A 72,089-nucleotide genomic window follows, 5' to 3' on the forward strand; every position below is an offset into this window, starting at 1 on the left:
CCACTGATTGATTTGTTCAAGGAAAAGAAGTTCTTAAGTGCTATTCCTTAAGGACCCAAAGGTACATGCGCATGACTTCGCTCTCCGCAATGATGGTTCCTAATCAGAACTCGGTAGTGTTTTACTCTAAGACTACTATGCGGTCATGCTTGTCTGGGACAACGTGTTCACATGTTGTAGCAGAACCAGCTCATGTTTTGGAGCTTGCTATCGTAGTTCATCCCCTGAGAATCTCGCAACGTCATCTCGTCGATTTGTGTTGCAAACCTTAATTTTCTTCCTAGACTTGACGAGTCTGGAATATTCTGACACCAACCAGATCTGAATCTCAGGCAGATATGATGGTTGGAACATCTCCCAAGAATTATAATATTGCCCTCTCGATAACCGGTAAAGTGGTTGTCGTGGCCAACACATCCAGCCAGAAGGCCTATTATTGTAGTATCTTGATTGAGGAAGTTGGCCACCTCCCCATAAGGATTTCGTAGGATTTACTTCCGTAGCTATTCCTTATGGATTCTTGTGCTCCCGAAGTCCGACCTCTTACTTGATGTTCTAGATACCAAACCTTATCAATAAATGGGTTACGCTAGCACATCAAGGAGAACATTAGAAGCGGAGTGCTAAATGTCTCTCGGTCGATCATCCAGATCTGCTTCTTTGGCATTGCTAAGGAAAAATCTGAGAAAGTGTTGTCCTCCTTTGCACCTGCATCCTCCATCACCATTCATCATGGTAGTATGATGTGTTGCCAGGATCCTCGACACGGATGTTGGTAAAACCTTGATGAATATGGAAATGCTCAAGTTCTTGAGAGCACGCACAAGCGCTAGGTGTTTTCACCGGCACCAACTGGGATTGCCCCAGTTTCCTCGATTATGCTATAACCTTTCAAACAGTGGATTCACCCTCTACTGTTGAGCTTCTCCCCTGTTACTAAAATCATTCCAGCATTTGCATTATGTTCCCAGCTTGCACCGTCATTGTGCCGTCCTACTATGGACTACCCTTCTCAGTAATTACTGATCAAGATCATCTTCAAGTGGTCTTACCATAAGTCCCATTCATTTCCGATGATATATAAAAAAAATCATCCCTTTCGTTGTCTTCAACAAGGTATTCCACATCGTCCATTCTAGCCCGAGTGTGTCGTTCTCCCGAACTCCCTCGAACGATCGTTTGTGATTGCCTTAGGCTGGCATAAAGAGTTTCAATGATATTTATATCAAAAGTAATTCCTTTTGCCACTTAAGGGAATATTTCTACAAGTCACCTTCCCTAAGGTGCCGTTATGGAATCATGGCAATTATCTCCTCGCTACTTTGAAACCATGCACCGTCTTATTCAACGTGGAACTGTGTTTATCAACTTGAATCTTCGTTCTCTGTTTCACTTCATCCCTCTCTCGATGTATGTGTTGAGTCTCAGCTCAAGAGATACTCAACGTCGCATTCCGTGAATTGATCGTGAGTTGCTCGATCCTTAAGGAGATCGATTTCTATAGAGTTTCCCTTGTCGTCCTCGTGTCGGATGAAGATCTCGAAAGCAAAGACGTCAACGTTAATTGAAGCAACGGATCAACATCTTCGCGAAGAGCAATTGGATCATGAAGATCGTGTTAGCTTTGTGTACCCTCTGTCTTCTTACCTCACGTCTTGAATCTCGGGACGAGATTCTTGTTTAGTGGGGGTGAGCTGTCACAGCCCCAGATCAGCCCTTGTTTGACTTTTGCTTGTTCCTCATGTCATCATGTTTAATTTTGAAAGAAACTTGAAATGGGGATTGCCTAAACCCTAGTATTAAAGGAATTCACTAGGTTCAACCAAAATATTTCCAGTAAATCCAAATGGCTTTCAAAAATGTTCATCATTCTTGGAAAATGCTGGAAACAGTAACCAGAGGTGATGCACATCTTTCCATGTCATATTTGGGCTCTGGATTAAATCATACTCTATTTGCATTTGGGCATTTAAATGCTATTAAATATTTTAAATGCTCAAATAATCATAAACTAAAATGTTTACTGTAGGATATATTCCCAACAGTGATCATGAGTAGTTTCATGATTTTTGGAAGTGTCTAAGTATTTTTAATAAAGCCCTAAAGACTACAGAATATTAGAAAAACAAAAACAAATTAGAAAACAGAAGAGGGAGAGAAAGTTACCTGGACCTACCTACTGTGCAGCCCACCTGGCCGGCCCAGCTGGCGGCCCAGCCCACCAGGCGCTCTCCTGTCGCCTTCCTCCTCGCGCCAGTAGGCGAGGGCGCGTGCCCGACGCGCGCAGCTACACGCCGCGGCCACCTCCTCCCTCCCTGCCTGCCTGGCTCCGCCTCGACGCGTCTGGACGATGCCACGCGACCCCCAGAGCCGTCCGGCTCTCTCTCGCTCTCCCCCTCCTCTGTTCTTCCCGCCTGAACGCCTCCGTCGCCGCCGCTCGCCACCACCGCGGACACCGCCATCCCGGCGACGCCCTGAGATGCCCAAGAGCTCCGCCTAGTATCCCTCTTCCTCCTCGTCGAGCTGTGCAACGCCGGACGCCCCGAGTGCCTCCACGTCGTCGTCTCCAACCTCCCAACGCCGGAGATCCCTCTCGCCGCCCCGCTCGCTCCGGTGCTTCCCCGGGCACGCCGAGGCCACCTCTGCACTCGCCGTGAGCTCCTCTACCGATTCCCCCTTCTCCCATGTCCATTAGCTCAGCGTAGCCTTCGTTTCCGTCGAGACCAAGACCTCACCGGCGCCGGACCTGACGCCGTCGTCGTTTTGGTTCGCCTCCGTTTAAACCGAGCACGTAGCCGTGCTCAGTGCACCCCCAGGAGGCCATAGCACCCCTCCGCACCCCCTGTCATGCTCCCTAACGCCGCCCCCGTGCTAACCCGAACTCCGGCGGCCGCAAAAGAGCTCGCCGCCGTTGACTCCGTCCACCCCCACTCGAACCACGGCCACCCACAGATGCGCCTCGCTTCCCTCTTTCAAACGCGCCCTTCCGCGCGTCAAACGGTGGCCTGTAGGCGAAACCCGAGTCACTCCAGTGCGCCTCCGCCGCGTTTTGGTCGCCGCCGGCGTAACCCCGGCGAGGGTGACGTGGCAGATTAGTTAGGGCTAATGACGCACTTAGTCAACACCTAGTGACACTGACAGCAGGGCCCCACTGACTAATTAAACATAGATTAGTTTCTATTTAGTTTTAACTAATCATAGTGGCCCCACGCGTCAGCGTTGACCATGCTGACGTGGCCATTGACTGGGTCCACATGTCAGTGACCCTAACTAGCACCGTGACACTGACCAGTGGGACCCCACTGGTCAGGTTTGACCCTGGCCAGCCCGTTGACTCGCTGACGCAGTGATGACGTCAGGCTGACGCAGTATTACATTTTCTGGATTTATTTTTAATCAGGAAATTCCAGAAAATAGTATAAACTTCTAAACATCATATAAAATCAACCGTAGCTCAGAATGAAATAATTTATATATGACAAATGATTAGAAAAATGCAATCTATCCATCTGTATCATTTCCATGCATGTCAAACTAAGTTATACCTGCTGTATAGGTGAAAACATGATAATGCACTATTTGAATTCATAGTTTGAATTTGAATTTGAACCTTGAGTTCAAATCAACCCAAACCTTTCTGTTGCTAGTTACATTAGGCCAAATCACGTCATATTGCCATGTCATGATCATGCATCATATTGTGCATTGCATTGATTGTGTTCTTCTTTGTTTGCCGGTGATTGTCCCCTCTCGATAGCCGTGATTCCGACGATGAGTTCGATGACACCGATGAAGAACTATAATATCTTCAGAAGTGCCAGGCAAGTAAAACCCCCTTGTTCATTCCGATACAATCCCATTCTCTCGCTCCTGCTCTCTTCTACTGCATTAGGACAATCGATTCAACTGTTACATGCTGCGGTAGTTGAACCCCTTTTCCTCTGCATGACCTGTCATTGCCACAGTAAATAGATGAAACCCACTAGCATGAGTAGGAGTTGTTTGAGCCCTGATGTGCCTACTCATTCATGCTTGTTTGTCATGCCTGCTACTGCTTAGAGTTGAGTCGGGTCTGATTCGTCGGGGATGAATTGGAATGGTGATGAACATGTCCTACTGTGTGTGAGCTAAGTGTGTGAACACGATTTGGTAAAGGTAGCGGTGAGAGGCCATGTAGGAGTACATGGTGGGTTGTCTCATTGAAGCCGTCCTCAGGAACTGAGTTCTGTGTTTGTGATCCATGATACAGTTACTACCACGCATTGGGCCCGAAACCAATGGACCCTCTCGGCTTCTTAATCACCCTTGTCCTCTGTCCAGGAGTTGCAAGTAGTTTCTGGTGTTTGTAGTATGCTGGAGGCCGTGGACAGCGCTGACCGAGGGGTGGGCTGTGATGCGGTAGGCACGTGGCACGGTGTACCGGGCGCCCGTTTGGTGTCTCGGGAACCCTGCACACATCGTTCGGGGCCGTATGTGGAAACCTCGGCCGGACTCCCTGCGGATGGAACCTGAATAGGCGATAAACCTGGACTAGAGACTTGAGTGTTTAGGTAGGCTGTGGCCGACACCCACGTTGGGCTTCCGCTTGAAGGTTGCCGAGTACATGTCGTGTAAACGACGGTAAGTGGTGAGAGCGTGTGTGTCGAAGTACACCCCTGCAGGGTTAATATGATCTATTCGAATAGCCGTGTCTGCGGAAATGGACTTCTGGGTTGCCTATAACAGTTCATAGACAAGTGAAAGTGGATACCCTAAAATGCGCAAGATAAGCGTGAGTGCTATGGATGGCGTTCTCGTAGGGAGACGGGAGCGGGTCCATAGTGGAGTATTGATATGGTGAATATGAGGACTCGTGTGCGCCACCTCAAAAGAGTTCCTTGCAGTCATAGTTAGGATAGCCACCGAGTCAAAGCTGGCTTGCTGCAGTTAAACTCCACCACCCCCTTTGTTGATACCGATGCATATGTAGATAGTTCTGATGTAAGTCTTGCTGGGTACATTTGTACTCACGTTTGCTTATTTTATGTTTTGCAGAGAGACGTCAGTCTCGCTAGTAGTTCCGTGTGGACTTCGACGTTTAGCTTGATACCTCAGCTACGATCTTGTGCCCTCGGCAGGATCTGGTAGATAGTCAGGCTTCTCAGCCTTTTTCATTTGTAGATGTCTGTACTCAGACATGTTAAGCTTCCACATGTGTTTTGACTTGTATGCTCTGAATGTTGGGTCATGAGACCCATGTTTGTAATATCTGGCTCTTCGGAGCCTAATGAATAATACTCTGAGTCGTAGAGTCTTGTTGTGATGCCATGTTGTATCTGCACATATCGAGCATATTGTGTGTATGATTGAAATGCTTGGTATGTGTGGGATCCGACAATCTAGTTGTCTATCCTTAGCAGCCTCTCTTATGGGGAAATGTAGTCTAGTGCCTCCTTGAGCCATAGTAGTCCGCTACAGCCCGGTTCACCGGAGTCCTGCTAGCCCAGCACTACTGCTCTGGACACTTGACTGGCCGGCATGTGTTTCATATCGTTCCTGTGTCTGTCCCTTAGGGGAAATGTCACGCGGTGACATCCGGAGTCCTGCCTAGCCTGCTACAGCCCGGGTTCCCGGAGTCCTGTTAGCCCAGTGCTACAGCCCGAATTCGCACGCTGCTGACCGACACGTTCGATGTTGATTCATGTATGCCTGTCCCCATACGTTAGTGCCGCTTTGGGTTCACGACTAGCCATGTCGGCCCGGGTTCTCTGTCATATGGATGCTAGCGACATTATCATATACGTGAGCCAAAAGGCGCAAACGGTCCCGGGCCATGGTAAGGCGACACCCGTGGGAATACCGTGCGTGAGGCCGCAAAGTGATATGAGGTGTTACAAGCTAGATCGGTGTGACTTGGAATCGGGGTCCCGACAGCGTTGGTATCAGAGCCTGACTGCCTGTAGGTTTACGAAGCCAAACTGGTCGAAGTTGAGTCTAGAAATGCTTTAGTTATATAAGGGAATTGATTGTGGAAGGGAACGTAAGCCTCTTTTTACTCCTTTACCTTATGCCCTTCTGATCTGAGTCACCCTCTTCTCTTCTACGGGGATTAAGAACTAGGCTTCTCATCTTCCTATCAGGATCACGTGTTACTAATCCGTAGAATCTTAGGATTGATGGATTTAAGCCTTAGTTCAGTTCCTACTACTTCCGTATGTTGACCATTGATCCCGGAAGTTTATATTGTGATGTTGAGTGGTTGTGCCACCATTTTGTAGGATGCCTCAAATCCTTTGAGCATTTTCAGTCGTTATGCTATCCGAGTCATCCCAGGCTTCTAAATAATCTGATGCATTTGCAAATCCCTTCTTTCCGTTCTCGATGTTCCTTTGGGCCAGATTAACCACACTAATCGTTGAGTTGAGGTACTCTATTGCCTCGACATATATGTTGGAGTTATTATTATGACCCTAGGTGTCTTAGAGGACCACTTAGTAATCTAGCAATGCTTACATCCCCAATGTGATGATTCTGGCCAATATTCTCGAAAGCATCCCGTGATGCCATTTAGTTAGTAGGCATTCTATTTCTGGGTTTAAACCCGAGATTCACTCCACTCACCTCCTGTTGATAGTATTTGCTAGCTCCCTTAAGATATTAGTAACCTTTGCGATAGTCCTCGAGGTCCGTGGTATTTCCTTCTTCCAAATACCATGAACCATTATGGCAGAAGTTCTTTTAACCAAAAGATCACAACCAGGGCGCTCGTGAGGAGTACTCCATTCATATTGTGACTCTACCAGTCCTTCCTCCTCTGCATGGGTTATCCGGAAGACATATGTTGAATTTGTTCGACATACTAATCCATGCATCCACAACTCAGAAAAACATATGTTCCTTTGGGTTGTCCCTCTCTAGTTATTTTCTGGCCCTCATCTATCAATTGATAGTCGGGAGTAATTGTGCATTTGTGTTATCGATGCCTATTATTCTTGGGGTCTGTCAAGCCATTCTAATCCGGAATGACTAAGAGAAACAAACTCCAGTACCTCGTCCATCTCTGGGATTGGGTCAAAGTAGTTGTATTCCGCAGATCAAATGCCTAACCCGCTTTTGTTCTGTTCTACCTCGGAGTATTACCCCCTTTATGTCAGAATTGTCATGAGAATTGCACCACCTCTTATGAATTCTTGATTAAGTGATACTCCTCGCCATCATCGTTCATTCCTCGGTCCCCGTGTTATTATAACCGGAATACCGACAAGTGAATTGTGATGTGTGGAATCTATACTCCTAGCAACTCCATTGCTTGGTAGTTATGGACAATACTCTCATCCTTAGTATGCCGGTTATTGAATCGTCATCCTAAGATTTATCGTGCGACCTAGTCCATTTTCCCTGGTCCACTCCTCGATTAATGAAATAGGATTGTGTCAATCCATCACTCTCTTGGTCATATCGTCTTGCCCTGAAAAGCAAGATTGTTCTCGAGCTTAGCAACATATCGGTGGTTCGTGATGTTCCGAATATCTTCTCGGATGTATTACCAGGTTGTCACCTGACCGCTATGTTGAGTTCGTGATCATGTTGGTTTTCCTCCAAACCACCCATTCTCCAAGAACCTGTGTTGGATACCCCTGAGCTAGTTGGTCAAGCTAAACAACAACTTGGAGAGTTGGAAGATAAAAACTTGTCTAACTTAGTTCATTTCCAAAGGGATATCTTGTGTTGTCTGTTGCAGAAAGATGATTTCTTCATCGATTGGTCCTCGTGACCAATTAATGGACCTATCAGCTTAACCAAACTTTGATTTGGGTATGGGCTATCATCAAATCAAATCAGAACCAATGATGTTCGTGATGTTGTCTTACTCGTGGTTGATTCCTCGAGCATACACCATTACATCTTTTGGTCTGACCAATGCTATCACCGTGTTCACTTAATTGTGGAATTCCATCTATATGGAAGCCTAGATGGTTTGTTGTTGAGCCCATCGACAACATCCTTATCTCCTCCATGATTTGGTTGAACATCTAAGTTAGCGTTGGAAACTTTTGAAAGCATCTTCCTCGTGTTGGCTCATGAAGTTTATGTTTTGATGGAAGAAGTGACTTCCTCTAGTTCACGTGCATATGATGCAAGTTGCTGCCGTGAACTTGAGAAAGTTTGTTTCGCTTCCTCTGGAATCATCCCAAGTCAGTCATGCATACGTGCGAAGTATTCTTTGGTCTGGAGACTTGCAACCTTCATTCTATATGAATCCCTAGCACACCAAGCCACTGATTGATTTGTTCAAGGAAAAGAAGTTCTTAAGTGCTATTCCTTAAGGACCCAAAGGTACATGCGCATGACTTCGCTCTCCGCAATGATGGTTCCTAATCAGAACTCGGTAGTGTTTTACTCTAAGACTACTATGCGGTCATGCTTGTCTGGGACAACGTGTTCACATGTTGTAGCAGAACCAGCTCATGTTTTGGAGCTTGCTATCGTAGTTCATCCCCTGAGAATCTCGCAACGTCATCTCGTCGATTTGTGTTGCAAACCTTAATTTTCTTCCTAGACTTGACGAGTCTGGAATATTCTGACACCAACCAGATCTGAATCTCAGGCAGATATGATGGTTGGAACATCTCCCAAGAATTATAATATTGCCCTCTCGATAACCGGTAAAGTGGTTGTCGTGGCCAACACATCCAGCCAGAAGGCCTATTATTGTAGTATCTTGATTGAGGAAGTTGGCCACCTCCCCATAAGGATTTCGTAGGATTTACTTCCGTAGCTATTCCTTATGGATTCTTGTGCTCCCGAAGTCCGACCTCTTACTTGATGTTCTAGATACCAAACCTTATCAATAAATGGGTTACGCTAGCACATCAAGGAGAACATTAGAAGCGGAGTGCTAAATGTCTCTCGGTCGATCATCCAGATCTGCTTCTTTGGCATTGCTAAGGAAAAATCTGAGAAAGTGTTGTCCTCCTTTGCACCTGCATCCTCCATCACCATTCATCATGGTAGTATGATGTGTTGCCAGGATCCTCGACACGGATGTTGGTAAAACCTTGATGAATATGGAAATGCTCAAGTTCTTGAGAGCACGCACAAGCGCTAGGTGTTTTCACCGGCACCAACTGGGATTGCCCCAGTTTCCTCGATTATGCTATAACCTTTCAAACAGTGGATTCACCCTCTACTGTTGAGCTTCTCCCCTGTTACTAAAATCATTCCAGCATTTGCATTATGTTCCCAGCTTGCACCGTCATTGTGCCGTCCTACTATGGACTACCCTTCTCAGTAATTACTGATCAAGATCATCTTCAAGTGGTCTTACCATAAGTCCCATTCATTTCCGATGATATATAAAAAAAATCATCCCTTTCGTTGTCTTCAACAAGGTATTCCACATCGTCCATTCTAGCCCGAGTGTGTCGTTCTCCCGAACTCCCTCGAACGATCGTTTGTGATTGCCTTAGGCTGGCATAAAGAGTTTCAATGATATTTATATCAAAAGTAATTCCTTTTGCCACTTAAGGGAATATTTCTACAAGTCACCTTCCCTAAGGTGCCGTTATGGAATCATGGCAATTATCTCCTCGCTACTTTGAAACCATGCACCGTCTTATTCAACGTGGAACTGTGTTTATCAACTTGAATCTTCGTTCTCTGTTTCACTTCATCCCTCTCTCGATGTATGTGTTGAGTCTCAGCTCAAGAGATACTCAACGTCGCATTCCGTGAATTGATCGTGAGTTGCTCGATCCTTAAGGAGATCGATTTCTATAGAGTTTCCCTTGTCGTCCTCGTGTCGGATGAAGATCTCGAAAGCAAAGACGTCAACGTTAATTGAAGCAACGGATCAACATCTTCGCGAAGAGCAATTGGATCATGAAGATCGTGTTAGCTTTGTGTACCCTCTGTCTTCTTACCTCACGTCTTGAATCTCGGGACGAGATTCTTGTTTAGTGGGGGTGAGCTGTCACAGCCCCAGATCAGCCCTTGTTTGACTTTTGCTTGTTCCTCATGTCATCATGTTTAATTTTGAAAGAAACTTGAAATGGGGATTGCCTAAACCCTAGTATTAAAGGAATTCACTAGGTTCAACCAAAATATTTCCAGTAAATCCAAATGGCTTTCAAAAATGTTCATCATTCTTGGAAAATGCTGGAAACAGTAACCAGAGGTGATGCACATCTTTCCATGTCATATTTGGGCTCTGGATTAAATCATACTCTATTTGCATTTGGGCATTTAAATGCTATTAAATATTTTAAATGCTCAAATAATCATAAACTAAAATGTTTACTGTAGGATATATTCCCAACAGTGATCATGAGTAGTTTCATGATTTTTGGAAGTGTCTAAGTATTTTTAATAAAGCCCTAAAGACTACAGAATATTAGAAAAACAAAAACAAATTAGAAAACAGAAGAGGGAGAGAAAGTTACCTGGACCTACCTACTGTGCAGCCCACCTGGCCGGCCCAGCTGGCGGCCCAGCCCACCAGGCGCTCTCCTGTCGCCTTCCTCCTCGCGCCAGTAGGCGAGGGCGCGTGCCCGACGCGCGCAGCTACACGCCGCGGCCACCTCCTCCCTCCCTGCCTGCCTGGCTCCGCCTCGACGCGTCTGGACGATGCCACGCGACCCCCAGAGCCGTCCGGCTCTCTCTCGCTCTCCCCCTCCTCTGTTCTTCCCGCCTGAACGCCTCCGTCGCCGCCGCTCGCCACCACCGCGGACACCGCCATCCCGGCGACGCCCTGAGATGCCCAAGAGCTCCGCCTAGTATCCCTCTTCCTCCTCGTCGAGCTGTGCAACGCCGGACGCCCCGAGTGCCTCCACGTCGTCGTCTCCAACCTCCCAACGCCGGAGATCCCTCTCGCCGCCCCGCTCGCTCCGGTGCTTCCCCGGGCACGCCGAGGCCACCTCTGCACTCGCCGTGAGCTCCTCTACCGATTCCCCCTTCTCCCATGTCCATTAGCTCAGCGTAGCCTTCGTTTCCGTCGAGACCAAGACCTCACCGGCGCCGGACCTGACGCCGTCGTCGTTTTGGTTCGCCTCCGTTTAAACCGAGCACGTAGCCGTGCTCAGTGCACCCCCAGGAGGCCATAGCACCCCTCCGCACCCCCTGTCATGCTCCCTAACGCCGCCCCCGTGCTAACCCGAACTCCGGCGGCCGCAAAAGAGCTCGCCGCCGTTGACTCCGTCCACCCCCACTCGAACCACGGCCACCCACAGATGCGCCTCGCTTCCCTCTTTCAAACGCGCCCTTTCGCGCGTCAAACGGTGGCCTGTAGGCGAAACCCGAGTCACTCCAGTGCGCCTCCGCCACGTTTTGGTCGCCGCCGGCGTAACCCCGGCGAGGGTGACGTGGCAGATTAGTTAGGGCTAATGACACACTTAGTCAACACCTAGTGACACTGACAGCAGGGCCCCACTGACTAATTAAACATAGATTAGTTTCTATTTAGTTTTAACTAATCATAGTGGCCCCACGCGTCAGCGTTGACCATGCTGACGTGGCCATTGACTGGGTCCACATGTCAGTGACCCTAACTAGCACCGTGACACTGACCAGTGGGACCCCACTGGTCAGGTTTGACCCTGGCCAGCCCGTTGACTCGCTGACGCAGTGATGACGTCAGGCTGACGCAGTATTACATTTTCTGGATTTATTTTTAATCAGGAAATTCCAGAAAATAGTATAAACTTCTAAAAATCATATAAAATCAACCGTAGCTCAGAATGAAATAATTTATATATGAAAAATGATCAGAAAAATGCAATCTATCCATCTGTATCATTTCCATGCATGTCAAACTAAGTTATACCTGCTGTATAGGTGAAAACATGATAATGCACTATTTGAATTCATAGTTTGAATTTGAATTTGAACCTTGAGTTCAAATCAGCCCAAACCTTTCTGTTGCTAGTTACATTAGGCCAAATCACGTCATATTGCCATGTCATGATCATGCATCATATTGTGCATTGCATTGATTGTGTTCTTCTTTGTTTGCCGGTGATTGTCCCCTCTCGATAGCCGTGATTCCGACGATGAGTTCGATGACACCGATGAAGAACTATAATATCTTCAGAAGTGCCAGGCAAGCAAAACCCCCTTGTTCATTCCGATACAATCCCATTCTCTCGCTCCTGCTCTCTTCTACTGCATTAGGACAATCGATTCAACTGTTACATGCTGCGGTAGTTGAACCCCTTTTCCTCTGCATGACCTGTCATTGCCACAGTAAATAGATGAAACCCACTAGCATGAGTAGGAGTTGTTTGAGCCCTGATGTGCCTACTCATTCATGCTTGTTTGTCATGCCTGCTACTGCTTAGAGTTGAGTCGGGTCTGATTCGTCGGGGATGAATTGGAATGGTGATGAACATGTCCTACTGTGTGTGAGCTAAGTGTGTGAACACGATTTGGTAAAGGTAGCGGTGAGAGGCCATGTAGGAGTACATGGTGGGTTGTCTCATTGAAGCCGTCCTCAGGAACTGAGTTCTGTGTTTGTGATCCATGATACAGTTACTACCACGCATTGGGCCCGAAACCAATGGACCCTCTCGGCTTCTTAATCACCCTTGTCCTTTGTCCAGGAGTTGCAAGTAGTTTCTGGTGTTTGTAGTATGCTGGAGGCCGTGGACAGCGCTGACCGAGGGGTGGGCTGTGATGCGGTAGGCACGTGGCACGGTGTACCGGGCGCCCGTTTGGTGTCTCGGGAACCCTGCACACATCGTTCGGGGCCGTATGTGGAAACCTCGGCCGGACTCCTTGCGGATGGAACCTGAATAGGCGATAAACCTGGACTAGAGACTTGAGTGTTTAGGTAGGCTGTGGCCGACACCCACGTTGGGCTTCCGCTTGAAGGTTGCCGAGTACATGTCGTGTAAACGACGGTAAGTGGTGAGAGCGTGTGTGTCGAAGTACACCCCTGCAGGGTTAATATGATCTATTCGAATAGCCGTGTCCGCGGAAATGGACTTCTGGGTTGCCTATAACAGTTCATAGACAAGTGAAAGTGGATACCCTAAAATGCGCAAGATAAGCGTGAGTGCTATGGATGGCGTTCTCGTAGGGAGACGGGAGCGGGTCCATAGTGGAGTATTGATATGGTGAATATGAGGACTCGTGTGCGCCACCTCAAAAGAGTTCCTTGCAGTCATAGTTAGGATAGCCACCGAGTCAAAGCTGGCTTGCTGCAGTTAAACTCCACCACCCCCTTTGTTGATACCGATGCATATGTAGATAGTTCTGATGTAAGTCTTGCTGGGTACATTTGTACTCACGTTTGCTTATTTTATGTTTTGCAGAGAGACGTCAGTCTCGCTAGTAGTTCCGTGTGGACTTCGACGTTTAGCTTGATACCTCAGCTACGATCTTGTGCCCTCGGCAGGATCTGGTAGATAGTCAGGCTTCTCAGCCTTTTTCATTTGTAGATGTCTGTACTCAGACATGTTAAGCTTCCACATGTGTTTTGACTTGTATGCTCTGAATGTTGGGTCATGAGACCCATGTTTGTAATATCTGGCTCTTCGGGGCCTAATGAATAATACTCTGAGTCGTAGAGTCTTGTTGTGATGCCATGTTGTATCTGCACATATCGAGCATATTGTGTGTATGATTGAAATGCTTGGTATGTGTGGGATCCGACAATCTAGTTGTCTATCCTTAGCAGCCTCTCTTATGGGGAAATGTAGTCTAGTGCCTCCTTGAGCCATAGTAGTCCGCTACAGCCCGGTTCACCGGAGTCCTGCTAGCCCAGCACTACTGCTCTGGACACTTGACTGGCCGGCATGTGTTTCATATCGTTCCTGTGTCTGTCCCTTAGGGGAAATGTCACGCGGTGACATCCGGAGTCCTGTTAGCCCAGTGCTACAGCCCGGATTCGCACGCTGCTGACCGACACGTTCGATGTTGATTCATGTATGCCTGTCCCCATACGTTAGTGCCGCTTTGGGTTCACGACTAGCCATGTCGGCCCGGGTTCTCTGTCATATGGATGCTAGCGACATTATCATATACGTGAGCCAAAAGGCGCAAACGGTCCCGGGCCATGGTAAGGCGACACCCGTGGGAATACCGTGCGTGAGGCCGCAAAGTGATATGAGGTGTTACAGGCTAGATCGGTGTGACTTGGAATCGGGGTCCCGACATAAATAAGTCAAACGACAAAAGTTTTCAAATATTAAAATAAAAATGTTCGGGCTATGTCAAATATTGCTAAGGTAATTATGGCGTAGAAGACACAATTTTATAAATTCCTTAAATGCCCTAAATTAAATATAACAGAAAAGGAAAGAAATAAAAAAAAAGAAATTACAAAACAAAAAAAGAGAAACCCCCCGGGCCGACTGGCCCAGCTGGCCACCAGGCCGCCCAACCGGCCCACCCCGCGCCCCACTCCCTTATCCCCTCACCCCCACCCACTCACCGACAGCCCCCACTCCCCCCCGAAATATCCCCCCTCCTCCTCTGCCTCCCCCGATCTGGATCGGGAGGAGACCACCGTCGCCGACCGCGCCAGTACGTCGCCGCCGCACGGAGCGCCGCCTCACCCTCGCCGGAGCACTCCCTCGCCGGCCTGCACCTCGCCACCGCGTCGCCGTCGTCCTCGCCCCCTCCCGGCGCCCCGCTGCCTTGACCCTACACCCCCAGTGAGGCCACGACCTCCACGCCCCTCCTCTCTCTCCCTCGCCCCCGCGCTCACCGTGGCCCTCGCGCCCGTGGCCGCGCCCTCTCCCCCGTGAGGCTCCGCCTTCTTCTGCTTCCCCGCTCACCGCTGCTATCGCACCGTCGCGGCCATCGCCCGCGCGCGCCCCGCCCGCGCGCCCGCGTCGGCCACGCCCCGCCTGGCCCCCTCGTCGCGCTAACCCCCGCCGTCGCCTCGGGCCCCTGCTCGCCGTGCCCGCGCCCGCACCACGCCCGTCCACCACCGCCGCGACCAGAGCGTCGGGGCCGTGCCCGAGTGGCTCGGCCACGGCCACTCGCCCCCCCTCTCTCCACGCGCGGCTGTGCTCCGCCTGACGTCGACCGCCTCTCCCCGCGCCCTCCGGCGCCGCCCAAGTGCTCGCCTGGCCTCATCGCGCCGCCCTGCTCCGGCAGCCACCGCGGCCGCGCCTCCTCCCCTGGTCGCCTCGGGCGTGCGGGCACCCTTCGCCCGCACCGGCCACCCGCGCCCCCGCTGTGCCCCCTGGGCCACTGCCAGGTGGGCCTCGCCCCACCTGGGCCACTGCCATGTGGGCCTCGCCCCCCCCCTGAGCCACTGCCCCCCGGGCCCGAACCCCCTGGCCTATGACAAACGGGGCCCAGCCCACAGAACGAAAAGAAAAAAAGGAAAATAAATAAATAATAATTTAAAAAATGATTTAAAAAAATAAATAAAATAATAAAATAATAATAATAAAAATAATAAATTAATTAATAAATATATAAATAAAACAAATAATAAAAATAAATTTAATTAATTAATTAATTAATTAACTAAATTAATTAAGTTAATTAATCATGTTTAAATTAATATAATTAGATAATTAATTTAACTAAACAGTAGTTAATTAGGTAACAGTCCCTGACCGGTGGGACCCACCTGTCAGGTTGACCAGGTCAACGGTCAACGTTGACTGATGACGTCAGCATGACATCATGCTGATGTCATAAATCCATTTTCGAATTAAATTAAATAATTAATTAAATTCCAGAAATTAATAAAATATTTAGAAAATCACCGTAACTCGGATTAAAATATTGTCAACATGAAAGTTGCTCAGAACGACGAGACGAATCCGGATACGCAGTCCGTTCGTCCACCACACCTCCCTAACCTATCGAACTCGCAACTTTTCCCCTCCGGCCCATCTGTCCGAAAACGCAAAACATCGGGAATACTTCCTGGGTGTCCCCCCCCTTCGTCGGTACCACCTACTGTCGCGTTAGGACACACCTAGCACCGCTCATTGTCATGTCACGTATCGTCATGCTTATGTTTGCATTGTATTTACTGTTTCTTCCCCCCTCTTCTCTCCGGTAGACTACGAGACCGACACTGCTGCTGCCCAGTTCGACTACGGAGTTGACGACCCCTCCTACTTGCCAGAGCAACCAGGCAAGCCCCCCCCTTGATCACCAGATATCGCCTATTTTTCTCTATACTGCTTGCATTAGAGTAGTGTAGCATGTTACTGCTTTCCGATATCCTATCCTGATGCATAGCCTATCCTTGCTACTACTGTTGTTACCTTTACCTGCAATCCTACATGCTTAGTTTAGGATGCTAATTTTCCATCAGTGGCCCTACATTCTTGTCCGTCTGCTGTGCTATACTATCGGGCCGTGATCACCTGGGCGGTGATCACGGGTATATACTTATATACTATATACATGACACATGTGATGATTAAAGTCGGCTCGGCTCGTAGGAGTACCCGCAAGTGGATCTTTGTGGCGGAGCGACAGGGCAGGTTGAGACCGCCTAGGTGAGAGGTGGGCCTGGCCCTGGTCGACGTTCGCGGTTACTGAACACGCTTAACGAGATCTTGGTATTTGATCTGAGTCTGGCCATTTGGTCTATACGCACTAGCCATCTACGCGGGAGTAGTTATGGGTATCCCGGCGTCGTGGTATCAGCCGAAGCTCTTTTTGACGTCAGCGACGGAGTGGCGCGCGCCGGATTGGACTGGAACGCCACTAGGCTAGGTCTGCTTCCGGCCACCCTCGCAACGTGCAGGTGTGCATAGGGCGATGGGCCCAGACCCCTGCGCGCATAGGGTTAGACCGGCGTGTTGACCTCTCGGTTGAGCCTAGGTGGGGCTGCGACGCGTTGATCTTACGAGGCCGGGCATGACCCAGAAAAGTGTGTCCGGCCAAATGGGAGCGAGCGTGTTGGGTTATGTGGTGCACCCCTGCAGGGAAGTTTATCTATTCGAATAGCCGTGTCCCTCGGTAAAAGGACGACCCGGAGTTGTACCTTGACCTTATGAAAACTAGAACTGGATACTGAATAAAATACACCCTTCCAAGTGCCAGATACAACCCGGTGATCGCTCTCTAACAGGGCGACGAGGAGGGGATCGCCGGGTAGGATTATGCTATGCGATGTTATTTGGAGGACTTCAATCTACTCTCTTCTACATGCTGCAAGATGGAGATGACCAGAAGCGTAGTCTTCGACAGGACTAGCTATCCCCCTCTTATTCTGGCATTCTGCAGTTCAGTCCACTGATATGCCCCTTTACACATATACCCATGCATATGTAGTGTAGCTCCTTGCTTGCGAGTACTTTGGATGAGTACTCACGGTTGCTTCTCTCCCTCTTTTCCCCCCTTTCCTTTCTATCTGGTTGTCGCAACTAGATGTTGGAGTCCAGGAGCCAGACGCCACCGTCGACGACGACTCCTACGACACTGGAGGTGCCTACTACTACGTGCGGCCCGCTGACGACGACCAGGAGTAGTTAGGAGGATCCCAGGCAGGAGGCCTGTGCCTCGTTCGATCTGTATCCCAGTTTGTGCTAGCCTTCTTAAGGCAAACTTGTTTAACTTATGTCTGTACTCAGATATTATTGCTTCCGCTGACTCGTCTGTGATCGAGCACTTGTATTCGAGCCCTCGAGGCTCCTGGCTTGTATTATGATGCTTGTATGACTTATTTATGTTTTAGAGTTGTGTTGTGATATCTTCTCGTGAGTCCCTGATCTTGGTCGTACACATTTGCGTGCATGATTAGTGTACGGTCAAATCGGGGGCGTCACAAGTTGGTATCAGAGCCGACTGCCTGTAGGAATCCCCCTTTCCACACTCCTTGGCCGAAGTCGAGTCTAGACATTACAAAAGTTTTACTAACATGGCTGTGTGTCTTACGGGCCCACGTCGCCATTGGGTGGTACTAGGATCTTGTACTCCTCGACCTTTACTCTGGGACTCTGAACTCTCTTCTACTCGGGTTAAACGAATTTACTAACTCTAACACTAGGATCCCGTGACCGCATACACCCCAAAGTTGGATAAGCCATAGTTGTTTTTTAGAATAGTATTTGAACAATTCACACACTGTCATTTGACTCCTTTGAAACGTCTTTGCTTTCAGATGGAACCCACGAGGCAGGTCGTGCGCCACACGACGGCCATTGGTGCCTCGGGATCACCTGCTGTGCTAGCTGAGATGATGACCTATCTGGGTTATCGCTGGCACCCTGAGTACACCGTCTACGAGGAGTACCAGGACTTTAACCAGGAGCAGTACCGTGCCATCGTCCACCTCTACTCGCGGGAGTATGACTCCACTACTGTGCTGCACACCGCACATGGTGTTGGTGTGACCATCGATATGGCTGTCCACAATGCTGCCTATGCTGCTCTGACACGTCTTCGTGGAGAGTATCGGGAGTTGGACACCTCCCCTTTCAGGCACATTGCTATCGCATCTGATGTTGGTGCGGAGGGATACTATACTGCTGCCTACTCCACTATCACCCGAGAGCCCTTCTACCATCAGAACCTGGTTCTGCATGCTGATGGGCTGGATCGAGCTAACCGAGCTCTTCGCCACGAGATGTACACCACCCGTCAGCACCTTTACCGTGCTCTGACGCTGCTGCACCCCTTTGTCCGATCTGGACAGCTACCGCGTACTGCGATCTACCCAGCCAGGACCGTGATGCCCCACGGTGTTGGTTGGTCAGAGGTGGGAGGCTACTCTCCCGCACTTGGTCCTCTTCTGCCACCTGAGCGTCGGGCTCTACACCTGAGTATCCGCGGTCCCCAGTCTGCTGACGTGGAGGGCTATCCGTTGCCTCACTACCAGCTGTCGGGCTACGATTACCTCCACAGTACCTCTTGGGACTGATGTAGGCTTGCTTGTAGTGTTAGATGCATTCGCCGCGAGCCTGTGTGCCGCCTATGATGTTTTAGTCTACGTACTGAACTCTGTGTACTGAACTCTATGCATGACCCCTTTTGTAAGTTATGCCGACTACTATGTAGTAGCTATCGTGCTCCTTTCATTATGCATGTTTCATCATGAATGATCCTTGTATTTGCAAATTTCTCAATGCTGAACCCCTGTTATATATTAGCAGGATGGTTAGACCAGGTGGTCGTGGTAGTGGTGGCAATGCCCCACCACCACCTGAGTACATGGCTGGTATGATCCAACAGTTTGAACTGAACCGCCAATTCATGGAAAATATGATGGCTTAGTTTCCTCGCCCCAATATGGACCAGCAACCAACCCCAGTAACTCTGTAGGATTTCATGCGCCTCAATCCAACTGTGTACCGCAGCTCAACTCAGCCTCTGGATGCTGATGACTGGCTCCGTGACATCACCTATGAGATGGAGTCTGCCGATGTAGCCCCTGCCAGCTATGTCAACTTTGCTTCCTTCTTTCTGAAGGGACCCGCAGCTCAATGGTGGGACAGCCACAGGCGTACTCTGCCAGCTGGAACAATCATCACCTGGCCAGACTTCCAAGCTGCTTTCCGTGCCCGCTTCATTCCTCAGGGAGTCATGGACCGGAAGAAGCGTGAGTTCCGCAACCTCACCCAAGGCAACAAGACTGTTGAAGCTTATCAGCGGGAGTTTCTGGACTTGTCTCGCTATGCTGAAGAGGACATTGCAACTGATGCACGCAAACAGGAGAAGTTCCGTGATGGCCTTCAAGCTGACATCAAGCTCGCACTTCTAGTGCATGACTTTGCTGATTTCGCCACCCTGGTGAACAAGGCCATCAATGTCGAAACTGGTCTGCAGGAATACCAGAGCTCTCACAGGCGCAACCGTGACACGGGCTCATCTTCGGGCTCGCCCTCACAGAAGCGTAAGATATGGATCCCGAACAGCATGTACCGTCCTAATGCATCTGCCCCAAGGCAGACCTATGCTGCACCTCGTCTGCCTCCACCACCATCTAGGCAGTCAAGACTTCCAGCTCCACCATCCCAAGCCCCTGTTCCCACTCCCAATAATGGCTTGTGCTTCAGGTGTGGTCAACCAGGACACCGTGCTAGAGAATGCAACCAGAACCAGAATCAACTGGCCCTTCCAGCAACTGGCTGTGGTAACAACCAGCCCCGCAACAACAATGCTAAGTCTTATGGTCGTGCTCATGCCAACCACGTTGATCTCAACGAGACTCAAGACCAGCCTGCTACTGTGATGGGTACACTCCTCGTAAATTCAGTACCAGCATCCGTTTTATTTGATACAGGCGCATCACATTCATTCATGTCAGAAGATTTTGCATTCATGCATGGCATTAGAAGCGAAGACATGAATGCTTCACTATTAGTACACACCCCTGCGGGCCAATGTCGAACCTCCATGATTTGGAACGACGTCCCCGTTGAAATCGAAGGACTGGAATTCCTTGTCTCTCCCATCGTACTGAAGTCTTGTAGCATTGATCTCATTCTGGGAATGAATTGGTTAAAAGCACATACTGCTTCAATCGTTTGCACCACTAAGACCGTCCATCTGCTACACCCTTCAGATGAGATAGTTACTTACCAAGCCCATCTGGTGCAAAATGCCGAGGCAAGGCTCTATGCATTGAATGCATTGAATGGTGCAGCACTCGAGGGCATTGAAAACATTCCCGTCGTGCGTGAATTCCTCGACGTCTTTCCTGAAGAACTTCCAGGGATTCCCCCTGCTAGAGCTGTCGAATTCATCATCGACTTGAAACCAGGCACCACTCCTATAGCCAAGCGACCCTACAAAATGCCGCCGCATGAACTCCTTGAGCTTAAGGAGGAAATCGACAATTCTCTTCGCAAAGGATTCATTCGCCCAAGTTGCTCTCCTTGGGGAGCACCTTCTCTCTTTGTCAAGAAGAAGGATGGGACAAACCGATTAGTTCAAGACTACCGTCCTATAAACCAAGCTACCATTCAGAATAAGTATCCTCTTCCTCGGATCAATGATTTGTATGATCAACTGGCTGGTTCATCAGTGTTCTCTAAGCTCGACTTGAGGCTGGGTTACCACCAGATCCGTGTTCGCGAAGAGGATATCCCAAAGACCGCCTTCGTGACTCGCTATGGTTCATACGAGTACACCGTCATGTCTTTCGGTTTAACCAATGCTCCAGCCACCTTCTCTCGTCTGATGAACTATATATTAATGGATTACCTCGACAAGTTCATCGTGGTTTATCTGGATGATATCCTGGTATTTTCCAAGAACGAAGAAGAACATGCTGAACATCTTCGACTTGTGCTGGAAAAGCTACGGGAGCATCAACTATATGCCAAGTTCTCCAAATGTGAATTCTGGCTACCGGAAGTAACCTATCTTGGGCATGTCATCTCAAAGGATGGTATTGCCGTCAACCCTGAATGAGTCCAGGCTATCCTTGATTGGACTCCTCCCAAGAACGTTAAGCAAGTCAGAAGTTTTCTCGGTCTCGCCAGCTATTGCCGTCAATTCGTCGAGAACTTCTCCAAGATCGCCAGGCCTCTGACTAACCTGTTGCATAAGGGCGTCAAGTTCCAATGGACAGACAAATGGCAGGAGAGTTTCCAGGCACTCAAAGACAAGTTGACTTCTGCCCCAGTTCTAGCTCCACCTGATACTAAGAAGGACTTCGTCATTTACTGCGACGCTTCCCGTCAAGGATTAGGCTGTGTCCTAATGCAAGACCGCAAAGTGATTGCTTATGCCTCTCGGCAATTGCGCCCTCACGAAGAGAACTACCCAGTTGACGACCTCGAACTTGCTGCTGTCATTCATGCGCTGAAGCAGTGGCGACATTACCTTCTCGGTAATCGTTGCGAGATCTTCACTGACCACCAAAGTCTGAAGTATCTGTTTACTCAGCCAGACCTGAACCTCCGTCAGCAGAGATGGATGGAGCTTGTTGCAGACTTTGACTTGGGTATTTCCTATACGCCAGGCAAGGCTAATGTAATGGCTGATGCCTTGAGCCGCAAGTCTTACTGCAACCACCTCCAGGTTCACAAAGTTCAGCCCTCGCTTGTTGAAGAATTCAGGAAGCTGAACCTCCATATTGTTCCTCCGGGTGCACTCGCTCCCCCTCCTAAGGAGTTTGGCAAGGTGAACCTCCACGTTGTTACCCAGGGTTCCCTCAATACCCTAGTCGCTAAACCAGATCTCGTGGATAGCATCAAAAGGCTACAGAAGTATGACTCTGAAGCCCACAAGATTAAGCGCTACCTCGCAGAAGGAAAGCCCTCATTCTTCACTATTGCTGAAGATGGCATTTTATACTTCAAGGGCCGCCTAGTGGTGCCATGTGCAGAGAAAAACCTGGATATGACACAGGAGGTTATGAAAGAAGCTCATGACACGCCTCTATGTATCCACCCTGGTAGTACAAAGATGTACCAAGACATCCGTCAGAGATTCTGGTGGTCTAATATGAAACAAGACGTTGCTCGTTATGTTGCTGAGTGTGACGTTTGCCGTCGTATCAAAGCAGAACATCAAAGGCCTGCTGGAACTCTCCAACCTATCTCTATTCCTGAATGGAAATGGGACCATGTTGAGATGGACTTCGTCACTGGATTTCCCAAATCACAGAAAGGTAATGATGCTATTCTTGTCGTCATTGACCGGCTTTCCAAAGTTGCACATTTTCTGGCGGTCAAAGAAACGATCACTGCTAGCCAGTTGGCAACGCTCTATATGTCCAGGATTGTTTCACTCCACGGTATTCCATTGGTTATCAGCTCAGACCGTGGCAGCTTATTCACTTCAAGATTCTGGGCAAGTTTCCAAAAACTATGGGAACTCATCTGTCATTCAGTACTGCGTTTCATCCTCAATCGCAAGGGCAAGTTGAACGCGTCAACCAAGTTCTCGAAGGCATGCTTCGAGCTTGTGTTATTTCCTTCGGCAAGAAATGGGAGGAATCTCTCCCGTATGCCGAGTTCTCTTATAATAATAGCTATCAAGCTAGTCTGAAGATGGCCCCCTTCGAAGTGTTATATGGACGAAAGTGCCGAACCCCTATGAACTGGTCAGAAACTGGGGAACGTCCACTCTTCGATCCGGATATTATCCAACATGCCGAAGAACAAGTCCGCATTATTCGCGAGAATCTCAAGACTGCTCAGTCACGTCAGAAGAGTCAGTATGACCGTCATCATAAAGACATGGTCTATCAACCTGGCGAAAAGGCTTATCTTCGGGTCACACCAATGAAGGGTGCTCACCGCTTCGGAATCAAGGGCAAACTAGCTCCTCGATATATTGGCCCATTCACTATTCTCGAAAGGCGTGGAAAAGTGGCATACCAACTGGAGCTACCGCCGAACCTTTCTCAGGTTCACGATGTGTTCCATGTGTCACAGCTCCGCCGTTGCTTCAAGGACCCAATCCGAGCTGTGGATCATGAAGTGCTCGAATTGCAGCAGGACCTCTCCTATAAGGAGCATCCGGTCCGCATTCTCGACCAAGCTGAACGCCGCACACGTCAGAAGGCGATCAAGTTTCTCAAGGTCCAGTGGTCGCACCATTCTGAAGATGAGGCCACTTGGGAACGCGAGGATCGCCTGCGTGATGAATACCCCGCATTGTTTCCTTCTACCTCCTAAATCTCGGGACGAGATTTCTTGTAGTGGAGGAGATTTGTAACGCCCCGATAATCATGCTACAGTAATCTCACGTTAATGATGGCACGTCACCTCTGTCACTGTAATTAATCTCGGGTTAAATCAAAACCGTTTCAAATTTAAATCCTAAATAAGTCAAACGACAAAAGTTTTCAAATATTAAAATAAAAATGTTCGGGCTATGTCAAATATTGCTATGGTAATTATGGTGTAGAAGACACAATTTTATAAATTACTTAAATGCCCTAAATTAAATATAACAGAAAAGGAAAGAAATAAAAGAAAAGAAATTACAAAACAAAAAAAGAGAAACCCCCCCCCCCCCCCCGCTGGGCCGACTGGCCCAGCTGGCCACCAGGCCGCCCGACCGGCCAACCCCGCGCCCCACTCCCTTATCCCCTCACCCCACCCACTCACCGACAGCCCCCACCCCCCCGAAATATCCCCCCTCCTCCTCTGCCTCCCCCGATCTGGATCGGGAGGAGACCACCGTCGCCGACCGCGCCAGTACGTCGCCGCCGCACGGAGCGCCGCCTCGCCCTCGCCGGAGCACTCCCTCGCCGGCCTGCACCTCGCCACCGCGTCACCGTCGTCCTCGCCCCCTCCCCGCGCCCCGCTGCCTTGACCCTACACCCCCGGTGAGGCCACGGCCTCCACGCCCCTCCTCTCTCTCCCTCGCCCCCGCGCTCACCGTGGCCCTCGCGCCCGTGGCCGCGCCCTCTCCCCCGTGAGGCTCCGCCTTCCTCTGCTTCCCCGCTCACCGCTGCTATCGCACCGTCGCGGCCATCGCCCGCGCGCGCCCCGACCGCGCGCCCGCGTCGGCCACGCCCCGCCTGGACCCCTCGTCGCGCTAACCCCCGCCGTCGCCTCGGCCCCCTGCTCGCCGTGCCCGCGCCCGCCCCACGCCCGTCCACCACCGCCGCGACCAGAGCGTCGGGGCCATGCCCGAGTGGCTCGGCCACGGCCACTCGCCCCCCTCTCTCCACGCGCGGCTGTGCTCCGCCTGACGTCGACCGCCTCTCCCCGCGCCCTCCGGCGCCGCCCAGTGCTCGCCTGGCCTCGTTGCGCCGCCCTGCTCCGGCAGCCACCGCGGCCGCGCCTCCTCCCCTAGTCGCCTCGGGCGTGCGGGCACCCTTCGCCCGCACCGGCCACCCGCGCCCCCGCTGTGCCCCCTGGGCCACTGCCAGGTGGGCCTCGCCCCCCCGGGTCACTGCCATGTGGGCCTCGCCCCCCTGGGCCCGAACCCACCTGGCCTATGACAAACGGGGCCCAGCCCACAGAACGAAAAGAAAAAAAAGGAAAAAAAATAAATAATAATAAAAAAATGATATTAAAAAATAAATAAAATAATAATATAATAATAATAAAAATAATAAATTAATTAATAAATATATAAATAAAACAAATAATAAAAATAAATTTAATAAATAAATAAATTAATTAAGTTAATTAATCCTGTTTAAATTAATCTAATTAGATAATTAATTTAACTAAACAGTAGTTAATTAGGTAACAGCCCCTGACAGGTGGGACCCACCTGTCAGGTTGACCAGGTCAACGATCAACGTTGACTGCTGACGTCAGCATGACATCATGCTGATGTCATAAATCCATTTTCGAATTAAATTAAATAATTAATTAAATTCCAGAAATTAATAAAATCTTTAGAAAATCATATCTTTTAATCCGTTCGTCCACCACACCTCCCCAACCTATCGAACTCGCAACTTTTCCCCTCCGGTCCATCTGTCCGAAAACGCAAAACATCGGGAATACTTCCTGGGTGTTCCCCCCTTCGACGGTACCACCTACTGTCGCGTTAGGACACACCTAGCACCACTCATTGTCATGTCACGCATCGTCATGCTTATGTTTGCATTGTATTTACTGTTTCTTCCCCCTTTTCTCTCCGGTAGACTACGAGACCGACACTGCTGCTGCCTAGTTCGACTACGGAGTTGACGACCCCTCCTACTTGCCAGAGCAACCAGGCAAGCCCCCCCCCCCCTTGATCACCAGATATCGCCTATTCTTCTCTATACTGCTTGCATTAGAGTAGTGTAGCATGTTACTGCTTTCCGATATCCTATCCTGATGCATAAACTATCCTTGCTACTACTGTTGTTACCTTTACCTGCAATCCTACAAGCTTGGTTTAGGATGCTAGTTTTCCATCAGTGGACCTACATTCTTGTCCGTCTGCTGTGCTATACTATCGGGCCGTGATCACCTGGGCGGTGATCACGGGTATATACTTATATACTATATACATGACACATGTGATGACTAAAGTCGGGTCAGCTCGTAGGAGTACCCGCAAGTGGATCCTTGTGGCGGAGCGACAGGGCAGGTTGAGACCGCCTAGGTGAGAGGTGGGCCTGGCCCTGGTCGACGTTCGCGGTTACTGAACACGCTTAACGAGATCTTGGTATTTGATCTGAGTCTGGCCATTTGGTCTATACGCACTAGCCATCTACGCGGGAGTAGTTATGGGTATCCCGGCGTCGTGGTATCAGCCGAAGCTCTTTTTGACGTCAGCGACGGAGCGACGCGCGCCGGATTGGACTGGAACGCCACTAGGCTAGGTCTGCTTCCGGCCGCCCTCGCAACGTGCAGGTTTGCATAGGGCGATGGGCCCAGACCCCTGCGCGCATAGGGTAGACCGGCGTGTTGACCTCTCGGTTGAGCCTAGGTGGGGCTGCGACGCGTTGATCTTACGAGGCCGGGCATGACCCAGAAAAGTGTGTCCGGCCAAATGGGATCGAGCGTGTTGGGTTATGTGGTGCACCCCTGCAGGGAAGTTTATCTATTCGAATAGCCGTATCCCTCGGTAAAAGGACGACCCGGAGTTGTACCTTGACCTTATGACAACTAGAACTGGATACTGAATAAAATACACCCTTCCAAGTGCCAGATACAACCCGGTGATCGCTCTCTAACAGGGCGACGAGGAGGGGATCGCCGGGTAGGATTATGCTATGCGATGCTACTTGGAGGACTTCAATCTACTCTCTTCTACATGCTGCAAGATGGAGATGACCAGAAGCGTAGTCTTCGACAGGACTAGCTATCCCCCTCTTATTCTGGCATTCTGCAGTTCAGTCCACTGATATGCCCCTTTACACATATACCCATGCATATGTAGTGTAGCTCCTTGCTTGCGAGTACTTTGGATGAGTACTCACGGTTGCTTCTCTCCCTCTTTTCCCCCCTTTCCTTTCTATCTGGTTGTCGCAACCAGATGTTGGAGTCCAGGAGCCAGACGCCACCGTCGACGACGACTCCTACGACATTGGAGGTGCCTACTACTACGTGCAGCCCGCTGACGACGACCAGGAGTAGTTAGGAGGATCCCAGGCAGGAGGCCTGTGCCTCGTTCGGTCTGTATCCCAGTTTGTGCTAGCCTTCTTAAGGCAAACTTGTTTAACTTATGTCTGTACTCAGATATTGTTGCTTCCGCTGACTCGTCTGTGATCGAGCACTTGTATTCGAGCCCTCGAGGCCCCTGGCTTGTATTATGATGCTTGTATGACTTATTTATGTTTTAGAGTTGTGTTGTGATATCTTCCCATGAGTCCCTGATCTTGGTCGTACACATTTGCGTGCATGATTAGTGTACGGTCAAATCGGGGGCGTCACAACTACAGTAGAGAAATGATAAATGTATATACAATTGCTCGTCTATTTTTTTCCTTGTACGAGTACATATTTTCTCTTTAAAGCAAATTAATATGAATTATACTAAATTAATATATCTTGTTTCTTTGTTGTAGTGGTTTTAGAATTTGTTATGATCATGCATAAGAAAATTTGTTACAGTCCTGATTTTGCAGTAATGATTAATTATAAAAGCAATAGGGTATTGCTATTGAATATTGGATATTGGGACTTCTATCAAATAAATCTGATGCATGGGTCTTAGGAAGACACAAGGAGGATGCTTTTTTATATTCTCTGATATTCAGATAAGTATCTGATGGAGCTGTTACAACTACCAATCTGTCACAAGCTAATAGATTTCCAACCTTATCCTCAAGTTCTTTCTATCGATTCATTACGATTTGTTTGAAAATTGATTTTTGTTGTGATGTGTTTTAGTTGCAAGAATTGCCAAAGGGTATTGTAGATGGCTAGCTCAACTTAAAAATGAATCCTGGTAAGATTGTGATAATAGTTCTTATGATCTACAAATTTGGTTTGCTACAAGTTTGATTTAAATCCTTTATCGTGTTGGTATGCCTCCGATAATTGCCCCTTGAAAAACTCTTTTGTTTTGATGCATTGCAGCAGGTATATATGTGTTTGCACTACTATCTTGGATCCCAAGGCTTTAGATGTTATTTTTTCTCCTTCAAGAGGAAAATGCATGGGTTTATACGTGTAAAGTTCAGTTGGTGATGCCTAGATGTGTTTATGGTGCTGGAAAATTGTAGGCTTTTCTATGAATACATGGTAACATCATATGTTGTGGTTTGTATTTACTACTCCCTTCATCCAAATATATACGACCTAATACGTTTTTTGAGGTTGCCTTTGACCGCATGTTAGAGCTCTATTATATGACATGCATGTTACAAAAAGCATACCGTTATATTCATATGTGAAAAAGAGTTTCTAATGATAGAAATTTTATATCATACATCTCATATATTATTAATCTTATCAATAGTCAAAGGCAACCTTAAAAAAAGATTAGACCCTATACATTTGGATAGAGGGGATTTTTTTGGGGCGAAAGTATTACTATTTAGGTGGTGTATTTCCGCGAAACAAACCCCAGCCGCTCAAGGCTATTATCTCCTGTCTAGAAGAATGGTGGCATATATAATTGATTTTGTTGGTCCGAGCCACATTATTAAATTATGTGACATTTATGTTACTGTTGTATTGAATTTTCCAAAAATATAAATTGCGTGAGATTTTTGATGTTATTCTTGAGTTACTTCTCAATTCTGAGGAACAACCAAAGACTCCAACTATCCATTCTGCTGTAAAATTATTGCATACTCTCATAGTCCCGGGAAAGATTTCTTGAAGTTTGATTCCTCTTTACTCTTTGCCTTTGATATTATCTATCATTCTTTTTGTAACAAATTATGTTTTATTAAATTAAACTATGTTGTCTTTCTGAAATCACAAAGTTTTAATGAAATTCTGTTCCTATTTTGAAGTTGTCGCAAGTATGCAACTCCGAATTACTTTCTGACCATTGTAGATTTTGTTGTTTTTATGATATTTTCGGCTTCTAATAGAACGGTCGGTTACTAAAGCCATTACTTGAAAGTTTCAATACACAGAGAAACTAAGTGAACCATGTTTTGAGCTAATTACATATGCCATTTTATTCCCGGCATTATATACCAACACCTTGTGGCGTAAAAATACTAAGCCAATACTTTCAAGCTTCGATAGAAAAAATGATTATGCTTCATGTGTTGATTTCTTGGGTAACTCTAGAGGATATTGCTTAAGAGTACAAATGGGATTTGTTGGGGAACGTAGTAATTTCAAAAAAAATTCCTACGCACACGCAAGATCATGGTGATGCATAGCAACGAGAGGGGGGAGTGTTGTCCACGTACCCTCACAACGCGGTTGATGTAGTCGTACGTCTTCACGATCCGACCGATCAAGTACCGAACGCACGACACCTCCGAGTTCAGCACACGTTCAACCCGATGACGTCCCTCGAACTCCGATCCAGCCGAGTGTTGAGGGAGAGTTTCGTTAGCACGACGGCATGGTGACGAAGAAGATGTTCTACCGACGCAGGGCTTCGCCTAAGCACCGCTACAGTATTATCGAGGTGGACTATGGTGGAGGGGGGCACCGCACACGGCTAAGAGATCCAAAGGATCAATTGTGTGTCTTTGGGGTGCCCCCTGCCCCCGTATATAAAGGAGCAAGGGGGGAGGCGGCCGGCCAAGGAGGAGGGCGCGCCAAGGGGGGAGTCCTACTCCCACCGGGAGTAGGACTCCTCCTTTCCTTGTTGGAGTAGGAGAGAAGGAAAGAGGGGGAGAGGGAGAAGGAAAAGGGGGCTGCACCCCTTGTCCAATTCGGACCAGGGGGGGGGGGGTGCGCGCCTCCTTCCTTTTGGCCTCTCTCCTCTATTCCCGTATGGCCCAATAAGGCCCAATACTTCTCCCCGGCGAATTCCCGTAACTCTCCGGTACTCCGATAAATACCCGAATCACTCGGAACCTTTCCGAAGTCCGAATATAGTCGTCCAATATATCGATCTTTACATCTCGGCCATTTCGAGACTCCTCGTCATGTCCCCGATCTCATCCGGGACTCCGAACTACCTTCGGTACATCAAAACACAAAAACTCATAATATAACCGTCATCGAACTTTAAGCATGCGGACCCTACGGGTTTGAGAACAATGTAGACATGACCGAGACACGTCTCCGGTCAATAACCAATAGCGGAACCTGGATGCTCATATTGGCTCCCACATATCCTGCGAAGATCTTTATCGATCAGACCGCATAACAACATACGTTGTTCCCTTTGTCATCAGTATGTTACTTGTCTGAGATTCGATCGTCATTATCTCAATACCTAGTTCAATCTCGTTACCGGCAAGTCTCTTTACTCGTTCCGTAATACATCATCCCACAACTAACTCATTAGTTGCAATTCTTGCAAGGCTTAAGTGATGTGCATTACTGAGAGGGCCCAGAGATACCTCTCCGACAATCGGAGTGACAAATCCTAATCTCGAAATACGCCAACCCAACAAGTACCTTCGGAGACACCTGTAGAGCACCTTTATAATCACCCAGTTACGTTGTGACGTTTGGTAGCACACAAAGTGTTCCTCCGGTAAACGGGAGTTGCATAATCTCATAGTCATAGGAACATGTATAAGTCATGAAGAAAGCAATAGCAACATACTAAACGATCAAGTGCTAAGCTAACGGAATGGGTCACACTACTAGGAAAAGGGCTATAGATGGAATGGCCACTAATGGCGCACCAGACATGTGGTGCGCCACTACTATATAGCAGTGGCGCACCACGGTCTGGTGCGCCATTAGTGTGAAAGACACTAATGGCGCACCAGACGCAAGGTGCGCCATTAGTAACAAATTTTTTTATTTTTCCAAACATACTAATGGCGCACCAGGGCACAGTGCGCCATTACTAGTTCTAACTAGTAATGGCGCACCAGCCTCACAGTGCGCCACTACTATATTTTTTTATTTTTTATTTTTTTGCAAAACTACTAATGGCGCACCACCAGCAGGTGCGCCATTAGTAACCAGGGTTACTAATGGCGCATTTATTGGTGGTGCGCCATTAGTAACCTGGGACGAGCTAGATATTTTGGACAGCCACACCTACCCACTCACTTTCCCCACTTCATTCTCTCCACCTCCTCCTCCAAGCTTGTCTCGGCTGCCTCCTCCTCCTCACCTCATTTGCACCATAAATTCATCCAAATTAAGTGGTTAAATTACCTTTTTTTGATAGGTAAGTAAGGGGGAAGCTATCTTTATGTTGTTCTCCCTCCAACAACGTGCACATGCACTTTTTATGGCCTAGCTAGATCTATGTATGTTTGTGGTGTTGCATATATGTTTGTGTTTGCAGGTACCGGTATTTGAAATGCGATAGTTGCCAATATTTTGCCGGAATGTTGATTCATTTCCGTTTCGGCGAGAATTTTGGCACTATGCATTCTTTTTGGTCCTATTTTTAGGGAAAGTCATGCCAAATTTTTTCTTGGTTCTAAAATATCGTTTTGCTCTACCCCGCAGGCGGCCATGGTCCGCACGATGACCGAAGGCATCGTGAATAGGTTTTTGAGCTTCGCGAAGGCCGAGATGCTTGAAAAGAACGAGACGGAGATAAGATGTCCGTGTCGAAGATGCAAGCTGAAGAGCCTTATTGCGGACCCGGATTCCGGGCAGGTGCGGGACCACCTGCTCTTGCGTGGTTTCATGGATGGTTATCGGTGGCAAGGTGATGAAGATGACTATGAAGTCGTCCATGGGGGCCGGGCAAGAAATGAGGAAGGGCAGCAAGACAACCACCGCGTCTCGGGCGGGCGAGAAGACGAAGAATCTCCAGGACATGATCACGACGGTGATGCTGTACACAGTCATCATGTAGAAGATGCCGGACATGATGATGAGGAAGATGCAGGAGCAGACGAAGGGCATGATCATGAAGATGAAGATGCCGGCGGAGCAGACGACGATGGACCATCGATGGGCTGGGTGCAGGACCCTCATATTCAAGAGCTGCTTCTCAAGCAGACGGATAACGCAAGAGCTGCCGCCCAAGAGAAAGCCAAGCTGGATCAACTGGAGATAGACGCGGTTACTCCATTGTATGAAGGATGCAGGCCTGAGGATACCCGCCTGAAAGTAACGCTCATGGCTCTGGAGATGAAGGTAAAACACAAAATGACCGACACATGCTTCGACGAGAACATGTCATTCTGGCACGAACGTCTTCCCAAGGGGAACAAGTGCCTGACCAGTTTCGAGGAGGCGAAGAAAATCGTGTGTCCTCTGGATTTACCGCACGTGAAATACCATGTGTGCATGAACAATTGCATCATTTATCGGGACGCGCACACGGAGTCTACCATATGTCCGGTGTGCGGCGTCACTCGATACAAGAAGAGGAAGAAAGCTCCTCGAAAAGTGGTGTGGTACTTTCCGATCACTCCTCGTCTGCAGCGGTATTTCATGGACCCTAAGGTAGCAAAGCTCCTGCGTTGGCACGCGGATAGGGAGGAGAAGAAGCGAGAAGATGACGCAAATGATCCGGAGATAAATAAAAAAGACAAGATGCTGAGTCACCCTAAGGATGGGAGCCAGTGGCAAGCGTTGAACTTCGAACACTGGGAATTTGGGAAGGATCCAAGGAACATCGTGGTGGGCGCGAGCACCGATGGAGTCAATCCGTTTGGTAGCCAGAGAAGACACATAGCACCTGGCCTGTGTTTGTGTGGATGTACAACCTTCCCCCCTGGTTGTGCATGAAGAGGAAGTAGATTCACATGAGTATGCTAATTGAAGGGCCGAAACAACCAGGGAACGACATCAATCTGTATCTAGGGCTGCTGAAAGAGGAGCTAGACACGCTGTGGAGAACGCCAGCCAATACGTGGGACGCCGCAGAGAAAGAATATTTCCCTATGAGAGCCGTACTGCTCACGACGGTGCACGACTATCTCGGTTACGGATATCTCGCGGGGCAGGTGGTCCACGGATTTTCTGGATGCGTCAGGTGCATGGATGACAGAACATATCGCCAGCTAGATAGAGATCCCGGGTCTTCGAAAACCGTGTTCATGGGACATCGAAGGTGGCTTCGCGACGATGACCCGTGGAGGAAACGCAAGGATCTGTTCGATGGTGAAACCGAACCCCGAAGACGCCCGCGTACGAGGAGCGGCGAGGAAATAGACGAGCTGTTGAAAAATTGGAAAGATTGCCCATTGCCGGGAAAGAAGCAAAAGGCGCCAGAGCCGGGAAAGAAGCGAAAGGCGCCAGAGCCGGGAAAGAAGCGAAAGGCGCCAGAGCCGCTGCTGAAGGTATGGAAAACGAGGTCTGTTTTCTAGGACTTTCCGTACTGGAAGATCCACCGTGTGCCTCACAGCCTTGATGTCATGCATATCACAAAGAACGTGTGCGAGAGTCTGCTTGGTACCCTGCTCAACATGCCAGAGAGGACCAAAGATGGGCCGAAAGCAAGGGCAAACTTGAAATCAATGGGCATCAGGGAGGAGCTTCACGCTAATGATGATGATGATGATGAGGCGAAGCAGGAGACGGAAAGTCGTCGCAAAGGCAAAAAGGCCAAGAAGACCGAAAATGACTTCCCTCCCGCGTGCTTCACTCTAAGTCAGGAGGAGATCGATCAATTTTTCACCTACCTCGTAGGAGTAAAACTTCCTTACGGTTACGCGGGGAGGATAAGCAGATACCTAGACTCAGCGAAGCAGAAGTTCAGCGGGATGAAGTCTCACGACTGGCACGTGATGATGACGCAGATACTTCCAGTTGCAATCCATGGGATCATGGACGCGCACGTCCGTGAAACGCTATTTGGCCTATGCAACTTTTTCGACGTCATCTCTCGGAAGTCGGTTGGCGTGAGGCAACTCAGAAGGCTACAGGAAGAGATCGTGGTGATACTATGCAAGCTATGGTGCATCTGCTGGTCCATATCGTGGAGGATATCATCCAACTCGGGCCGACGTTCCTGCACAACATGATGCCGTTCGAAAGGATGAATGGTGTCATCAAAGTATACGTTCGCAACATGTCACGTCCAGAGGGAAGCATAGCCAGGGACTTTCTGACCGAAGAGTGCATCTCCTACTGCACGAATTATCTAGGCATCGAGAACCCCGTTGGTCTGCCCATCAACAGGCACCTCGGCAGGCTCGCTGGATGGGGTCACCGTGAGGGTCGCCGCGAAATGCACGTCGACTTCGATGGTCGACTCGCCGACTTTGAAAGAGCAAACCTAGTCGCGCTACAACACATAGACGTGGTCGATCCTTGGGTGGTAGAGCACAAAACCTTTATTGAGAAGACGTACAATGACCGAGGCCAACAGAGGACGGACGGAGATATAATCAAAGAGCACAACTCATGTTTCACGCGTTGGTTCAAGCAGAAGCTTCTGTCGTACCCTTTACATGAGGATTCTTCCACGGAAGAACAACTCATATTTGCCTTGTCACAGGGCGCCGAGCACAACCTGATGACGTATGAGGCGTACGATATCAACGGCTACACATTCTACACCGAGGACAAGGACATGAAGAGCGATGGTTATCAGAACTCCGGGGTAACGATGAATCCTACACCGGTAACGACAAGGACAGATACTACGGAGCTGAGCTACGCTGGAGAGAAGGTCCCGATGTTCCGTGTCAGATGGGCCAAGAGTGTCATAAAAGAAGACCGGTATTTCACCACCATGGTTATACCCGAAGCCAAATCCAAGACCGCGGGCGCGAACGTCACCGCGAAAAATGAGCCATGGGTACTGGCCTCCCAAGTGGACCAATGCTTCTTCATTACCGACCCGTCAAAGCCCAGTCGTGTTGTCGTGAGGAGAGGCAAAAGGAAGATCATCGAAATGGATGGAGTCGCCAATGAGCAAGACTTCGACAAGTACGGCGACCCGAAGATGGAACATGACGACGAAGATGAAGTATCAGCATACGCCACAAGAAGAAGCAGGACCACCCTACCTAAAGGACGTCCGTTCAAGAGAAGAACTCCATTTATGAAAAATGAGGGCAAGAAGATTGTGAACAGATAGCTAGCTAAGATCGATTGTATTTAAATTGTAGCCTTCATTTTTCGATTGTATTTCATGGGCACTTTTTGAACTCATGAATATTTTTAAATTTCCTGGACACTCGATCTCGATCCCCTCCATCTCGATCGCTATCCCACCTCGCCAGATCCGGTCCCCCTCGCCGCCGAGCACCCCCCGCACCCTCCTCGGCCCGCTCCATCGTCACAAATGAATGCAACTAAAATTGCAAAAAAAACAAATTTGATTATATTTTCAAATAATAAATTTGATGATTTTTTTCATATTCATAAATATTTTCAAATAAAAAATTTGATTATATTTTTTAAAAAATTATTACTATTTTTATAAAAAATTATTACTGTTTCATATTCATATTCATTTTCTAAAAAATTATTAGATGCAATAAAAAATAATAATAATAAAAAGATTACTAATGGCGCACCTTTGGCTGGTGCGCCATTGCTATATTAAAAAAAGTTTACTAATGGCGCACCGATCGTGGGTGCGCCATTGCTATATAAAAAAAACATTCTAATGGCGCACCGCTTCTGGGTGCGCCATTAGTAAGTTTCCCCCCTATAGCTATTCCTCCCTCTCCCTCGCCAGTTCCCCTTCGTCCCTCTCCCTCGCGCCAGTTCCTCTCCGTCCGCTCCCAATCCGCGCCCCCGGCGCCTCCCTCTCCCCATCCTCCCCTCCGACATCACCCCACTCTCGCCGGAGCAGCGCCGCAGGGCCGACACCAACCTCACCCTCGCCCGCGCGCGCCGCAACCTCCGCCTCGCCGAGTCCGGAGCTGCTCGTGGAGGAGACGTGGCTGGAGGCGCTCTCCGGGGAGGTGCCCGTCTACCCGCCGCCCTCGAGTGCCTGCGCGCCAAGGTGCCCGTCTACCCGCCGCCCCACCTCGTATTCCACACGCTCCACTATGCTGTTAGGGTTAAGATTTTTTTAGTCCCCGCCCCCGACTCTGCTGCTGAAATCACCGTTGAAATCGAGGTAAAATCACTGTTGAACTGGGGTGTAAAATCACTACTGTTGAAATTCAAATTTAAACTTGAAAATGAAAATTGAATTGGAGAATTAAATCACTGTTTTTTTTAGTCCCCATTTCTGAGCCTATGCTAAGTATGGCAATGCCACAGAGTATAAGAAGTACTCCTGCACCTTACACAATGATAGGTCTAATTTATGCTACTCAACGAAAGAAGAAGAAAAATGCACTGGACATACTCTGAAGAAAAATGCACTGTATCATCGGGTAATTGTCCATGGTTTATACCTGAAAATAAGTTTATCTCACGGCATGAATGTAAGTATCTGTTCCGCATTCATGGGCTATCTACCCAAGGTAAACCTAGAAAATGAGTTATATCCAGGACAAGCCACTGTCAATTAACACTCTATACACTGCCAACTGTATTTAGTTAACATTACACTGCCACTGCTATTCAGCACAAACGTTTGATCATCTCACTCTACTTACTGTCAATTGACACTATATAACTGTCAGCTCCATTCACTAGCAGCAGCCAGCACTTCTGAATCTAATCTTTCTTGGGCAAGCTCGGCTACTTGTTAGTCATTCACTAAAAGATCCTCAACAGACTGCATGCATCTAGTATTAAATTTCTTGGACGGATCATCTCTTTTAGCAAAGGACTGTAATAATTAACTAACTGAAAATTTGACATTCTGGACTATGCTTGGCTCTGGTTTTGTGAAATCTCAACTCTTTTCTACTGCCATGACTAGTCATGAATTTTATTTTACTTTCCCCACTTTATAACATTCAGAAATTGTTTACTAGCTCAAGCTTCTCCTTTGCACTTTATCACTTCAATCTGCTGCTACCTCAAGCTTCTCGTTTACACTTGTGCCAAGTAACATTTTTTCCTTGTATAATTATATGGTGGTTGACTGAGCTGCTACTTTTTCCTTGTAGAAGATCGCAGGTCGAGTGGGAGGGATCCAGTTGCGACGACACCGAATCACCAGCAAGGCAGCTGCCTAGAATAATAGGTTGACTCACCTATATATACTACTATCTTGCATCTCTCTCTTGTTTCTTCTTCTACTACAATACAAAGAGAGTCATTTCAGTTACTTGTCTTAGTGTGTGGTGTGGCTGCTTATTGTTCAACACCAGCAGCTAGCTCTATTTAGGTCCAGTAGAAACGACATGGCTCTCCAATTTTTAAGTAATCTTGCATATGACTTGGATATACCTTATGGAGTTGTAACAGTTCCTCTTAGTGCTTAGGTGCATTTTCTTTGTGTAACTTGGTTTAAAAATGTGATTTGGTCTTTTGTGGCATTTGGATGCCTAAATCCCATTTTCTTAATCATATTGCTTGGAAACTTTTGGTTATCTCCTCTCAGTGATGAAATAATTTATATGTACTGCACTTTTTTCATAATTAGGTAATAACGTTGGTTACAGTTTTGGTAGTTCAAATGGGATGTATCTCATTTTGTAGACAGATTATTTTCTGGAATATCGTATATTCAAATTTGTAATGAATGATGGCTTCTACCTGAATTAGTAGACTCTATGGTGTTAGTTTGTTCTAAATACAGTAAGATAATTTTAACAACTGTAGAACATGTTGAGACTAGCAACTTTTTTGTGACATCAACCAACAGTCCTGTCACTGGGTTATCCTATTATATATTTTTAATTACTAACTTCAGTTTGAGTAAACAGTGGCAGTGAAGTCCTCATAATAATCAGGCGGATGTTAACTTTCTGATGTCCCCAGAAGTTAACTAAGATTGTGGTGCTATTAGAGGCACATTGTGGCCTTTTCATCCATATGAAAGTAGAGGCACATTGTGGTGCTAGTTTGCTGGGTTTTGTCTCCGACCATCGTGTCGTGATGATTTTGCAGGTACCCCGAGAGGCCCTTGAGTTTGCTGGAATGTCGATTAACTTCCGTTCCAGAAAATTCGGGTACTCCATATGTCCTATTTTCAGCAAAGGTCATGCTGAAATTTTCCGTGAATTTTAGCATGACTTTGCTAAAAATAGGACATATGGGGTACTTGCGACTAATGCATGGGCCGGGGTATCTTAGTACTTAATTAAGTAGGATCAATTGCCCCTTTATTCTTGCTGCATTAAACCATAGGTGGCAATAGAGCCAAGTGATTAGGCCCAAATGATGAAAGCTTAGGCTTTTAGGGTGCCTTGGCGTCGACAAACCCTAAATGATAAAAGCTTAGCTTTTAGGATGCCTCTCCGTGTCGACAAACCCTAAATGATGAGACCATGATCCTGTTCCTTGACAATAACCAACTTTTTGACCAAACTTTTTTCCTATTTAGAGCGAAACATGGCCCACAACGATGAGGCCGGCGGTTCGGGCGGCAAGCAATTCTGGGAGCTGTCCCAGGAGCTGGAGGAAGAACCTCACCGCTATCGGGACGATGCCGCGGAAGACACCGATCCTGACTACACAACCCCTAGTGGGGTCAGGGATGACACCACTGATGGTGCCGCCGAGGATGCCACCACTGATGATGGCGGCGCACGCACAGATGGCAGCCAACCGAAGAGGCAACGGAAGGACCGGCGCCCGAACGTGCTCGGCACCGTCAAGGAGGAATTTACTGAAGTGAACTCCGACGGGCATCCAACGGCGCCCAAACAAGTAGTCAAGGGGTACTCGGTTCAGCTCGGGTGCATTCTCCGGAGCACCGTCTCGATCAACACCGAGAACCTAAGGCATAAGGACCGAGGAAATTTGCGCAGCCTCCTCTTCACGAAGCTGCACGAACGATACAAGTTCCCCGCTGAGTTTGCAAACACACGCCTCTCAGGGAATAAAGTGAACAGTGCCGCCCTCACGAGGATGAGCACGACCCTGTCTACATGGAGAAGCACGGTGAAGGCAATGATTGAAAAAGGTGATAGTTATGAGAAGATCAAGGCGAAATATCCTTTGATGAGCGAAGATGACTACAAGGAGTTCAAGATCAAGTGCGAGAGCAGCGCAACCTCTGAATCAAGTCAGTGGGGGAAAGAAATGCGGGAGTTGAACTTAGGGGTCCACCAACTCGGTCCCGGCGGTTACAGAGTGGCGGAGCCTATATGGGACAAGGAGGACGCGGAGCGTGCCGAGCAAGGCCTACCGCCCCGCTTCGAGAAATTACGTGACAAGCAGACCAGGAACTTTGTCAAGGCCCGGTACAAGGAGGACCTGGTAACAAAGGAGCTTACCACAGATCCGAAGACCAGGGCGCTTGAGCTTGTTCTGGTAAGGAATACACCCCGCGTAATTAGCTTCATATGGTTGCATTCTAATTAATGAAGCCAAATTTCTAAATGCTTCACATTCCTTCCGCAGGAGGCTGAAAGCAGTAGTGCGGGGTCGTCTCAGAGCTCCCCTTTTGACACCCCTTTAAATAGGGCGTTGAACGTAATGAAAAACAAGGATAAGCTCAGTAAGCCGTCGTCAGCTGGTCGTGCGGCCGGCAAAGGCTTGTCCACAAAATGGTCGTCATACTATACCGCTGGTGGGCGAAAGGAGAAAAAGACCAGCTCGGAAAGCCAGTCGCGCGAGGTTCAAGAACTCAAGGCACAAGTGGCGCGGATTCCGGAGATTGTCCAAGAGCAAGTGCAGCAACAACTGGGAACGACGCTCACCGCCATAGTGCCTACCTTGATTCAGGGGCTGACGACGTGGATTGCGGGCGGCCAACAGGGGCCTCCCCCGGTTCCCAGCTTCACGGCCAGCAACTCGCACAACGCGCAGGCGGTGCCATTGGTGTCTCCGGCGCCGGCACGGGCATTGGAGCTTAATGCACCCGGGTGTACGCCGACCGGCACCTCGCCAGCAAGCGGCCCCTCCGTCAGTTGCACGCCCGCCGTTGGCGGTGCCTCGACATTAGCCGAGCTCGACGGCATCACGGTAACTAAGCCTCTCGGCCGATGACTTCATCTCCTTGCCTTTGACTGGGCATCCCTGACGCCCTACATGTTTTCGTAGGGCACCGCCGACGTTCCTTGCACTCTCCTGCACTTCGTGGGCGGCGAGTTGGTCGATGTCGCCAAGGGAAGAATCGTTCAACCGGGCAACCGCGTGTTCCACGGTAATCCGATGCCACCCAGCTTGTATAGGGTTGAATTGGTTCGGGTGCTGCCAGGCTGCGACGAGTTGTTACCTCCGATTCGACCCGCTGGGGCCGACGAAGATGATGTGATGACCCTCAGCGCCTGCGTAAGCTGGCCCCTGCTTTGGCCGAAGAGCCAGATTCGTTTGGGGGCGGGGGACACCACCCCACAGACAAGACCGCCAGTCGTGCCAGCGCCAAGCCATGGCAAGAACGCCGCAATGCTACCGGACATGCCGGACATCCCTATGGCATAGGATCCGGACATGCATATGGCACAGGATCCGGACGACGACGACAACGACGGCGGTACATTTTCCAACGTCGATAAGTACTTTGCCGAACATGGGTACGGTGATGAGTTCTGCGGGCCTCCTTCTCAAGAACCCAACCCTGAAAAAGACGACCGCGATCTAGCTGGTACGGCGGAGAAACCCAATTGCAACAGGCGTCGTTTGGCGTTCAGTTCTCAGGAGACGCCTCCAGCTGCCGCCTTCACCGAGCCTAAGATAGCTGAGGTGCGAAATATTATCAGCCCCAACACGCTCAAGAAGGCGGTCTGTGAGCTGAACTCGATCCCATTACAGCAGGTCAGGAAGAAGGGACGGAAACGAAAGACTAACAAGGGCGCCAGTGTGAGCCAGCCGGTACCGAGTACGATCCGTGCTCAGGACGGGCCACCTTCACCTAAGGATATCTCGAGGAGGGTGCATGTGGCGGGTAGGGCGATGCTACCGACAAATATGCTCAATGCTGCAACCGGTGCTATGCGGAGTCTGCATGACAGTGTTCTTTCTTTGGAGAAGCGGCGTCTCAGAGAGAATGATGTGGCATACCCAGTTTTCGTGGTCAAGGTGCCAGAGGGCAAGGGCTTTGTGGATAGCGCCGTCGGGGGTACGATCGTCCTGCGGTTTGATGACATCTTTGCTATGCTTAACCTTCATCCGCTGCACTACACCTTCATTCGGCTGTTTTCGCTGAGTATGGAGATGCGGATCATTAGAGACAAGACCCCGGACATTGTGATAGTCGACCCCTTCTACATGCGTGCCAAGATCTTGGGCAGCGCTGGGGACCGGCAAGTCGCGAGTTCACACCTCGAAGGCATCATTCTGGCAAACCCAGATAAGGATAACTTCCTTGTGCCTTACTTTCCCGAGTAAGTCATCTCCTAACCGCCCCGTAACATATGATTTCTTAGATTTCGATCGTTCTTTTTTTTTCTAACATTCCGTGTTCTGTGCAGTGACACACATTGCACACTCATCCTCTTAAGCCCGAAATATTCCATGGCCACGTATTTCGACCCGGACCGTGACTCCAAGATAGACTAAACAAATATCAAGAAAGTTCTTGATGATGCTCTCCCCGGCTACGCCGCATCTGGAGGCACCTTTAAGAGGCCAGCTCGTAGGTACGGCAGGCACGTGTTCACCCACAATACGATGTTCCCCTGCGTCAAGCAGCCGCCTGGCGGTCAGAAGGATGCCTACTACGCCCTCCATCACATGCGGGCGATCGTACGGGACCATAATCACCTTCTGCTACCAAATAATCTCAAAGATTAGGCCGCAAGCTTGGCGGCAATCCAGGACGCGGACATCCGACAAGAATTCTTTCGCATCCAGTCGGAGTTTGCAGAAATCATCCATCAAGATGTCCTTCGTACCTCGGGGCAGTTCTACCTGAAATTTCAACAGTCCAACAGTGAGATAGACACAACACTACAAATGCAGGCTGACAACGCCCGCGACTTCATGACCATCACGACAGACGGCGGCTTCATCCACGCTCCGGTCCCGTGAGTCGAGTCGAAAGTAGTGATGCTATGTGTAGTTTTGAAACATTGATTAGCTCATGTTGTAATTAAACTTTAATGAACTTGTATGTCTCTTTGGTTTGGACAGTCGTTCAACTTAGATGTAATCGATGCTATTTCTTAGTAGGACCATGAATCGTGCTATTGATGTCTTGCTTTTCTCTTCCGATCCTTTTGTTACATACTTATATATTGCTTATGTATTGTCTGTTGTTTAGCTAGTGCATAGAGATGCCATCGTATGTCGTGTACAAGGGTAAGGTTCCCGGAGTCTACGACGACTGGGAGGAGTGTCGGAGACAGGTTCACCGTTTCAGCGGTAACAGTTACAAAGGGTACACCACTAGGGCGGAGGCGGAATCTAGATATGCGCGCTATCTAGCGGGAGAGAGGAGGGAGCGTTGGAGGAACCGGATGAAGACCAGTTTCATCGCGATGATCCTCATCGTGATGACCGCAGCTCTCTTCTATGTGATGGTAGTTTAGATGATCTATATCGACTTGTAATGTGAAGACAAACTCGCTACTCGCGGTCTCGAGACTTGTAATGTTCTATCTTTGTTCTGTCTTTTGAATTCGGAGACTAATATGATGAATTGTATTCGGAGACTAATCTTCTATTGTATTCGATGAATCTGCTGTTGCTGTGTGGTGCTGTTTATATTCTGTCCAATAATATATTTTGTAATCTGTGCAAATATCAGAAAAGAAAAAAAAATCCCTAATATACATACTAATGGCGCATCACCCCAACGTGCGCCATTAGTATGCCAAAGGATACTAATGGCGCATCACACAAACGTGCGCCATTAGTATGCCAAAGGATACTAATGACGCATCACCCCAACGTGCGCCATTAGTATGCCAAAGGATACTAATGGCGCATCACCCTGCAGTAAGCCATTAGTATGACAAAGCACATGGGTAAATATGGCCCTTGGGAGGCATACTAATGGCGCACCGTGGCCTATACTAATGGCGCACTGCCTGGTGCGCCATTAGTATACCAGATACTAATGGCACACCAGTGGTGCGCCATTAGTAAAAAATACTAGTGGCGTGGTACTAGTGGCGCACCAGTAGTGCGCCATTAGTAGGCAAAACTAGTGCGCCACTAGTAGGCCTTTTCCTAGTAGTGTCAAGTCAATCATATCATTCTCCTAATGATGTGATCCCGTTAATCAAATGACAACTCATGTCTATGGCTAGGAAACTCAACCATCTTTGATTAATGAGCTAGTCAAGTAGAGGCATACTAGTGACACTATGTTTGTCTATGTATTCACACATGTATCAAGTTTCCGGTTAATACAATTCTAGCATGAATAATAAACATTTATCATGAAATAAGGAAATAAATAATAACTTTATTATTGCCTCTAGGGCATATTTCCTCCAGTCTCCCACTTGCACTGAGTCAATAATCTAGTTCACATCGCCATGTGATTTAACATCAATAGTTCACATCACCATGTGATTAACACCCATAGTTCACATCGTCATGTGACCAACACCCAAAGGGTTTACTAGAGTCAATAATCTAGTTCACATCGTTATGTGATTAACACCCAAAGAGTACTAAGGTGTGATCATGTTTTGCTTGTGAGATAATTTTAGTCAACGGGTCTGTCACATTCAGATCCGAAAGTATTTTGCAAATTTCTATGTCTACAATGCTCTGCATGGAGCTACTCTAGCTAATTGCTCCCACTTTCAATATGTATCTAGATCGAGACTTAGAGTCATCCAGATCTGTGTCAAAACTTGCATCAACGTAACTCTTTACGATGAACCTTTTGTCACCTCCATAACCGAGAAATATTTCCTTATTCCACTAAGGATAATTTTGACCGCTGTCCAGTGATCTACTCCTAGATTACTATTGTACCCTCTTGCCAAAATCATGTTGAGGTACACAATAGGTCTGGTACACAGCATAGCATACTTTATAGAACCTATGACTGAGGCATAGGAAATGACTTTCATTCTCTTTTCTATCTTCTGCCGTGGTCGGGCTCTGAGTCTTACTCAATTTCACACCTTGTAACACAGGCAAGAACTCTTTCTTTGACTGTTCCATTTTGAACTACTTCAAAATCTTGTCAAGGTATGTACTCATTGAAAAACTTATCAAGCGTCTTGATCTATCTCCATAGATCTTGATGCTCAATATGTAAGCAGCTTCACCGAGGTCTTTCTTTAGAAAACTCCTTTCAAACACTCCTTTATGCTTTGCATAATAATTCTACATTATTTCCGATCAACAATATGTTTCACATATACTTATCAGAAATGTTGTAGTGCTCCCACTCACTTTCTTGTAAATACAGGCTTCACCGCAAGTCTGTATAAAACTATATCCTTTGATCAACTTATCAAAGCGTATATTCCAACTCCGAGATGCTTGCACCAGTCCATAGATGGATCGCTGGAGCTTGCATATTTTGTTAGCACCTTCAGGATTGACAAAACCTTCTGGTTGCATCATATACAACTCTTCTTTAATAAATCCATTAAGGAATGCATATCCATTTGCCAGATTTCATAAAATGCAGCAATTGCTAACATGATTCGGACAGACTTAAGCATAGATACGAGTGAGAAACTCTCATCGTAGTCAACACCTTGAACTTGTCGAAAACCTTTTTGCAACAATTCTAGCTTTGTAGATAGTAACACTACTATCAGCGTCCGTCTTCCTCTTGAAGATCCATTTATTTTCTATGGCTTGCCGATCATCGGGCAAGTCAACCAAAGTCCACACTTTGTTCTCATACATGGATCCCATCTCAGATTTCATGGCCTCAAGCCATTTCGCGGAATCTGGGCTCATCATCGCTTCCTCATAGTTCGTAGGTTCATCATGGTCAAGTAACATGACCTCCAGAATAGGATTACCATACCACTCTGGTGCGGACCTTACTCTCGTTGACCTACGAGGTTCGGTAGTAACTTGATCTGAAGTTTCATGATCATCATCATTAGCTTCCTCACTAATTGGTGTAGGAATCATTGGAACTGATTTCTGTGATGAACTACTTTCCAATTTTGGAACAGGTACAATTACCTCATCAAGTTCTACTTTCCTCCCACTCACTTCTTTCGAGAGAAACTCCTTCTCTAGAAAGGATCCATTCTTAGCAACGAATATCTTGCCTTCGGATCTGTGATAGAAGGTGTACCCAACAGTCTCCTTTGGGTATCCTATGAAGACACATTTCTCCAATTTGGGTTCGAGCTTATCAGGTTGAAGCTTTTTCACATAAGCATCACAACCCCAAACTTTAAGAAACGACAACTTTGGTTTCTTGCCAAACCACAGTTCATATTGTGTCGTCTCAACGGACTTAGACGGTGCCTTTTTTAACGTGGATGCAGCTGTCTTTAATGCATAACCCCAAAACGATAGTGGTAAATCGGTAAGAGACATCATAGATTGCACCACATCTAATAAAGTACGGTTACGATGTTCGGACACACCATTACACTGTGGTGTTCCAGGTGGCGTGAGCAGTGAAACTATTTCACATTGTTTTAACTGAAGACCAAACTCGTAACTCAAATACTCTTCTCCACGATCAGATCGTAGAAACTTTATTTTCTTGTTATGATGATTTTCCACTCTGAAATTATATGAACTTTTCAAATGTTTCAGACTTCTGTTTCATTAAGTAGATATACCCATATCTGCTCAAATCATCTGTGAAGGTAAGAAAATAATGATACCCGCTACGAGCCTCAATATTCATCGGACCACATACATCAGTATGTATGATTTCCAACAAATCTGTTGCTTGCTCCATTGTTCCGGAGAACGGCGTTTTAGTCATCTTGCCCAAGAGGCATGGTTCGCAAGCATCAAGTGATTCGTAATCAAGTGATTCCAAAATCCCATCAGCATGGAGTTTCTTCATGCGCTTTACACCAATATGACCTAAACGGCAGTGCCAAAAATAAGTTGCACTATAATTATTAACTTTGCATCTTTTGGCTTTAATATTATGAATATGTGTATCACTACGATCGAGATCCAACAAACCATTTTCATTGGGTGTATGACCATTGAAGGTTTTATTCATGTAAATAGAACAACAATTATTCTCTAACTTAAATGAATAACCGTATTGCAATAAACATGATCAAATCATATTGATGCTCAACGCAAACACCAAATAACACTTATTAGGTTCAACACTAATCCCGAAAGTGTAGGGAGCGTGCGATGATGATCATATCAATCTTGGAACCACTTCCAACACACATCATCACTTCACCCTTAACTAGTCTCTGTTCATTCCGCAACTCCTGTTTCGAGTTACTACTCTTAGTAACTGAACCAGTATCAAATACCGAGGGGTTGCTACGAACACTAGTAAAATACACATCAATAATCTGTATATCAAATATACCTTTGTTCACTTTGCCATCCTTCTTATCCGCCAAATACTTGGGGCAGTTCCGCTTCCAGTGACCAGTCCCTTTGCAGTAGAAGCACTTAGTCTCAGGCTTAGGACCAGACTTGGGCTTCTTCACTTGAGCAGCAACTTGCTTGCCGTTCTTCTTGAAGTTCCCCTTCTTCCCTTTGCCGTTTTTCTTGAAACTAGTGGTCTCGTCAACCATCAACACTTGATGTTTGTCTTGATTTCTACCTTTGTCAATTTCAGCATCACGAAGAGCTTGGGAATTGTTTCCGTTATCCCTTGCATATTATAGTTCATCATGAAGTTCTACTAACTTGGTAATGGTGACTAGAGAATTCTGCCAATCACTATCTTATCTGGAAGATTAACTCCCACTTGATTCAAGCGATTGTAGTACCCAGACAATCTGAGCACATGCTTACTGCTTGAGCTATTCTCCTCCATCTTTTAGCTATAGAACTTGTTGGAGACTTCATATCTCTCAACTCGGGTATTTGCTTGAAATATTAACTTCAACTCCTGAAACATCTCATATGGTCCATGACGTTCAAAACGTCTTTGAAGTCCCGATTCTAAGCCGTTAAGCATGGTGCACTAAACTATCAAGTAGTCATCATATTGAGCTAGCCAAACGTTCATAACGTCTGCATCTGCTCCTGCAATAGGTCTGTCACCTAGCGGTGCATCAAGGACATAATTCTTCTGTGCAGCAATGAGGATAATCCTCAGATCACGGATCCAATCCGCATATTTTCTACTAACATCTTTCAACATAATTTTTCTCTAGGAACATATCAAAAATAAACACAGGGAAGCAACAACGCGAGCTATTGATCTACAACATAATTTGAAAAATAATATCAGGACTAAGTTCATGACAAATTTAAGTTCAATTAATCATATTACTTAAGAACTCCCACTTAGATAGACATCCCTCTAATCCTCTAAGTGATCACGTGATCCATATCAACTAAACCATGTCCGATCATCACGTGAGATGGAGTAGTTTCAACGGTGAACATCACTATGTTGATCATATCTACTATATGATTCACGCTCGACCTTTCGGTCTTCGTGTTCCGAGGCCATATCTGTTATATGCTAGGCTCATCAAGCTTAACCTGAGTATTCCGCGTGTGCAACTGTTTTGCACTCGTTGTATTTGAACGTAGAGACTATCACACCCGATCATCACGTGGTGTCTCAGCACGAAGAACTTTCGCAACGGTGCATACTCAGGGAGAACACTTATACCTTGATAATTTAGTGAGGGATCATCTTATAATGCTACTGTCAATCAAAGCAAGATAAGATGCATAAAGGATAAATATCACATGCAATCAATATAAGTGATATGATATGGCCATCATTATCTTGTGCTTGTGATCTCCATCTCCGAAGCACCGTCATGATCACCATCGTCACCGGCGCGACACCTTGATCTCCATCGTAGCATCGTTGTCGTCTCGCCAATCTTATGCTTTCTACGACTATCGCTACCGCTTAGTGATAAAGTAAAGCATTACAGGGCGATTGCATTGCATACAATAAAGCGACAACCATATGGCTCCTGCCAGTTGCCGATAACTCGGTTACAAAACATGATCATCTCATACAATAAAATTTAGCATCATGTCTTGACCATATCACATCACAACATGCCCTGCAAAAACAAGTTAGACGTCCTCTACTTTGTTGTTGCAAGTTTTACGTGGCTGCTACGGGCTTAGCAAGAACCGTTCTCACCTACGCATCAAAACCACAACGATAGTTTGTCAAGTTGGTGCTGTTTTAACCTTCGCAAGGACCGGGCGTAGCCACACTCGGTTCAACTAAAGTTGGAGAAACTGACACCCGCCAGCCACCTCTGTGCAAAGCACGTCGGAAGAACCAGTCTCACGTAAGCGTACGCGTAATGTCGGTCCGGGCCGCTTCATCCAACAATACCGCCGAACCAAAGTATGACATGCTGGTAAGCAGTATGACTTATATCGCCCACAACTCACTTGTGTTCTACTCGTGCATATACCATCAACGCATAAAACCAGGCTCGGATGCCACTGTTGCGGAACGTAGTAATTTCAAAAAAAAATTCCTACGCACACGCAAGATCATGGTGATGCATAGCAACGAGAGGGGAGAGTGTTGTCCACGTACCCTCGTAGACCGAAAGCGGAAGCGTTAGCACAACACGGTTGATGTAGTCATACGTCTTCACGATCCGACCGATCAAGTACCGAACGCACGGCACCTCCGAGTTCAGCACACGTTCAGCCCGATGACGTCCCTCGGAATCCGATCTAGCCGAGTGTTGAGGGAGAGTTTCGTCAGCACGACGGCGTGGTGACGATGATGATGTTCTACCGACGCAGGGCTTCGCCTAAGCACCGCTACAGTATTATCGAGGTGGACTATGGTGGAGGGGGGCACCGCACACGGCTAAGATATCCAAAGGATCAATTGTTGTGTCTTTGGGGTGCCCCCTGCCCCCGTATATAAAGGAGCAAGGGGGGAGGCGGCCGGCCAAGGAGGAGGGCGCGCCAAGGGGAGTCCTACTCCCTGGGAGTAGGACTCCTCCTTTCCTTGTTGGAGTAGGAGAGAAGGAAAGAGGGGGAGAGGGAGAAGGAAAAGGGGGCTGCACCCCTTGTCCAATTCGGACCAGAGGGGGGGGGGTGCGCGCCTCCTTCCTTTTGGCCTCTCTCCTCTATTCCCGTATGGCCCAATAAGGCCCAATACTTCTCCCCGGCGAATTCCCGTAACTCTCCGGTACTCCGATAAATACCCGAATCACTCGGAACCTTTCCGAAGTCCGAATATAGTCGTCCAATATATCGATCTTTACGTCTCGGCCATTTCAAGAGTCCTCGTCATGTCCCCGATCTCATCCGGGACTCCGAACTACCTTCGGTACATCAAAACACAAAAACTCATAATATAACCGTCATCGAACTTTAAGCGTGCGGACCCTACGGGTTTGAGAACAATGTAGACATGCCCGAGACACGTCTCCGGTCAATAACCAATAGCGGAACCTGGATGCTCATATTGGCTCCCACATATTCTACGAAGATCTTTATCGGTCAGACCGCATAACAACATACGTTGTTCCCTTTGTCATCGGTATGTTACTTGCCCGAGATTCGATTGTCGGTATCTCAATACCTAGTTCAATCTCGTTACCGGCAAGTCTCTTTACTCGTTCCGTAATACATCATCCCACAACTAACTCATTAGTTGCAATGCTTGCAAGGCTTAAGTGATGTGCAATACCGAGAGGGCCCAGAGATACCTCTCCGACAATCGGAGTGACAAATCCTAATCTCGAAATACGCCAACCCAACAAGTACCTTCGGAGACACCTGTAGAGCACCTTTATAATCACCCAGTTACGTTGTGACGTTTGGTAGCACACAAAGTGTTCCTCTGGTAAACGGGAGTTGCATAATCTCATAGTCATAGGAACATGTATAAGTCATGAAGAAAGCAATAGCAACATACTAAACGATCAAGTGCTAAGCTAACGGAATGGGTCAAGTCAATCATATCATTCTCCTAATGATGTGATCCCGTTAATCAAATGACAACTCATGTCTATGGCTAGGAAACTCAACCATCTTTGATTAACGAGCTAGTCAAGTAGAGGCATACTAGTGACACTATGTTTGTCTATGTATTCACACATGTATCAAGTTTCCGGTTAATACAATTCTAGCATGAATAATAAAAATTTATCATGAAATAAGGAAATAAATAATAACTTTATTATTGCCTCTAGGGCATATTTCCTTCAGGATTGAGGGTATATTTGTGTTCAGGAACTCAGTTGACATGCTTAAATAGATAGTTGTACTTGTCTCGGGATGGGAATACATCATCCTCTAGAGGTTGTTACCGCTGTTTAAGCAAGCAGTAGATCACTAGGGTTACTCCTAAACAGATTAGGCATTCTTCTTGCAGTTTATTTTTGAGTTACCTCTTCAGTAATAGTGAGAATGATTCATGATTTCCAAAGTTCAGGAGACCTATATATAATGAGGTGCTTCCCCTTAGTGACGTTAGTCCCCTGATTGCAAGTCTAATAACACAATCAATGTAATATGAGGCATGAATATATATCACAAATATTGGATTATGGGCAATTATTAATATTTTCTCTACATTAAATACTTCAAATACTCAATACGAATTAATACCTTAATATTTATGTAATAAAATACAATCATACCATATCTTAGGCTATAAATTGCATGAATGGTAACCATTGATTTTTTTGCATGAATTATATACCATATCTTCTATACAAATTATATACATAGAGATAATCCGATTCTCAGGCCATAAATTACATGAATGGTTACTAAATCTGTGAGAGGCACAAAAGCTTATAAATATGTTAGTGCACGCACAATGAAAATTGACCATTCAAGTCTTCCAGAATGAAAGAAAAAAAGTCTTTTAGAGTAGCCCTTCTACTGTCATATCTTGTTCTAGTCGCCGCAGGAAAAGGTGCAAGAACTATACAACAATGGGAAAATACTAGCCAGATCCCCACATATCAACAATTTAAAAAAACCATTATGGTACGAGCAAGTATACATCTTACTTTATATAATTTATAATTGTTTTGATGGCTAACAAGCTGATGAAACATCAAACCAGATGGAAGATGGAGATATCTATGATTGCATCGATGTAAATCTACAACCGGCTTTTAACCACCCGTTGTTGAAAGACCACACAATTCAGGTAAATATAAAGTTATGATTTACAGCCATTCTTTGATTCAAATGATAATGACTCATGTTTGGGGACAAATGAGTAGTATGTCCTTTGAGACACATGAATATTAGTTTGGCAGAGAATTGTTTAACTGTGTTGAATTATAATACATCGTGTTGAATTATAATATTTCATAACATTGCTTCTTCTACTCCCTTTTTGTTTTAAATAAAAACTATGTGTTTGTTTCAAAGTTACCTGATATGCTACAAGAGGCGTCGAACTCTGAACCCTATTAATCAAATCAGATCTGGGTGTAATTTGCCCCGAAAGTCCCGAGTTCGCTCTCCGATTCGCCGAATCCAAAACTGTGTGCATCTTGACATGCTTGCACTTGATTTCTTCACCACGTGTCACTCAGCCCCTTCTGCCCACCGACGAGGAGTACGTGAGGTGTAGACAGATTTTTGTTGGCTGACGTGAGGCTGTAGTGTTGGAGACCTGCATAGATATGAGAAGCTCCCAGCAGATGGTTCCTGCGGAAAAGAAGCTCCATGTGGAGGAAGAGATGGCAGAGAGACAATATATAGTTGCGGTTGTGCTATGGCGTTGACCATGGCACTGTAATGGAAACAATTTGAGGGCTCCCTTGATTCGAAGGAGTTCCATAGGGTTTTTAGAGGGTTAGAATTCTTGGGAATTTTTCCTACATTGGTCGTTTGATTCATAGAATTGAATCCTATAGGAATTTTTCCTATGGAATCATGTGTACTACATTTCATTGGAAATCTAGCATCCACTCCACCCTCTTTTTTCACTTCCTTTGTTTTTCCCGTGGCATCAAACAGTCTGTGCTAACCCTATGGGATTCAAGTGAACATGCCACTGCAACCCTTTATTTTTCCTATTCCTGCATTTTGAGAATCCTACGAATCAAAGAGGGCCTGAATGAGTACCGAGAGTGCAGGGTTTCTTGTGGTCTAGGGTTGACCGTTGGCTAGTTGGGGTTACGTGGGACAACCCAGTAAAACCTCTCTTTCTCTATCAACATTTTCTTAAAATTTAGACACGGGATCTTCAATTGTTTTTAGGTATGCATATTCTTTACGACCGTGATGCGAATCAGAAACTGTGAATCCGTGAACCCAATCTCTGATTCGCGAATCAGAGATGTAAACCCGAACAAACCCAATCCGTACGAGGTAACTATTGTTGTTCATAACATATTCTAAAAAATAAATAGAAGTGAAAGTGAAATACATAAATCTTATGATATATGTGCTTCGCCAGTAATTAATTAAATGGTAGAATTTCTGTACATGTGAGTGTGCTTTGGCAACATATACATGACTATAAGCTAACCAAGTTTTCTTGTCAAACAGATGGAACCAACTTCTTTTCCGATTGGACTAAACATAAAGTCTTCGTTCCCACATGTCGTTTCACAAGCGCATTTTTCTATCGTCGAATGCCCAAGAGGAATGGTTCCAATACTACGTAATGGTAGAAGGGATCAAATATCAGCACACTTTATAGATCAAGCGATTAACAAGGATGCACAACTCGAGGTGAGTTCTCTAGAGTTATTTTCAGAAGAAAAAACATAGGTTGATTTTGCAACTAGCCAGAGTTATTGCACGGCTAGCGTAAGTATGACATAATTGAGCAAAAACCAATGCAACTTAAGTTGATTTAATTCCAAAATATTATTCTTGTGCAAAGTCATGTTTGAATGCTAATATTTGGTCTTCCGATAAAGATTCTAAGGTGAAGTATATAAGGCCAATAAGTTATAGATGTAGGGCCTTCAATTTTTAAAATTTGAGAAGTTAGTATTTAATGCTATATCTCAAGGATGGGAGTGGGCCAACCCACTGCGGCCTCGACCGCCCCCCGCTAGCTCATCTGGTCTGTATAGGGACATGGAGCCAGCCCAATGGTCCAACAACGAATGGCCTCATGTTGCATTCGATAACACGGTCCAACACATTTAAGTAACATATTTGTATGAGAACAAGGATTAGTTACACAACAACATACCATCATTTAGCAACTAAATTTTATATCAAGTTAGGATATTTAGACAGTATTCGTTTAATGAAAAAGGCACACATATACAACTCCATTTCAATTTTTACGATGAACCTGTTAAAATTACAAGTTAGCATATTTGCAACTCAATAATATAAGCAATTTTGGGTCAATAGTTTGAATTTTCTACAAGCACGAAGCTAACAACCTAAAAGATATGTGATATTGTAATGTCATATTACATCCCAAGGCAGCAAAATCTGGGTCAACCTTCTTGCCCTAATGGGCCAGTGGTGACCAGCTCCTCCTGCCCCAATTTAATTACGAGCCAACCGAGAAAACCCGTTGAGTTCCAAATTTTGTGCCAGGACGATATCCCCTGTCGGTCCATGCCCATTCTCATTATGCCTTCACCTAGTTCTTTCAACTAAACAATACATTGAGTCTTGATGTTCTTTCAGTACTCTATGAAGGAATTTCATTTGTTTTACCATGTTTCTCCAAGACTTTGTTGAAGTGTTTGATCTATATTGATCTCTCTAACTCTCAATTGACATTATTAAGTTATATTCATTGATTTCATAATTCATTTGATTTTGCTATTGTAGTAACCTATATGTAGTTAATATCTGGTCCTCACATATACCGACATTAAATATTTTGTCTTTAGGAGGCAGGGATGAAATATTTTGATGATTTATATGGGGTACAAGCTACAATAAATGTTTATGAGCCAAAGGTGAAGAAGGATAGCGGGGATCTTAGTCAAACAGGGATCCAAATTGATAACGGACCAAAGGGTCATATGGACAGTATAAATGCTTGTTATTCAGTATCTCCAAGCTTCTATGGCGATACTTTTGCGAGGTTTCATGTTGGTTGGGTAAGGAGCAATATTTCTTTGGTTACATATAATGTTATCAACTACACAATTTTTATAACATGAAGATACGACCATAATTTGATGCAATATTTGTTTACCTTTGGATAAACTTGGGTAATAGCGTGATGGTGTACAAAACAAGTCATGCATTGATCATGATTGCCCTGGTTTCGTTCAAGTTAGCCACAATGTTGGCCTTGGAGGAAGAGTAAAACCCGTTTCAGTTTACAATGGTCCACAATATGTGATACACATTCTTATTTTCAAGGTATTCACTTAGTCATTGAATTTTACAATTTCATATATGTGTTATACGGTGCATATGAAAATATTCACTTATCTTATTTGTTGCGCAACGACACTTTTGGCAGTTCATTATGATATCTGTTGAATAACTTAAGATAGTCAAAATCCTTATCTAGACAAATCTAAGACAACCTTTTTGGGACAGAGGTAATATATATTATCTTTTGACACACATTTGAAAAATTATCAAGAATAGGGGCCTAAATTTAAAAGGTACCTACCAATAAAACAATAGAGATTTGATACGAACTTTCAACCGTGGAAAATATTTCTACTTCTAGGAATCACAAATGTATCCTCTTGATTTACATCAGTCCCTTGTTATGGGAAAAGGTTATGAGACAAAATGCTTACTATGAACTTCACAAGAATAGAAATAAATGCATGGATGCTAGAAAATTTAGTAGAGTAGCACCGAGAATTTTACGTCCTCGATATGTCCAACATACTTTCATTCACATTTTATTTATCTTAGGACCCAAAGACACATAATTGCTGGTTGGCATATGGTAAAGACAAAACACCAGTTGGATATTGGCCAAGTTCATTATTCACTAGCCTTAAGGATAAAGGGAACTTTTCATACACGGGTGGGCACGCTTCAGGACCGACAGCTTCATCAGACTCTCCACAAATTGGCAGTGGGCATTTTGCCTCCGAAGGCTATGGAAAAGCGGCTTTTATAAAAGACATCCAAATTATTGATAACAACAACAAGCTTGTAACACCAAATGAAGAGAAAGCGATTAGTGGCAGTAGTGATTTAAGGAAATATACCATCGGCAATTATGGAGTTGACGACCATGGTGTGCATATGTACTATGGTGGGCCGGGTAATTTTGTCTAAGAATGTACCCTACAAACTACAATAAAGTTGTCATTATATTCTTGAGTTGGACATTTTGTTTTCCAAATAAAAGTAGAGCATTTTCTACCTTATGCATTTCAAAACAGGCAATGCCTGGTGACCAGAGTCAATTACGTGGTAGCCTATGTGAGTGCCGCACCAAGGATGCAGCTGGGCATAGACGATTCGGGAAAAAAAAAAAGCTAAAAGCAGAAGAAACATAAATGGGGGTGTGGGAAAGAGCCGGAGAGCAAAGTGGGTACATTTTAGCCGATTTTTTGTGCCCATCTTAGGATAGCATGCTTGTCAGCGGATCGGCGTGCACAGTGGCTCCAAAGCCTCAAATTATGAGCTACATTAGTGAGCAGCTGCCTAGCAGAACACAAGTTGTTGTCGAGCAAGCATGCCGGAGAGATACCGCAAAAGCTGCAAAGATAATATGCCATACAGGGCCAAATTTGTTGGATAATTATTTTATTCCTACTAGGATTTATCATTGACATGTTACTGTTTTGTTTCTGCGAATTTTTGAATTTGAGAATCAGGACCATACTTCAAATACGAAATCTATCTCTGCGTTTGTGTTGGTGGGGCTGCATCATTTTCATGCACGCTTGCCCCCATTGAACCCCCTCACCCTCCACATCTTCACGTGGAGTTGCACTTACCTATCTATGCCTGCCATGGAGTCTTTTTGTTTTTTAGCACCACGGTGCTACGGCTCTATTTCTGGATGCAGTTGAACTTGAAGTCAATGGCCAGCGGACACCTGCCAGCATATATGCTTTGCACGAGGATTATCATGTGCAGATCCCTTTTCTCTATTCTGCGCGAGAGAAACAGAGAGGCGTGTGTGCGCTTAATTATCCTCTCTCTCTCTTGCCCGCCTGCCATGCGATCCATTAGTTTCGTAGAATGGGGAGCTTCCACTTTAATTTGTACCATACCCTTGTTTGAAAACAAATTAAGCTGTATGAGTATTTCATCGTCTACCTGCCTTAGACTGTTAATCGAAACAAATAGTGGTGTCAATTTTTCTGCAATGAGCAGCAGTCTCATGAGCTGCAGAAATTGTGAACCCCCCCTCTTTGCTTTAATGTACGACAGCTGGGGAATGGAATTTTACGCAACACCTGACCTATGTATCTAGATTTCCACTTTGTACCGGAATAATTAGATTTGAGTTGACTCCACATGTGTCAAAAATTGCTCTCTGGCCCAGGCGCAAGCATATGATGTTCAATTCTGGTAATATTAAAGGCCAAATGCTAAAAAGTGCAGACGTTTTCCGGCACATCCATCATGGACCGTCGGGTCTCCTCACGCGCGAGATCATGACGCAGAGGTGTTTTCCGGTTGGAAGCGAACTGTCGACGCGATGGAGGGAATTAAAACTGCAAAGCGGTGGAGGGCCCACCACGACCCCCACGTCTCTCTCTCGTTTCCACTGTACGAAATCCACAAGAGAGGAGAGAGGCATGCCGTCGTGCAAATCGTCAGCCACCCAAATCCACTGCTTGATAAAAATCAACCGTCATGAACGGCTGCCGGAGTTCAGGCGACGCAGTGGGGGTCGTGTGTCTTCGAGGCGAGAGGTGTAGATTGGGCACCCGCGCGTGGCTTCATAGCCCCCTTAATTTTCTCCCTCCCTCTCTCCTACATGACAGGGGGGGGGGGGCTGACGGTGCGCGGCAATGCTTCTTGTTCAGGCAAGTGGGGAGGGGATTCTCCGACCACTCAATCTACGAGGTAAGCGGTGGCGATGTCTACTATGTGATTTTTCGTGAGGTGGATTTGTTGCCCTTTTGTGCTTGCGGTTCCATTTCCACGGCGAACAGCGTCGTTGCGAGGGTAGGCATGTTCCATTAAGCGCAATGAGTGAGGGATCGAGGAACGGGGTGTGGATCTGCAATGTTGAAATTAGGAGTGGCGATGATCTTCCTCGAAGCATTTTGCAACATGTGGTTATGTACATGTGGTTTGGGTTTGAAGTTGCCAAGATTTTTTTATAGGAATTGCTTGACCCAAGACATAAGGGTTGCTAGAATTCGCAGCACTAGGGGTTTGATTTGGAAGTTGCCAGTAGATAGGCTGGACATTTGTCCACTCTTGTTTCGTGACATTTTTGTTCAAGGAACGGGGTGTAGATCCGCAATATTGAAATTAGGAGTGGCGATGATCTTCCTTGGAGCATCTTAAAACAGGCGGTTTTGTACAAGGGGTTTGGGTTTGAAGTTGCCAAGGTTTTTTTATAGGAATTGCCTAACCCACGACACAAGGATTGCTAGAGTTCGCGGTACTAGGGTTTTGATTTGGAAGTTGCCGGTAGATAGGCTGGGGTTGCGTGACCCATGACATAAGGGTTGCCTGAATCCGTGGTACTAGGATATTTATTTGGAAGTGGCCAGTAGATAGGCTGGAGCTTGCCTGATTCGCTAAACCAATGTAGCCAGTTATGTGCTACTGGGGGGATTTAGAGTTTGTTTTTGTAAGTTGCTACGGGATATCACACATAAGGGGTGCTAGAGTCCGGAGAATATAAGTATTGTTTATATCTCTATTTTTCTATTAGCAAGTTCAAGCAAGCTTTTGCCAGCACACAACTTTCATGGCAGACGGAAGCAATTATTGGCTCACACCAACACATGAATACAAACGAAGCTTGTTTAGGTGCCTGATTGTTGCATGACATCGCTTTTTTTTAGCTGCCTACCACAAATGTTTTTATTGTGTCTTTATGTGTCTGATTGATGAGGGTTATCTCACTGGCCTGAAATTGGCCGATGGCTAGAATAAGCCCTCGACAATCATGACCGACCCCAATTTGCTGGCCGGTCAGTGATGAGGGGTCAGTAGTTTTTAGATCTGTAGTAATGTCTCGTACATGAAAGAATAATACCCCCTTAATCTTAGTTGTCGACATATCAATGGTTCTATCATTTTGTACTGATGCTACATTGTAAAATCTTTACAAACAGGTCATGATCCTCGAGGCATCTTCAAATGCCCGGATTGTCCGTGGATGCCCAAACCTAGTCATGTCTATCAAAATTGAGGCAACTATATCGCTTATAGTGAGACCTATTGTACGTTGCCTGATATTTTTTTTCACTTCGCGTTTTAACAAGGCCAGCCCAGTTCTTCTCCTCACTTCACTTCGTGTATTAACTCGCACTAGGCTCGGTCGCTCGGTGGGTTGGTTGCAGATGGTTTAGTCCGGTATATTTTTTGCTTTTCATTTTAATTGGTTTCTTTGGCTTTTCTGTTTTCTTCGCTTTTTCACCTATTTTTTGTTTATTCTTAGTTTTCGCCAATTTTTTTTCTTCGTTTTCCTTTGTTTCTTTCTCGATTTTCATTGACTTTTTTTTGCATTTCTTTCTACGATTTTCTTCATTTTCTATCTTTGTTTCTTGGTTTCATTGCTTTTCTTCGTTTTCATTTGATCTTCTTTATTGGTTTTCTCTATTTTCATTCTTGTGCATTGATTTCTTTGGTTTTCATTTTCTTTGTTTCGTTTTCTCAATTCTTTTATTTGGTTTTTATTTGGTTTCTCCAACAATTTCCATCCGTTTCTTTTGTTCAACACATGTCCACTTTTAAAATTACACATTCAACATTTTTTGCATACATCATAAACATATTTTATATAATGTTTACCATTTTCAAATACATTAAAATATTTTTTTATGTCTACCTTTTTCCATACAGATTGTACTTTTTTGGAATATAGATCTTATACATTTTTATAATACATGATCAATATTTTTCAAATATAATATTCATATTTTTTTGAATATATGTTCAATATTTCTCAGTACACCATCAACATTTTTTAATTGCAGTAAACCTTTTTTCACACAAAATGTACATTTTTTATACATCATGATCATTTTTATATACAATAATCTTTCAAATAAATATTCAATGTTTTTAAAATTTATTTTTTGATGCCTAATTTTTGAATGCATGTTGCATATTTTTTTGTAAACCAGGAACATTTTTTATACACACTTAATGTTTTTAAAATAAATACGCAACATTTTTTAATAGACATTTTTTGTATATATTTTCTGTATACATGACAAATAATTTTGTTTATACACATTTCGAAGTTTTTTAAATACTTGATCAGGAAATTACGAATAATTGTGTAACATTTTTCAAATGCTTGATTAATAATATTAGATACATGAAAACCTTTTTTATATACATTATATATGTTTTGTGTACATTTTCTGTATACATGATAAATATTTTCTTTATAGACATTTAACATTTTTCATATGCTTGGTTAATATTTTTTATATATTTTTTGTGTACAGTGTTTTTATACTATAAATATTTAGACTTTTGGACGTAGAATAAAATAGAAAAAAGAATTAAAAAAAACGAGGTTGTTGCTTGTGACCTCCCCAAGCGCCCGGGCCTGCCCATCTCGTGCTCCCTTTCAGGCGAGGCTGGCCTACGTCTCTTCACGCGTGATGCGCAGAATAATGTCCACCCAGCACGTAGTGGGCTGACCTATTGAATAGTTTAGGCTCAGACAGGGGCGAAGCCAGGAATTGGAAATGGGGGGGGGGGGGGGGGGGGGGGGTGTCAGTTGGAAACCCGAAAATTTGGCAGCCCGTGAGACTTTGTAAATAGACCTTCGACCAATTATCTATGGAATCGATATACTTAATATAGCCTAAAAGATATACTCCCTCCGTTCCATAATTAGTGTCTCAACTTTATATTAGCTTTAGGTACAAAGTTCTATTAAGATTAAAACACTTATTTTGAGACCGAGGGAGTACTACTTATACAACTATGAAATTTAATTAGAAACCAAAAGGATATCAATTAGCAGAAATTAGGATTTTCAAAGGAATATCTAATTAGTAAATTCTAGGTTGTAATCCATAGGAAAAGTACTAGCATTAGAGATAGTGTATGTCTGTGTACCTTTGAAATTGAGCCTAGACGGTGCACAAACACTCAACGTGTCATAATATGTTTAGAGCATCTCTAGCAGACCCCTTATAAGCACCCGACTTGTATAATTTCGGCGACTATACGAGTTTGTTCTATTTTTTGGGCCAGGCCAGACCTCGTATAGTCGCCCCAGCCCGTAAAGCATTTACAGTAGCCCGAAACCCCCCTTCCCCCGCACAATATATCTACGGGGCCGCGGCCGCTATGCGGGCAAAACCTTATTCCCCCGCCATCGCAATCCACCCTATCCACTCGCATTTATCGCCACCGGCCATCCCATCCGCCCCTCCGGCGATAGATCCGCCATCGCTCTGCCTCATGTCGCGCGGGATGTAGAGCCTGGCCACTCCGCCGGCGGTCACGACGGGAGGAACGCAAGCAGTGCATCGCCGCCGACGCGGCGTGGAAGCGCTTCGCCTGGCGGTAAACCAACCACGGCCTTGAGCCGCCGACATCCCACCTCCGCCGCGAGACGAAGGAGTAGGACCGGTGGCAGGCTTGGCTCTCCGGCGCGGGCAGTTTCGCCGGCGCGAGCAGCTCGCGCACGCCGCTGCCAGCCGGTCAAGAGGGAGGCGGAGGACCTGCCGCCGCTCTGCATGGTCAAGAGGGAGGCGGACGAGCTCCACGCGGTGAAGAGGGAGCCCGAGGTAGAGGAGCTGCACGCCGACGTCGTCGGGGTGGAGGACTATCTCCCCCTCTCTGAGGCGGACGCCATTGAGGCGATTCTCGAGCGCAGTCTGCGGGAGGACGACGAAGTGGCGCAGCGCCGCCGCCGAGACGAGGAGATCAACTAGGTCATGTATGAGCAGGGCCTCGCCAAGGCGTGGGAGTTCGACGAGAGGATGGAGGCGTAGCACCGCGAAGCCAACACGCAAGACTCCATGTACATCGACCTCACCTCAGACGACGACGACGACGACGAGTGATCACCGCCACGCCGCTGCGTTGCCGCCGCACCCGGAAGGTTCCGGTGAGCCCCGTTTTGGGCAGTAGGTTAGGGTTAGGTCGACGTAGCGACGAAACTACACTACGTAAATCGATGACCTCGTATATGTATCGATAATGAACTTCTATCTACTACTGTTTCTTATTCATCTTTCGCGCCAAACCCTTTTTTTAAGTTTACAGTTTCAATTACGGTTTCCATTCTGCCACAGCCAAATTCATCCCTTATAAGAGGAAAAACACGAACTGAAAGGACTCGCCTTATAAGGGGTTTGCTAGAGATTCTCTTAGTCCCTTTGCACCTGGCGGCTTGCAAACGGGGGCAGCGGCCGGCGGCTGGACACGGGACATCCAAAATTTTCACAACCTAAAAAAAGGTTCATGATTTTGAAAAATCTTGATGATTTTCATTCAAAAATCAAGAATTGAAAAAATGTTTGTGATGTAAAAGAAAATAAAGAAAAAACTGGAAGCAAAAACAAAGGAAAAAAATAAAAAAAAAAGGTTCATGGAAGGTTCTAGAATCTTCTGAAAACTGGTGCGAAAGAAACTTGGAAAGAGTCGGCACATACAGTGCACCAGGCTCACATCATATAGGACTTGCATTTTAACATGGTCCCTCTTATCTCTTTATTTTCACACGAGTGATAAAGGTATATAATAGATCTGAACCATTGATTTTATCAAGTAGTGAATTTGAATAACTCTTAACTTCTTACCTCCTATGTGAAAAAGGAAGGTAAGACGGATCATGGTAAAATTGCTCATGCATTAGACCATGGAAATGATAGCTCCGAGGAAATGGCAAATGAGGCTAAGTTTCAAAGGAGAATGGATGGTAGATGTATGTATTTTTTTTGCATGGTAATATGTGTATCATATTATGTATCATAAAGATTATAGTACAAGTAGACATTGACCTGATAAAATTGAAAAGAAAATAAAACGTTATCCTTTGCACAAAGGAACACCAGCCAAGAAGAAAAAAATATAATTAAGAATGAAGAAACCCCTGGGGTGGACACCAATGCCCATCACTTGTGCCTCTGGCACCACCACAACAGTCACAAAAGAAAATCAAGTCCATAGAAACCCCAGAGCTTAATACCAACGCACGTCGCTTGCCTCCTACACCACCACAACAACCACCAAAGGAAAATATAACGAATCACCTCCTCACCCGACTCGAAGCGGCTCCATCTAATGTGCAGCTTTGCGGACCTTCAAGTTGGCTCATGAAAGGCGAAGCCATTACCGTTGAATGAATCAGACTCCCGCAAGACCTCGGACACGCCATCAAAATCTAGATCTTGCACTCGCCACGACTAAGACATCAGAGAAGGGAACCATACCTGCCATCAGCGAACCTTAAACCCAACACACATCCACCATCCTTCAGATGTGGCCGATGCAGACCACAATCTGCAACTGCTCTTGGACTACCTCCCAAGCTCCGCGCCAACGCTGAAGAAAATGCCATCGTAATGGTGAAGCACGAGGACACAATTCCACCACGATGATGTCGTCGTCGCCACGCCATCTTTGTTTGAACAGATTGATTTTCAAATCCATCCGCAACCATAGAGCCGATCGTCTCGGTGGGCAAGGATCTGAAGATTCTTTATTCAGGGCCACCATCATCATTGCCGAGACGATGAACAACCCTAAAACCTAAGATGCTAGGGCCTAAAACATAAAGCTACACGATTCATATGCATGGATCCGACGACCCCCCTCACCATCGACGACCGGGGTCGTCAGCAGAGGGGAACCATCGAAGGATGGCGACGGAAGTAAACTCTCCTAATGGCTGGTGAGATCACCTTTTCTTTCTTCGTGGGAAGAAAGAGAAGTGGACACACTTTCCTTCGAATCAGAGAGTTACTTACTTTCTTATGTCCTCCGAGTGTTGCAACAAGATAAGAAAAGCGATGCCATGTATGTACAGCAACGAAGGCCCGTCGGTCTACAAGCTTAAAGACGACCGAATAAAATGAAGAGGCGTACACAAATATCCCACCACTCAACACAAATTAGGCAAATACACGCTCGTCGTGGTCTCCCACCTATATCAGATGGATTTGTCAAATTTAATCTCAAGAAACTAAACAATAGCAACTGATTAGCACACGCACTATAAATAAATATAAATCAGGAGAAACTAGATTGGATTGTTCAACTGACTCAACAACATATTTTTGACGAGATAGAGGATTTGAACATTCTCTTGTTACACCAACATGGTTGGTTTTCCAATTCAAAAGAAAGGGTTGGTTTTAAGTAACCAAGACCTTAATCACAAAGTCATATATATCATGTACGAATAAGAGGAGTTTTTTTTTGAAACGAGGCAAAAGATTGGCCATTTTCATTGGTTAAGAAGCGAGTTAGAATTCCTAGTTAATTGGTGAAAACCCGGGCTAAAACCGATACAACCCAACCCACATGACACGGGCACCACTGGCTAACTAGGGCACCGACAATCCGACATGGACCATAGAGCAGCAAATAAGAAAGATATCTGCCAAGGAGTCATGAGTGTCATCGTCATCACCGTTGCCTCTGAACGAGCTGACTCCAACTTCACTGTAGAGTTAGTCATCGAAGCCAACCCGCAAATAGCTACACAGAAGCCATGACGGCACATGCCAACAAATGACCACTCACACGAGCAACTGACAGCTCCGACTTTGACAACGAGCTTCGCAAAGGAAATATATAGGACTTTGGTTGGCTGTGCCCTCTGCAAACGACCACGACTACATGTCATCCTCACCACCTGGACTCGCTTCACCGCAGCTCCGACCTTGAAGCAACCAAGCAACTCATGAAAGAGCACCTTGGAAACGTTGGGAAGAACTGACTACCGAAGGCAACCACTGTAGTTCTACTAAGTGATGTTAGAGGAAAATTGTTCGTGTACAGCTTAAGTTGTACAGGTGGTGGTCGTAGCTAACAGAGGCAAGCTGATGTTCTTGAGCTTGTCCGTGAACTGATGGAACTAGTAGTTAGAGTCAGTTCTTGAAAGCTACCCAATTTGTAGCCATGCATAATTATAAGTAACCACATCATGTTTACTCGTTGTTCTCATCACACCATGTTTCGTAATGCAGGTGTGTGGCGGTTGCAAACTTGCTGTGTAGGCATTTGTGGCGCGAGCAATGCTACACATACGAAGAGTTATGTTCAGTTTTACGTAATTAGCCACTTGGCGATCTATGATTGGAAGTAGGGGAAGGGGGGCCCACCCCCACTGAAAATTAGAGGGGGGGGGGGGGGGGGGGGGGGTTGGTGGTGAAGGAAAGTAACGTAAAACTGCACGTAACTGTTCTTAGGTCTAGAATTATTCTTTGTGGCGCCCTTGAGCCTGATGACACGGTAGTAGGTTGCGAGGGGAGGCACCATTTGTCTATCAGCTCCCGATAATCCTACATCTATGGGCTGCCTACGAAGGCCTGCGTAAATCCCCATAACTAATCTTCCCGGCCCCCTGATTTTTACCGGGGGTGGGCCCCATCCCTCCTAGCGATCCAATAATGATCCTCCATGATGTTGTTTACTTAAATCACGTCACAAACTTTACATAGGTCCAACATTACTCATCAGCTCCATTGAAGGAAACCATATCCTTTCTGGATATAGCTGGCAGTTCTACGAGAGAATCTCCATCATGTGTGTAACAAGCTATAACGCGGGTGATAATGCTTTAGTACGATAACACGGATAGAAGGAGAAGTTCCTCATCCCTACTTTGCTGCATCATTCATCCCTCTCCTCTCCTCTCTCTTTGCAACAAGCCGGCCGAGATCTTCTCTCTGACTCCAAGGCACAACAACGCAGGGTCTCCAAGCTTCTCTCCACTGCAAGTCCAAGCGCAAGCATGGGGCCCAACGGGAATCCACACTTCCACATGTACATAAATTCCTTTCGACAGAGTCACAGAGATCATCTGGGCAGAGTTTCTTATTCGGCGAGTGTGCATCAATTTCATTCGGCGACTAGTTCCACAGAGATCACATTGTACAGAAATTTCATAGTTAGGTTAGGTCCTGCAAAATTAAAATCATAGGTAGGATTCTCGGCATATCATCATGAATTCATGATATATGATTCCAATGTAATGTATAGAACCGTCCAAAATCATACGAGGTACATCCTCGTAAGCCCACCACTCATACCCGGCCATCGGTGGGAGAACCAAAATCCCACCACTAGTTTCTGACATGTACTCTACATCATAGGTTGGGACTTGGGAGAACCAAAATCCCACCACTAGTTTCTGTCAATGTACATTCGACAAATCCAAAATACGGAGACTATTTTTCTTCATCAGCGAACCAAAATACGGAGGCCCCCGCTCTTGCCCGTCTAGCTGTCCGCATTAGTGACTAAATTACACCTCATCAAGTTTTTTTAGGGAATTTGGAGTTTGCTAACCATATGTGTCATGCGCTACCCCTCGCCAAGTTACTAGCTTGGATTCAGAGGCTTTGGCTGTTATGTTTCTGCCTTCAAGAGCAAAAGATATAGATTGATATGTGTAATGTTCAGATGACAATGACTAGATGTGTTTATGGTGATCACATTTATGTTGCCGTTGTATTACATTTTGCAGGTTTTACAAAAAGTTATAAATTATGCAAGATTTTACTTGTCAACTTCGAGGAACAACCTACAACTACTATCTGTTCTACTGTAAATTTATTACATGTTCTCTCACAGTAGCTATACTATGCTTCTCCCACTAAGTCACGAGAATGATTTATTCGACCATGTTTTGTGTAACAATTTATACTCATTTAAATTCATAACTCTTTAATCTTTTCTGAAATCACCCTGTTTTAGTGAACTGAACCAGACCAGGACAACTTGTTTGTCTGAATAAGAGACAAAGGCAAAAATGAAAAAGAAAATGCTATGATCACTGAACCACATACGCTCTTATAACTAACCACATCAGTTTTCACATTTTTGTTCACATCACATTAAATGCAAACATAACAATATACGCTATCTTTCTTTCCGTCGTTTCCGTAAAATAGGCGTAGCGGTTGCAATGTGCAGTCATTTCTGTATCAGCTCCAGAGAAGGAAACTAATCCTTTGTGCATATGTATGGCCGGTAGTTGTACAGGGCGAAAAAATCTCGATCATGCATGTGTGTACAAGCTAACACGGGTGATGATGCTTCTGGTAGTGCGATAACGCGGATATAAGAAGAAGGTCAACCCCCTCTCCTCTCTTTGATCTTCCCTCCGACTCCAAGGCGCAGCGACGCTGGGTCTCCAAGCTTCTCTCCACTCCAACTCCAAGCGCGAGCATGGGGCCGAACGGGAATCCACAGGTACAGAAATTCCTTTCGACACAGATCATTTTGGTAGAGTTTTATATTCGGCAAGTGTGTATCAATTTCAATCGGCGGTTGGTTCGACAAAGGTCATATGGTATACAAATTTCATAGGTAGGTCCCGCAAAAATGAAATCATAGGTAGGATTCTCGGCATAACATCATCATGATATCAACGTGATGTATACAACCGTCCAAGCGGAGTATGGCTGGAGGGCCCAAATAGAAAATATAAATGTTTGGAGGAGAGAGGGGCGGGGGGGGGGGGGGGGGGGGGGCAGATGACTACACTTATCTTTAATCTTAGCACCTAATAAGAATTTCTTCAGGGATTTTTCTAATATTGAGGAGGGGTGGGGGGATGGCCCCCCTTAACACACATAGCTCCGCCAGTGCTCGTAAGCCCGCCACTCTGACCCGTAGGTGAGAGAAACAAAATCGCACCACTAGTTTCTGTCATGCATGTACATTTGAGAAATCCAAAATACGATGACTATAGTTGTCCGCATTAGTGGCTAAATTACCCCTCACCACGAAAAATTCAGGGAATTTGGTGTTTGCTAACCAAGTGTGCCATGTGCTACCCCTCGCCAAAGTTACTAGCTTGGATTCAGAGGCTTTGGTTGTTATGTTTCTGGCTTCAAGAGCAAAAGATATAGATTTAGGACCCTGATAAATGACACACGTGTGAAACGAACACATGGTACCTCCGAATGTTTTTTATGGCAAGTTTAATGACGCGAGGATGACAACTGAACATGACAACTTCTTTTCGGATGACAAGTTTCAGTTTTTTTCTTTTGGGTTTGTTTTTTCTTTTTGGATGGCAACTTTACTTGGGCGGAGTGCTTCGTGTCCCACATGTGACACTTATCATTTGGGTAGATTTATATGTGTAATGTTCAGATGACAATGACTAGACGTGGTGATGACATTTATGTTGCTGATGCATTAAATTTTGCAACTTTCACAAAAGTTATAAATTGTGCAAGATTTTACTTGTCAACTTCGAAGATGAACCAAAGGCCATAACTACTATCGGTTCTGTTGTAAATTTATTACATATTCTCTGATAGTAGCTCTAGCACTATGCTTCTCGTATGTCATGAGAAGTATTTATTCGTTCCCCTCAAAAAAAAAGGATTGATTCGACCATGTTTTGTGTAAGAACTTACGTTCACTTAAATTCAACTGCTTTACCTTTCTGAAACCACCATGTTTTAGTAAAATTCTGAACTTATTTGTTTGCTTCTGAAAGTACCCTCTTTTTTATTTAAAAGTTAATCTATTTCGATGGTTCCTCAGACCATGATGCCAGGGCAGGAGTAACCGCACTCTGACACGGGCGTTGCTGCCTGGCTACCGTCAGACTATGTCCATACGGGCTACGCGTGGCGGTTATCATGTTTGCGGTGGTGATCGTCATGCCAACGTTTTGTTGTCGCTTGAGGAAGTGGAGGGCGGCGGCTAGGAAGCGACATTTGGTCCATACAATAAATTCATACCTAACACACACACGCACGCGCACGCGCACGCGCACACAGCTATATATAAACCTAATAATAAAGGGCTATTGCTTCTTGCGGTACGTCAGGTAAATTGCCCCAAAAGTTGTAAAATATTACTCACCAATGCCACCTTAAGTGATAAAAACCGTTCCACACGGAATCCCCTGCCTGGGCAGGACCTCCTATACTGCGCTCAACGCGCAGGGAGAAGACGCAGCGTGCCCGTTTGGGCCGCCTTTATTTTTATTCGTTTTTCTTTTTTTCTACTTTAAATAATTTGGGACTTCAAAAAAATTCCGAAAATAAAAAATTAGAATTTCGATTTTTTTAATAAATCATAATATGTTTGTGGATTCCAAACAAGTTCGTGATTTTATAAAAATATTCTCTCATTCAAAAATGTTCGAAATTTTCAAAATAAATGTTCAGGAACTAAAAAATGTTTATAATTTTTTAAAATATTTGTGTATTAAAAATTATTAATGAAGTTGAACAAGTTTTTGATATTTCAAAAACTGTTCATGAATGGAGAAATATCCTAAAAATTCAAGAAATGTTCGTGCGTTAAAAATAGTTTATCCATTCATAAAATACTTGCTGATTACAAAAATCATCATGCATTTCAAAAAATGTTAGTCAAATAATCAAAATGTTCGTGAATTTCAAATCATGTTCCACCAATTTCCAAAACATTGTTCGTCCATTCTACAAATGTTCGCCTAGTCAAGAAAATTGTTACAAGAAATGATCATAGTTTAAAAAAAAATGTTTGTAAATAGTCTAAAATAGTACTGAATTAAAGTTTTTTCTTGATTTTTGAAAATGTTCGAAGTTGGTAAAAGTGTTCACGAATTAGAAAAAATGTTCATGATTTCACGAAATTGCGAGTGATTGTGCATCTCGGGATGCCGCGCAATGTGATTGTGGCCATTGGAGATTAAGATATTGTTTCTCTCCCGCTGCAACGCACGGGCCCTTTTGGTTGTATAATATAAAAAAGAGTGGTGTTTGTTCAAATTTTGCATAGGCAGTTTTTTTAATTATAAATGGGCTATTGCTTCTTGCGGTACGTCACGAAAATTGCCCCCAAAGTTGCATAATATTACTCACCAATGCCACCTTAAGTGATAACAAACGTTTGACACACGGAATCCCCCGCCTGGGCCGGCCCATGCAGAAGGACCTCCTATACTGCGCTCAGCGCTGGGAGAAGACGCTGCGCGCCAGTTTGGGCCACCCATGTCCGGGCGGCCTGTTTTTGTAATTTCATTTTTTTTATTTTGAGTTTTCCTTTTTTTCTTTAAATAATTTGGGACATAAAAAAAACCCTGAAATTCAAGAAAGAGAGTTTTTAATAAATTATAAAATGTTTGTGGATTTATAACATGTTTGTAATTTTATAAAAAGTATTTTCTTATTCAAAATAGTTTGAAATTTTAAAAATAATTTTTCAGTAACTAAAAAATTCTTATAATTTGTAAAAATGTTCGTGTTTAAAAAAAATAATGAAGTTGAACAAATTTTGCCAATTCCAAAAATGTTCATGAATGGAAAAATATCTTAAAAATTCGAGAAATGCTCATGAGTTAAAATATAGTTTATTTATTCATAAAATATTCGCTGATTAAAAGAATGATCATGCATTTCAAAAAATGTTCGTTAAATTTTTCTTTTTTTGTGAATTTCAAAAATTGTTGCACCAATTTCCAAAACATTGTTCGTCCATTCTAGAAATGTTCGCCGATTCTAGAAAATTGTTACAAGAAATGATCACAATTGTTTTTTTGCAAATAGTATAAAATATTACTGAATTAAAGTTTTCTTGATTTTCGAAAATGTTCGAAAATTTGTAAAAGTGTTCCGAATTAGTAAAATGTTCACGAGTTTAAAAAAATGTTCTTGATTTCACGAAATTGAGAGTGATAGTGTATCTCGGGGATGCCCCACAATGTGATCATGGCTATTGGAGATTATGAATTGTTTTCTCCCGTTGTAACGCACTGACCCTTTTGGTAGTATAATATAAAAAAGCGTGGTGTTTGTTCAAATTTTTCATAGGCAGTTTTTTTTTTCATGTCTATAAGATGAATATATACACCTCGACCAATCTACTTATATATGAGCATCCTTTTACCGCAAAATGGTTCGCTATGTTCATCTCACCTCATCCTGACGCAGAAAATCCCCTCACGAGCCTAGTTTCTTTTTTCTCTCTCGCCGAACAGCAGCCGCCGATTCACCGCCGCTCCCCGTCCGCCCCTACTTCCACTTGCTCAAGATCCGGCGGCCTTCTGCTCCTCGACGACCGCCGCGTTTCTTCCCCCAATCTCCTTGCGTCGTCCGAGATGTGTTGGAATTAACCACGAGTCTAGTCCGGCTCGGGCTTGGAACAACTCCCGTGTAGGTATAGGATTAGTAGGAGCCAGGTTAGCTGCTATATATACTTACATATACCCTGTAATCTCTACATCGAACTTAGATCAAAGTAATACAAAACATAGGTGCGACACACACCTATTAGCCATCAACTTGCGGCCTCGTATTGCCTCTTTACGATCCAGCGGCGACTTTGCATGTACGTGTACGTGCTTGTACAGCCGGCCGATAGCTAGCTTGATCTAGCTAGCTTCCAACGTGCGTGCGTCTCCTTGGCGAAACCACACGGCCGTCTAGTGCAACTAGCGGCTGCTGCGTACATACGTGCACCGGCGGAAAGTACTCGTCCGGAGCGACGTCCGACGCAGGCCTGTGGCCAACAATTGGTATCTAGAGCTTTGGTATTGACGTGATTCTCGGAAAGCAATCGAAGGATCATGTCGACCACGGGCAAGGAGATTGTGACGGCGGCAGCAGGAGCACCGATGCCGATGGTGGGGGGATCACAATTCCCCGTCTGGATCGAGAGGACTACGCACTATGGGCGATGAACATGGAGGTCGCGATGGAGGGAGCTGAGTTCTGGGAAGCCGTCGACCCGGGCGGCGCCGAGTACGCAAAGGGCGCGGCGAAGTACCGGAAGGATTGTCAGGCGTTAACAGCTATCTACTTCGCCATGCCGAAGGATGTGCTGCAACACCTCGTCGGAAAGAACTCGGCGAAGGAGGCATGGGAGACCATCAAGATCCTACACCAGGGTCATGACCGTGTCAAGGAAGCACACCTTCAGTCCCTGATGAGAAGCTACGAGTGCCTGAAGATGGATGAAAGTGAGACGGTTGATCAGTTTGCCGCCCGTCTCAAGACCCTCGTCAATGGCATACGCAGCTATGGTTCAACCCTAGAAGAAGTTGCGATCCTCCGACGATTTTTGCGCGCCGCGCCGGCACGCTACATTCAGATTGTCACGTCGATCGAGCAATGTCTCGACCTGAAGACTCTCACGGTTGAGGATCTCGTCGGAAGGTTCAAGGCCCATGACGAGAGAACTCGTCTCAGTTTCGGCGACGCGGAGGCGAGTGAGCACCTCATGCTTACAAAGGCGCAATGGATCGCCCTGTCGAAAGAAAAGCAAGGCCGATCTACGAGCAGCGGCAAGAAGAAGGGGAAGGGGAAGCAGCGCTCGGCAAGAAAGAACTTCGCCGACTCGGACGACGAGGATGCGCCTGCACCACCGAGGAGGAAGTTTGACATCAGAAAAGTGAGGTGTCATAAGTGTGGCCTCCTCGGTCACTTCAAGGCTAACCGCGAGGAAGCACCAAAGCAACGGGCGCTCATGGCCGAGGAAGGAGACGACGGGGATATGATGCTAATGTGCGAGCTAGTGGACGAAGAGGATCCAGATGATCTTGGTCAGCTGGACACGGGTCCGGTGAGTGCATCTGCGTCAGTAAACCCAGGCGAAGTTATGGCGCCAGAAGACCATGACCCAGGGCGTGATAGTGTGATTACGTCAGTAAACCCAGGCAAAGTCGTGGCGCCAGAAGACCATGACGTAAGACGTGACGATGTGATCGCGCTCGAGAACGGCGAAGACGTGGCGCCAGAAGTCCATGACACAAGGCGTGACTGTGTGTTCACGCTAGATTCAGGCGATGACGTGGCGCCAGAAGTCCACGACACCATGTGTGACAGTGTGGTCACGCAAGAAAACAACAAAGACGTGCTGCCAGAACAACCGGAAACTTCGGCAACACAGAGCGATGCTCCAGACGATGGCGCGCGGCGAGACGCGTCAGGGACCTCACCTGGATCAGCTGGCGTCCCAGGAACAGGAGTTGCAGCCTCTCCTCGAAGCACAAGGAGCAGCGCGAGGAGCGCGTCCAGTGCTGGCGCTACAAGCGACAGGCATGGCCTACGAGGCGTGCACGCTGTGCCATGCAGCTCAGCCAGC

General features: G+C 46.0%; 1 protein-coding gene across 1 annotated transcript; it reads left to right on the forward strand.

The window, feature by feature from the left end:
* Window positions 1-50,621: 50,621 nt before the first annotated feature.
* Window positions 50,622-55,037, forward strand: LOC109735322 (protein neprosin-like). Its single transcript, XM_020294530.3, has 6 exons — window positions 50,622-50,780; window positions 50,860-50,946; window positions 52,302-52,487; window positions 53,621-53,833; window positions 53,955-54,101; window positions 54,615-55,037. The coding sequence occupies exons 1-6, from the start codon at window positions 50,637-50,639 to the stop codon at window positions 54,984-54,986; spliced, it is 1,149 nt and encodes a 382-aa protein (XP_020150119.3). The 5' UTR covers window positions 50,622-50,636; the 3' UTR covers window positions 54,987-55,037.
* The last annotated feature ends 17,052 nt before the right edge of the window (window positions 55,038-72,089 follow it).

The sequence above is a fragment of the Aegilops tauschii genome, chromosome 3 (genome assembly GCF_002575655.3).
Source record: "Aegilops tauschii subsp. strangulata cultivar AL8/78 chromosome 3, Aet v6.0, whole genome shotgun sequence".
Classification (NCBI taxonomy): domain Eukaryota; kingdom Viridiplantae; phylum Streptophyta; class Magnoliopsida; order Poales; family Poaceae; genus Aegilops; species Aegilops tauschii.

Bases quoted from the DNA above. Each gene is read 5' to 3' on its own strand.
- LOC109735322 (XM_020294530.3), top strand. From the start codon at position 50,637: ATGAAAGAAAAAAAGTCTTTTAGAGTAGCCCTTCTACTGTCATATCTT. The intron at 50,781-50,859 runs GTACGAGCAAGT...ACATCAAACCAG, and splicing joins AATTTAAAAAAACCATTATG to ATGGAAGATGGAGATATCTA. The intron at 52,488-53,620 runs GTGAGTTCTCTA...TTTTGTCTTTAG, and splicing joins ACAAGGATGCACAACTCGAG to GAGGCAGGGATGAAATATTT.